We start from the raw sequence: 55,667 nt of genomic DNA, 5'->3' as shown, positions 1-55,667 counted from the left end.
ACGCGGTCTTCGTTCATGGCTGACATATTATAAGCTATGTGTCTGTCATGTATTTGCACTGAATTAATTTTCATAAAATACGGAAAAAACTGCGTTCCGTATCAGTTCAATACGGAACAAGAATTTTATGTGTCAAATACGGGACGATTCCGTATTATACGGAACGGTTGGCAACCCTACTTACCACTACAAGGCAATTTCTCTAATGAGCCAATGTACAAGCCTGTCATTTGCTATTTTATTGACAAAGCTGCTTCCATAGGGCTATATGTGGTTAAAATCACCACTGACATGGGCAGCTCTAATCGAGGATTGTGGTAGGCATTTGGAGTGAACTTTACATAAAATAAAATATAAAAACTTTTTGGTAACCTTTCTTAATCCAATGTGCCCATTAGACCAGAAAAAGCAACCAAAATTATTTTTCAACAACCAAACAAAGAGAAACATAAACTTGTATATAAATAATAATCCAAACAAATACAAAGCACATCAGAAACAGCTTATGACATAATCACTCATATCAAGCAAAACCAGATAGGAAGTTATATTTAATGCCAGATGTCCCACATCTAGTAAAGATATTGAAAAGTGACTTGCTTCATGGACATTTGTGACCCAAGACCACAAAACCAGTAAGTCGCATGGGTATATTTGTAGGAAAAGATAAAAATACATTGCATTGGTCAAAATGGTAGATTTTTCTTTTATGTATTCATTAGTATAAGTAATATACAAATCATTAGTATATTATATTAAGGTCATGTTTCATCAAGATATTTAGTACATTTCCTAACGTAAATATATCAAAACCTTATTTTTTTTGAGTGCAGCAGCAAAACCGCAATATAAATTGGCCAGAAACTCGCATAAATACTTTTCTACCCGTTCCTAGGGGAATTCCCATTTAAAGGCGGAGTCCATGATGTTTGAAAGCCAATGTTGATATTTAAAATCACCTAAACAAACACGCCCCTACCCCAATAGAATCTGGACCTTCTGTTGATAGACCCGTCCCACACATATGCAACCCGGCAAGGATGTCGGTTAGTAAACACGCTCATTACTGCTGATTGGCTATAAGTGTGTTTTGGTAGTCGGCCCGTCTCCTTTTCCAAAGCGTTTTTCAAACATCGTGGACTCCGCCTTTAAGTTTGGTTTATGTAAAAGCTTACTTCGCTCCCATTCAATCAACAAGGTCATTACAGCGGAAGCCAGTAGAGAGCACTAAAAAAAAAACTTTTTATTATTAATTTATATTTCATTTGGACTTCAAATGTGATTTTCTCTAAATTTTCCCAGATATTCAAATTGTTGTATCTCGGACATATATAGTCCAATCCTGACAAACCATACATCAATGGAAAGCTTATTTATTTAGCTTTGGATAATGTATAAATCTCAATTAAAAAAAGACCATTACTACTAGTTTTGTGGTCCAGGGTCACATTTAGGATTTCACCTGATATGGTACAAAATGAGAACCTCTCCTCTTGTGAAGCTTTAGTTGGTCCATTAAAAGAGAATTGCTCCAAATGTATCTTTAATTTATTTATTACGGCTACCTATATTTTGCCCATATTATGCCTATACACATTTGACTTTCACTATTAAATCGCCTAACAATCTTATTAAGCCTGATTATCATAATAAACTCTGTTATCTCTTACCTAAATCTCAGGCGAATTATTTACATGCGCAAATGAAAAACGGCACAGTGGAATTTAGCGACATAGGTGGTGTTTACTTGATGTTTCAGCCTGCAAGGTTATAAACAAAGACGACACGTATTGCTTCATGGAGCGATGACCACGGGTAAAAAATCCTTCTAGAACCAATTAGTCAGCTGCAAATATAGCTTGACCCCAAAACATTCTAACAAAAGGTTTCTTTACAGTAGTATCAGAAACCCGGGTGAAATTAAGCTGACCATCAATGACCAAACCCAGGTTTCTGGCTGTCCTGAAAGGCGTAATGGTCAAAGAACCAAGCTAAATGAAAAGATTGTGATGAATCTTAGGGACAGATAATATGACAAGCAGTTTTGTCTTTGCTAAGTTCAGATGGAGATGATAATACTTCATCCAGAGTGGTATAGCAGAGGTAAGAAAAAGCCATGGAACCCAGTAATGTCATGTAAATGTCATAGAAAAGAGCAGGGGTCCAAGCACTGAGCCTTGAGGTACCCCAGTATTGAGACGTTGGGGTTCAGAGTGGTATAGCAAAGGTAGGAAAAGCCAGGAATGTCATGTAAATGTCATAGAAAAGAGCAGTGGTCCAAGCACTGAGCTTGAGGTACCCCGGTAATGAGACGTTGGGGTTCAGAGACGTCACCTCTTCAGGATACTCTAAATGACCTCCCTGAGAGGTAAGACCTGAACCATAGTAGCGCTGTGCCAGAGACACCCATAGCCTTGAGTGTCAACAGTATCTACAATGGCAGATAGATCCAGTAGGATCAGTAAAGATTATTTGAAGGCTGCTTTTGCCTGCCTTAGAGCTTCAATGACTGAGAGCAGCACAGTTTCAGTGACAAGCACATCCCCTGCCAAACATACAGTAAACATACAGTTTAAAAAATCTGATAAGATTTAAAAAATATTTAAATGTGGCCCTAGCTTTAGAGGACAAGTACAAAAATTTGGCATGATGTTTAGCAGATTCTGCCAACAAAACAATGTGGCATTTAGCAAACTCTGCCAACAAAACAATGTGGCGTTTAGCCGATTCTGATAAAGCGGTATGTCTTAATGAAGCAAGTGTGGGTTAAGGAGGATTTAAAGCACATACTTGATAATAAAATACATGCAAATACTTGAACATAAAATACATGCAGATAATTCAATTATCTCATTTTTGATGGAGGTGGTGTTTACCAGATTTTGCAACTGAGCTCCTCATATAAATATATCAGTGGCCTGCTGTGACTTCTCTTCCCAGAAGGCAGGAATTCAAAACGGGTTTGCTGCCTTTTGTGAACCTATGTGCATCACGTGTCATGTCACAATACGTGCCTGCTGCAGAGGCATCAAAAGGGTTTATAAAGAGACGCTCACATTCATGCGATACTCACAAGACACTTAACAATCGAGTGTCTCATTTATCATAAAACCCTTTGATGCCTCTGCAGCAGACACCTATTTTGACACAACACATTATGCACATAGGTTCACATGATGCGGGAAACATATATTTTGACATGATGAGCCACACACATAAAGCCATATATACAGTATATAGAAACTATTACTCAATCAGAATTTCAGCAGCATTATTAAACCACCAATCAGATTTCGCCAAGCAGTAGCTAAAGGTAATCATTGGAGGTTTGTTGGCTGTAAAACATGGGGATTTTCTCTGACAAGAATAAACAGGGAAAACAGGTCAAACAGGTTACATTTAGACAAAGTGACATTCAGCAGCAAGAACATCTCTCACGGTACGTACACTTATATTGTGAAGCTAATTATAAAGTTTATTATAATAAAGTTATAATTTATATAACTATAAAACATGTCTGTTTAAAGTAATATGTATTTATTAAATTATTCTCTTAATTACGCTTTTGTAACGTCACTTAAGTTTGCACCTGAAACAATGTTTTCATATTATATTTGATTGACTCAGTATACAATTCAAAACAACTCTGGTGACATCATGAACAACATTTATGTACCGTATACAGTATATGGAGAAATATGAAATTGTTTACTGGACACAAAGGACACTATTTTGTGGAAATTCACCACTTTATTAATTACTCTGGGGGAAATACAATAGTATTGATACTGAATATCACATTCATCTGCTTTTCCACATCTTTGGGGTTTTCCACCTTAAAAATAACAAACTAACTCTTTAAAAAATGTATTAGATCAACTGTGTATGCTGAGATATTAGGTGTCTGATGACTAGTGTCTGTATTCAAGAAAAGGGTTAAATTCTTATTTTAAAATGTTTACATGACTATTGCTTTAATCTGAAGCAACTCACTCTGCAATTATGTGTACATATTTATCAGCCCTTATGCAGATTTAAACCCATGCCTTTGGTGTTGTTACCATTGTGCTGCAGGCTATCTGTTGAGTTATAGGAAGTATCTGTATAGCTACATATATGTATGTGGAGGTCTAATACTGCAGCTGCCTCTTTCTACAGATTGAAAGAAGAGCAAAACTGCCTTTAAAAACCTCATCACTATAAGGAGAAGGTGGACCAACACCTCAAAAATGAGTCTTAAAAGGAAAACCAACTCAGCTTTTTCAGAACCTAGCTGTGTGTCTATGAAGAGTGAAAACTCCCTTCATCAACCGCCTGGTTTCAGCGATGAAGCAGTGACCTCTGACCTCAGGCAGCTCTACACAGAACCAAACTTGCTGAATGAATCTGAAAACCTGCATCAGAATTCTCATAAACCAGTAGATGATGTCCTGAAGAGAGTCAAAGACAAACACAAAACCATCATGAAGAACAAATATGAGAGTTTATTTGAGGGAATCAAACAACAAGAGAATCAAACCCTCCTAAAGAGGATTTACACACAACTGTACATCATAGAGGGAGAAAGTGAAGGAGTGAATGAAGAACATGAGGTTTTACACATGGAGAAAAACACCAGAACACAACACTTACAAGACACAACAATCTACTGCAATGACATCTTTATACCCTTACCTGAACCAGAACATAAAACAGAGAAAAGAAAAGACAAAATCAAGAGCGTTCTTACTAAAGGCATCGCTGGAATTGGAAAAACCGTCTCTGTACAGAAGTTCATTCTGGATTGGGCCGAGGGAACAGCCAATCAGGATGTAGATTTTATGTTTGTGCTTCCTTTTCGAGAGCTGAACTTGATTCAAGATAATCAGTACAGTCTTCACAAACTTCTGCTTGACTTTCATCCTGAACTTCAAGATCTGGACTCAAAGATTTATGATGAGTGTAAAATTGTGTTCATCTTTGATGGTCTGGATGAAAACAGAATGACACTAATGTTTTCAGATGCTGAGAAAGTTTCTGATGGGACAGAGACTTCATCAGTGCCTGTGTTGATATCAAATCTCATGAAAGGAGATCTACTTCCCTCTGCTCTCATCTGGATCACCTCCAGACCAGCAGCAGCCAATCAGATCCCATCTAAATACATCCACCGTCTGACAGAAATCCAGGGATTCAATGACGCTCAGAAGGAGGAATATTTCAGGAAGAGCATCAGTGATGAACATCAAGCCAGCAGAATCATCTCACACATTAAAAGATCAAGAAGTCTCCACATCATGTGTCACATACCAGTCTTCTGTTGGATCTCATCCACTGTGCTTCAAGACATCCTGAAACAAGACAATGAGAGAGCAGAAATCCCAAAAACTCTGACTGAAATGTACATCCACTTCCTGCTGATCCAGATGAATATGAAGAATGAGAAGTATGATGAGAGAGATCCAAAGAAACTCTTGCAGTCTAACAGAGAAATGATTGTCAAACTGTCTAAACTGGCTTTCGAACAGCTGATGAAGGGTAATGTGATGTTTTATGAGGAGGAGGTGAGAGCGTCTGGCATAGACATCACTGACGCCTCAGTGTATTCTGGGATCTGTTCTGAGATCTTTAGGGAGGAATCTGGGATACATCAGAGGAAAATCTACTGCTTCATACATCTCAGCTTTCAGGAGTTTCTGGCTGCTCTTTATGTGTTTCACTATCACATGAGTACAACAATGGAGACTCTGAAACATTTTGCTTCAGTACAGGACTTGCTTAAAGGTGCCGTAGATAAAGCTCTTCAGAGTAAAACAGGACATCTGGATCTTTTCTTGCGATTCCTGCTGGGCATCTCACTGGAGTCCAATCAGAGACTCTTACAGGATCTACTGACACACACAAAGAACAGTTTAGAGACCATCGGGGAAGTCACACAGTATATTAAGGATAAAATTAAACATGATCATCTATCAACTGACAGGTCTATCAATCTGTTTCTGTGTCTTCTCGAAGTGAATGATCAGACTCTGTACAGAGAGATTGAGAAGTTTGTCAGATCAGGCAAACAATCAGAGCAGAAACTCTCTGCTGCTCACTGTTCAGCAATAGCCTACATGCTTCAGATGTCAGAGGAGGTGCTAGATGAGCTGAATCTGAAGAAATACAACACAACACAGGAGGGGAGAAGAAGACTCATACCAGCTGTCAGCAATTGCACAAGAGCTATGTCAGTACTCAGTTAATGCATTAGACTTTTAGATTAGATTATTATCTCTTTCTAAAATAATTATAATTTGTGATGGCATTTAAAGTGCCAGTCAGGTCAAATTTCTAAGCTTCCTAACATTGTTAAGGAGTCCCCAAAAACAAGTTTAAATGCATGCAAGGTCAAAAAACACTGTCATTTTCTCAAAATATCAATTGAATATTAGCCCCATTTCTCAGAGATCCCCAAACAATTTGTGTGAAGCCTTTTAAAGATTTTGTCTGCCTTAACCCCACGGTACCCTATTTTGCTCTGATTAGTCAGCTGACACAGTATCCGCACAGTCCAGCAAGTGCAACATGTATTGACCTAGTGCTAACATGACTTACTGAAAAGACATCAAGTGTTTGAAAACCTGCCTTAAAAATGTAGTGAAAACAACACAATCGTGCCTTACAGCTCAAAACACAGTGTCTTCTCGACATGATGTTAACATACTAACTAGCGAAAGTGTCTGTGGGCAGGTCAGGGTTTTTGTTACTTGTGGGCAAGACTGTAGGTGGAGATTATGCAAAGTATTGCCTTCATACGTAGACAGACAACAGGCGGGAGATACGCAAATAATACAGAGACTCGAAAATGCGGTTCAGAGTCGACTCCCTACTTTAGAAGCCAATAACTTTATTTCTCATGCACATTGTTTACATTGATTAACAGCTACATGACACACTGCAGTACATGTAATTTTCATGACCATTATAACTGATTTTGTTTTTCTTTCAGACTTGCTGACTGTAATCTGACTGCTGAGTGTTGTGAAAGTTTATCTTCATGTCTACAATCCTCATCTTGTCTTCTGAGAGATCTGGACCTGAGTAACAATGACCTGCAGGATTCAGGAGTGAAGCTCATCACTGATGCTCTTAAGAGTCCAGACTGTAAACTAGAGATACTGACGTATTTATTTCTAGATACTGATTTACTGATTTATAACTAAAGAGTATGAACTGACATGTTATTGTTTCTCTCTGTAGATTGTCAGGTTGTATGGTGACAGATAAAGGTTGTTGTTATTTGGCTTCAGCTCTGAGTTCAAACCCATCATCACACCTGAGAGAGCTGGATCTGAGCTACAATCACCCACAACACTCAGGACGTCAGATGCTCTCTCAGAGACTTAATGATCCCAAGTGTAGACTCGAGAAACTAAAGTAAGCTGAACACAATAAAAAAACTTAAATATTTGCCAGGAGACACTTTAAAAAACTATGTCAAGAACAAAAACTTTACTAAACTTTACTAAATACTAAACTTTACTAACTTTACTAAATAAAAGTATAAAATATGTGCAAGCATGTATGTTTAATAATTGCGTTATTGTTATAAAGCTAGACATTTGTATTTTTTCTTTGTATTTGTTGTTTACTTTTGAAGCACTCGGGCAACGTCACCGTAGTGACGCTTTGTGAATGCCTCTGCGTGACTGCGTCTGAATCACGTATGTGAAATCATAGTTGGGTTTATGTAGAACGTCTCGGTTACGGATGTAACCCTCGTTCCCTGAAGGAGGGAACGGAGACGTCACGTCGTGACCGACGAATTGGGAACTCGCTTAGAGAGACCAATCTGCTTCGAATACTACTAAAACGCCAATGAACTTGGCATTGAGATATTTGCATAATGCTGGCGCCGCCCCGCCAGGTGCGTATATAAGGAGCACGTGCAAATAGGGAAATCAGCTTCTGTTCGCTGAGAAAGCCGGAAGGTGACCGGCCTAAACAGCAGGTGGCAGCACCTGTGGCGACGGGACGTGACGTCTCCGTTCCCTCCTTCAGGGAACGAGGGTTACATCCGTAACCGAGACGTTCCCTTTCAGTCGGTCACTACGACGTCACGTCGTGACCGACGAATTGGGAATCCCTACCAAAACGCCACTAGGGGCTGACCTCTTCCAGTGTCTGCAAAAAACTCTCCAAATCCCCCCTTAAGGGAATGGAGAAATAAGGCAGAAGGCCGGGCACTAGATGTTCCTTTAACCCCACAGTAGTGCCAGCGACTGGGAAGCGCCCTACCAGAGCGGGATAGGAACGCTGCGGAAGCCACCGCCCCGTTAAGGGCTAATGGTGGGCGAAAGTCAACCGTAGTTGAGGAAAATGACAGCCGTGGCTGTGTAAGCAAAGCAGTGCTCTGCTAAGGGAAACGTGGGCTAGTAGGATTAACCCCACGGAATAATACTCACAAAGGAACCCGTTGGGACGCAATGTGGGGCCCAAGCCAAACACGTAGGTTCGTAAGAATACAGCTAGTGAAAGGCTGACAGCCAATGCTCCGCAACAAAGGCTGTCAAGGCAGTGGAGAGAGCAAATCAAACCATTACGCATTTTTGCTCTGTTAGCCTTCCATACTGAAAACTCAATTTGGAGCCTCAGTCGGAGGCTGCAAGCCGACTTGCGAGTCTGCTCTCCGTGCCCTCCCTGGTGAGGAAAGAACACGAGAGGATACAGGCTCAATACGAACATTGTAAAATCTAATGAACGTATTAGGTGTCGCCCAACCCGCAGCTCTACAAATGTCTGTCAGCGAGGAACCACGAGCTAATGCCCAAGATGAGGCAACACTCCTTGTGGAATGCGCTCTCAAATTAAAGGGGCAAGGAATGCCCTTCAAATTGTAAGCTAGGGCGATAGTATCAACTATCCAATGAGACATCCTCTGCTTAGTGACAGCTTTCCCTTTCTGCTGACCACCATAACAAACAAAGAGCTGGTCCGAGGTCCTGAAGCTTTGCGTGCGGTCCACGTAGAATCGCAGTGCGCGTACGGGGCACAACAAAGCCTCTGTTGGGTTTGCCTGCTCCAAAGGCAATGCTTGCAAGCTCACCACCTGATCTCTGAAGGGAGTGGTGGGAACTTTGGGCACGTAGCCTGGTCTGGGTCTCAATGTCACGCTCGAGACAGCAGGACCAAACTGAAGGCATGAATCGTCAACAGAGAATGCATGTAAATCTCCTATTCTTTTCACTGAGGCCAATGCTAGTAGGGTCAGAGCTTTCATAGATAAAAACTTCAGACTCACAGACTGCAAAGGCTCGAACGGAGGACTCTGAAGTGCTTTCAGCACCATGGACAAGTCCCAGGGAGGAATAGAAGGGGGGCGCGAGGGGTTTAGCCTGCGAGCGCCTCTTAGAAATCTGATAACCAAATCCTGCTGGCCCACTGATCTGCCATTAATAAGTGAGTGATGAGCAGATATCAACTTTAATAGTGGAGGGTGACAGCCTACCGTCTAACCTATGTTGAAGATATAAAAGCACGATGTTAATAGGGCATTCTCTGGGGTCCTCGCGTTGCGAAGAGCACCAAGTGACGAAAAGGTTCAATTTTAACGCGTAAGCCCGTCTCGTAGACGGAGCTCGTGCCGCGTCAATAGTGTTAGATACCGCCTGGGGTAAATCACTTAAACCTTGTGCGCGCTCAACGACCAAACGTGGAGATTCCACAGGTCGGGGCGCGGGTGCCATAATGTGCCCCCTCCTTGAGAAAGAAGGTCCTTCCTCAGGGGAATCCGCCAGGGAGGGGCTGTCGCGAGGAGCATTAGTTCCGGAAACCAATTCCTGGTCGTCCAATACGGGGCGATCATTAAAAGGCTCTCCTCGTCCTGCCTGACTTTGCACAGAGTTTGTGCTATTAGACTCACTGGGGGAACGCGTATTTGCGCATGCCCCGCGGCCAGCTGTGTGCCAACGCATCCACGCCGAGGCTGCCCTCGGTTAGTGAATAAAACAGGCGACAATGGGTATCGTCCGGTGACGCAAATAAATCTATCTGTGCACGACCGAACTTCCTCCAAATCAGCTGAACCGTCTGGGGGTGGAGTCGCCATTCGCCGGGGCGCGCCGCTCGGGAAAGCGCGTCTGCCGCTGTATTGAGCGATCCCGGGATGTAAATGGCACGAAGGGACCTCAGATGCTTCTGACTCCAAAGGAGGAGATGACGAGCGAGATGCGACAGGTGACGGGAGCGTAAACCGCCCTGACGGTTGATATATGCTACAGTCGCAGTGTTGTCTGAGCGCACTAGCACATCTTTCCCTCGCAGCTCCGTAGCGAAGCGTACGAGTCCCAGATATACTGCCCATAACTCGCGGCAATTGATATGCCAATGCAACTGGGGTGCTGTCCACACCCCCGAAGCCGTGAGCTCGTCGTACGTGGCTCCCCAGCCCGTGTCGGAGGCATCTGTGTGTACAACAGCATGCCGGGAGACCTGTCTCATGGAGACACCGGTTGAGAAACGCGGGGTCTGACCACGGGGGGAATGTTAGGCGACACGCAGGTGTAATGGTTACACGGTGGATGCCGGCACGCCACGCTCTCCTCGGGACTCGATCGTGAAGCCAACGCTGAAGCGGTCTCATATGGAGCAGTCAGAGCGGTGTCACGGCCGCTGCAGCTGCCATACGCCCCAGGAGTCTCTGAAATTGTTTCAGAGGGACCGCATTCTTCCCTCGGAATGACCCGAGGCAAGTCAGAATTGATTGAACGCGCTCTTCTGTCAAACGCGCCGATAAATCGATCGAGTCCAGTTTCATACCGAGAAAAGAGATCCTCTGCGTGGGGCAGAGTTTGCTCTTTTCCCAGTTGACCCGAAGACCCAGACGGGCGAGATGTTGAAGTGTTAGATCTCTGTGTTCGCACAGCGTCCGCCGAGAATGCGCTATTATAAGCCAATCGTCGAGGTAAGCCAAAATGCGAACACCGCTCTCTCTGAGGGGCTTTAACGCCGCCTCCACTACTTTCGTGAACACACGGGGAGAGAGAGACAGCCCGAACGGTAAAACTTTGTATTGATATGCCCGACCCTCGAACGCAAACCGGAGAAACGGTCTGTGACGAGGGAGAATGGACACATGAAAATACGCGTCTTTCAGGTCTATCGCTGTTAAACAATCGTGGGGGCGTATTGCACTGAAAATTTGCTTCGGTGTAATCATCCTGAAAGACCTCTTCTGAAGAGATTTGTTCAGGACACGCAAATCCAAAATCGGTCGTAACCCGCCGCCTTTCTTGGGAACTATGAAATACGGGCTGTAAAAACCCGATCTCATCTCGGTAAGAGGGATCGGCTGGATCGCGTCCTTCGCCAACAGGACTTTGACCTCTGCACGCAGTACATGTGCATCGGACGCTTTCACCGTGGTGAAACGTACGCCCGCAAATTTGGGAGTGTGCCGATTGAATTGAATTTCGTAACCGAGGCGGATCGTGCGTAAAACCCAACGAGACGGGCTGGGAAGCTGAAGCCAAGCCCCCAGGGACCGTACGAGAGGAATTAACGGCACAACCGGTGAACCCGCGGCGAGGCGGGACAGGCGGGACTGCCGGTGCGTCTGCCGTGACAGCATAAGCATCTACAGTATGTGTGTGTGTGTGACACTGACCTGAGCCCGCTGAGGGAGACGGTCGTCCGGCCTCCTCAGCGGAGGACGCAGACTCCGAAGGGTATGCTGGTGGTCCGGTCTCCGCAGTGGAGAACTCGAACTCCCCAGAACACCCGCTGGCGATAGAGGAGAGGGAGGAAGAGCATCTGACTGCCCGCTCACATCTCTCTCGATCCTCTGGAGACCTGGAGAAGGAAAAGGAATGCACTCTTTTTGTGGTTTTGTGGGTGCCGGCTGAGAAGCCTGCGGAACAGAAACAAAACGAAACCAAAGATTCTCCACCCGGCCCTCTACCGGTGGAAGGAGTAGTGCCATCACCATCTCCCGCTGAGTGATCCCATCCAAATCCAGGTCGCCCGTCTCAGGGCCGCTTCGATTTCCGTTTACCACGGGAAGCGGGTGGGGCGGGCGGGGTGGGCTGCCGACGGCTGTTCCCCCTCCGTGGCCTGGAAGATGTTCTAGCGGGGGGGGGCGGAGGCAGCCGCCGGAGGGCGCCCTCGGCGAGGAGCAGACGGGGCCGCCGGCGCAGGAGGGCGAGATGCAGGTCGCTTGCGCCGGGGCATGATCTGAGCGATCGCCTCCGTCTGCTTCTGGGCGGCGGAGAACTGCTGGGCAAAAGACTCCACCGACTCACCGAAAAGACCCGCCTGGGACACGGGGGCGTCCAAGAACTTATTCTTCTCCGCCTCCAACATGTCCGCCAGACAGAGCCATAGATGGCCTGCGCTGTGACCTTCGTAGCACGGAGGGCCAGATCCGTAGCGGCCCGGAGCTCCGAAAGCACAGGCGAGTCATGTCCTCCCTGGTGCAGATCTCTCAAGGCCTTAGCCTGATGGACCTGCAGCAACGCCATAGCGTGCAGGGCTGAAGCCGCCTCTCCGCATGCCTGGTGGGCAGCCCCCGTTAAACCGGAAGACTGTCTGCAAGCACGGGAGGGTAGGGTTGGGTGGTCCTTCCAGGAGGGAGCGGTGGCCGGACACAGCTGCATCGCGACCGCACGCTCCACGGGGGGATCCCCGTATAACCCTTAGCAGCTCCATCGGTGAGGGAGGTGAGGGGGGAGGGCTGAAACGACCGTAATCGAGTAGAAAACGGTGACTTCCAGGTCCTAGTCAGCTCCTCGTGCACCTTGGCGAAGAATGGTACCGGCGGAGAGGGTTGTGAAACCCGGGCAGCTCCAAAGATCCAATCATCCAGGCAGGACGGTTCGGGCTGAGGGGGGTGAACCCACTCTAACCCTACGGTCTCCGCCGCTCAAGCGAGCCCGGCCACCATCTCTGGATCGAACTCCGGCGTCACGACCCGTCCGGAGGGGGGAAGGACGTCAGGGTCCTCAGAGGGAGAGGGCCCACCCTCGGATGCTGCGGTCTCCATGGACCCGGAGGGAGGCACGACAGATCCTGCAGACATCGTAGAACACGACTCTGCAGTCTCCATCGGCACATCAACCGGCTGTGGATGAGGAGGCTGAGAGCCGGAGGACGAATCCCCCGACCGGCTCAACACAGTGATGCGGAGATCATCCTTTGAGAGCCTCACGGCCGCTCCGTGGCGGCGTTCGGAACTCGCTGGATGTGGGTTGCGTTTTTCCCGGAGGAAAGACAACCGTCTCCGCAAATCCACAAGGGACATGTTCTCGCAGTGAGAACACTTACCCCCAGCGAACGCTGCCTCAGCGTGCTCGATGCCCAAGCACGAAAGACAACGCTCGTGACCGTCCTTCGGACCCATATACTTCCCGCATCCAAGATCACACGGACGAAAAGCCATCCTGAAAAGGACGCTAATCTCCGGATATACGAGAGAGTGGCTGCCTTTAACAAGGCACAAAGCTCTCTCGTATCACTCTTTTAGGGAAATTCACTCAGATGCTCAGTTGATGATGCGCACAGGGAAAGGCAACGCACACACTAAACTCAAACAAAAAGATGCAGAGCCTGTGGAATACTGCGAAGCGTCCGCTGTGGTACTGCCAGTCCAACCAACTTCCGCAATCGATCCCAACAGAGTAAAGTAGCTTCTCAGTAGCAGATACTGCCGGCTTTCGAAGCGATAAAAAGCTGATTTCCCTATTTGCACGTGCGCCTTATATACGCACCTGGCGGGGCGGCGCCAGCATTATGCAAATATCTCAATGCCAAGTTCATTGGCGTTTTAGTAGTATTCGAAGCAGATTGGTCTCTCTAAGCGAGTTCCCAATTCGTCGGTCACGACGTGACGTCGTAGTGACCGACTGAAAGGGAACCCAGGAAGCTATAGCTATAAAAGAGCGTCTGTCAAAGCCGGCTTTAACTTTTGTGCCCTAAGCAAGCGCGTTATTTGTATGTTGGTACAGTGGTTTGAGAGAGGAGCTTGACGTGTTTGGTTGCTGGGCACGCAGATGTTAGTTGAGGCACTTGAGACGGCTTCAGCTTCTTCTCAACCCTCTGTCTCTGCTGCGTCCGAGAGAGATTTGAGAGTCTGCATGTTGACCCCTCCTGCACCGACCGGCTGCCATTGCATCATTGTTTGACAAGTCAGACAATATTCTCATGCCTCACGGTTCCAGACTCAAGTCTGCCGAGGCGATGTGGCATCTTCGATGGAAAAGGCAGAAAACATTCCTTTATGTCTGATATTTCTGGGTGAAATGGGTATTGCTTTTATCTTAAAAGGGTTACGTGTTAAAAACTTTGTACCCTTTCTATGTGGACAGACCCTGGTCCCCACCTTGGGTTACATGTGTAACCTGAGACATTTTTGTTTATGAGCTTTTTGCAAATTATACGTTTATTTTTCAATTTCTGTCAATTTCTAAAAGACCAAAGCAGCTCAGTTTGAACAGATATTTTATATTGCAACTGTCAATAACTTTCCTAATGTGTGATTTTGGTTTTTAGTTTGGAACATGGAGAACCTTTCAGGATTACACCGGGATTACGAAAATGTAGGCCCTTATTATCACATGTGTATATTTGGTCAGTTTAATGTTTTAATGTCTTATAGAGATTCTGATGTTCTAATATTGTTTTCAGATGCCTGTGATCTCACACTGGATCCAAACACAGCAAACAGTCGTCTCGTTCTGTCTGAGGATTATAAAAAGGTCACTTATGTGAAAGAGAAGCAGTTGAAACCTAAACATGAAGAGAGATTTGAAGGTGTTCCTCAGGTTCTGTGTCGAGAGAGTCTGACTGGACGCTGTTACTGGGAGGTTAAATGGGATGAGTGGACTCGTATAGCAGTGACATATAAAGACACCAGCAGAAAAGAAGGGAGTAACAGTTTGTTTGGGCTTGATGAAAAGTCCTGGAGTCTCTTCTGCAATGTCAATGGATTTGACATCTGGCACAATAATAAAATCCAGAGCATACCTCCACCTTCACCTCTGTCTAACAGAGTAGGAGTTTATCTGGACTGGTCAGCAGGAACTCTGTCCTTCTACAGCGTCTCTGATACACAAACACTCACACACATACACACAGTCAACACAAAATTCAACGAACCTCTGTATCCTGGATTTATGGTTCGTTATGAAGTCTCACTGTGTCAGATTAACAACTCACTTTGAGCAATCATTCAGTGCAGGCTGACATAAACAGCAACATAAACTAAACCATATTGCAGAAGATCATAGATAAGTGAGGATGAGTATTTTTTATTTGGTCTGGCAGTCAGTTTTAATCTAGCAACATACATTCCCTCCTTAGCAACCATGTAGAACAGTCTAGTTACTGTACAGCAACATGATCAAGCCATAACGCCGCATTAGAAGGTAGTAGAGACTTAAGGTTTGGGTCTTTAGACTTGGAACACTGAATTAAAACCATTGGAGGATCCCATGAGACCCTTTAGTTTTTCTGAGTTGTCTGTCTTTGTGTTTTACTGGCACCTGCCCATCCAACTGTAGCAACCATCCAGGCTACAGCCTAGCAACTTGATCCAGTCATATACCAGCACCAGAAAATCATTAAGAGATAGCATTGGCTTTGTTAAGGTGGCTTTAAAACTGACAGTTTAGTTTGAAATGGGGCACGGTTTGCATGACAAACTGGTAATGTTAACCCTAGACTACGTGTAAGTGGTTGTCAGAGTTTGGTAACTCTGGGATTGTGGTGCGATTTATTCGGGTGTGCAAATGTCCAGGAAGTAAAGTATCCTGCGCATGTAATTTAGGCGATGACAACATCATTAGTTTCCACATTTACCATGACAACTAATGAATTGCAATGCACCTTTGCGCAACTGTGGCTTGCTCTGCTGTGCTGAGTCACATTGTTTTGAATCCTTTTGTATGTGTGCACTGTTAATGATGTAAGGTAAACTCAAGTACATTGGTGTTCGATAAAATCAAGTGAGTCTAAAACTAGACCAAAACTATGGGGGACACCGGGAATGATCGTACATGGGTTTAGACTGAAGTAAACCCTTACGAAAGGAAAATATATTTACCAATATATTACTTGAAATATATTGTAATATATTGCAATTAGGGCTGTCAATAGATTAAAAAAATTAATCTAGATTAATCGCATGATTTCATGAGTTAACTGCGATTAATCGCAAATTAATCGCACATTTTTATCCATTCTAAATTTACCCTAATTTAACACTTTTCAGGTTTTTAATATTCTAATCATATATACATATATAGATGCTTTATGGAAATGGGTGTTAACAACAGCCTGTTTACATTTTAACAGAATCACCAGCCATTGTTTTGTATATGAATTTCCCTTTCAGAAGATTTTTCTTTCTCCATTTTTGTTTGCTGCTGCATCATTTGTGACCTGTGCTGGCAAGTTGAGTCGGAATTAGCAAATTTAAAAAAAAAAAAGTTGTTCGTTTCTCTATTAAAACATAGAACAATGCATGATTTGTTGAAATATAACAAAATATGACAGAACTACACGTGTTTGAAGTTGAAAGAGTCAAATTACCACAAAAAATTCCACATCCATCCATACATTATATTACCACATCAATACCTTAAAATCACTGGTAAAACTAATAGATTTAGCACACACAAAGCAAAAACATTATCAATGTATGTTCAACTTTTTTTTTTCCTTTTGTTTGATTGACATTGAGACAGACTGCTTAAAATCTAAGTGATCTAATATATTGTTATACATCAGATATTTTTACCCAACAGTTAACCAAACATTTACTAAAAACATAACAGATTATAGAGCCTACCTGCGTGAATTCTTATCAAAACAGATATTTGTAAAACTGTAATTTTGTGTAGATGTCTATATATCCGGGTCGCGCACTCGCGCGTCTGTGTGCACGCGCTTCAGATATCAGTCAGTCAGCGTGAGGGGATCGCTTTTGAGTCTTGTCGCTCTTAAAAACTCTTTAACATTAATCAGGTACCGAACTTTATCAAGCAAGTCCTGCAGTCTATTTTATAAGTCATGCATAAAAGCGAAACCAAAATGAATTGAGACGCATTTTTGTATTAGATTAAGCATTAGGAGGACGGTAACGTTACACCTCTCAGACGTATAAATAAAGATCATATCAGATGTCCAACGAGCATTTAGAGCATTGGATTTGGTAGACGATTTGCTTAATGTTCTTATTTCTATGAAAACCTTTTACTCATTTAGAGAGAGTCACATTTGTCTGCGTCTCTGTTCATTCAACTATGGGCTGGACCAAGGGTCAAAAATTGCGCGTTGCGTTAATCTCCGTTAATAAAATTAGTGGCGTTAAAATGAATTTGCGTTAACGCGTTATTAACGCGTTAATTTTGACAGCCCTAATTGCAATATATTATTTTACTTTCCATTTTCCAATATATTATACATTGGCAATACAAGGAATAATGTATTGATGGTACATATATTCTATATATGTGTAATATATTGCAGTATATTGCAAAATATACAAATTATTGCCACTTTCAATATATTGTACATGGATATAATATATGTGTTTATATATTAAAAAATATATGCAATATTTTATTTATAAATATCTGCAATATTGTATTTTGATTTATAAGCGAAAATGTATTAACAATATATGTAGAGATATAGTTTCACATATATGTTTACTATATGGTAGAATATATTTCAAATATATGTAAAATTATATGGAAATATACATGAAATATATGTAGATATGTGTTCGATATATTGTGGAATACATTTTAAATATATGTAAAATAATATGGGAAATATATGTGCATATATGGGAATATGTATTAAAAATATATGTACAGATATAGTGTCACATGTATGTTTACTATATGGTAGAATATATTTCAAATATATGTACAACTATATGGAAATATATATGTAGATATGTGTTCGATATCTTGTGGAATACATTTTACATATATGTAAAATTAGATGGAAAATATGTTAAATATATGTGCATATATGGGAACATGTATTAACAATATATGTACAGATATAGTGTCACATGTATGTTTACTATATGGTAGAATATATTTCAAATATATGTACAACTACAGTATATGAAAATATATATGTAGATATGTGTTTGATATATTGTGGAATACATTTTGCATATATTTAAAATTAGATGGAAATATATGTACATATTTATTGTAAATGTATGCACAATATGTGTACATATATGAGAACATGCACATACAATGTATGAATATATTTGGGATATATACAGTATATGTACATGAAACATCTAAAATATATAAATACTTAAATATGCAACCTGCAAATGCATTAAACAATTATAATTTTTGCCATAATCATGCAGCCCTACCATAAGACCATAATATTACTAAAGTAAACTTATTCAAAAACTAAAGGAAACAAATGTGTTTGTGTTTTCCTCTATATTTCTATGTCTAAAAAATGGTGAGTCTTAACTGTTGGGTTGATAACGTTTGGAAACCCCTGATATACAATACACAGGCAAGATTTATCAAGTATGCATTGGAAACAAATGGAAAAAAAGTCTTTTAGTACTTAGATCATGTCTATTGCTAAATAACGTAGGCTAAGGTAGGCCTACATTGTGTTAAAAAAAAGAAAACATCATGGATATACTTTTAAAACTACTTTTTTCAAATAAACTAATGAGTTTTGCATCAAATAGATGTTTGTTCCTCTTGCAATAAACAATGAATAATGACTATTCATAGAGAATTAATCTGACTTGGATAAAAAAATACGTTTTGTAAATTCTTTTCCTTTAAGAGGCCAGCCCGTTTGTATTAAGACCCGCTCAAGTTTATTTAAAATATAATAGACGCGCGGCCGGCAAGCGCACTCAAAAGACGCGCTCAAGTTATTTAAAATATAATAGACGCGCGTCCGGCAAGCGCACTCAAAAGACTCGCTCAAGTTTATTTAAAATATAATAGACGCGCGTCCGGCAAGCGCACTCAAAAGACGCGCTCAAGTTTATTTAAAATATAATAGACGCGCGGCCGGCAAGCGCACTCAAAAGACGCGCTCAAGTTTATTTAAGATATAGACGCGCGGCCGGCAAGCGCACTCAAAAGACGCGCTCAAGTTATTTAAAATATAATAGACGCGCGTCCGGCAAGCGCACTCAAAAGACTCGCTCAAGTTTATTTAAAATATAATAGACGCGCGTCCGGCAAGCGCACTCAAAAGACGCGCTCAAGTTTATTTAAAATATAATAGACGCGCGGCCGGCAAGCGCACTCAAAAGACGCGCACTCAAAAGACTCTCTCAAGTTTATTTAAAATATAATAGACGCGCGGCCGGCAAGCGCACTCAAAAGACGCGCTCAAGTTTTTTTAAGATATGGACGCGCGGCCGGCAAGCGCACTCAATATGTGTCTGAAACAAAACTCGTGTTCAAGTAAGCGCTTTGAAAACCAGAAGACAGCGGCACGTCCTGCGTTTCCCATGCGTTTTAGATGTCAATGAACCCTAATGCAAGAATTCTTCCAATAAGTGGTCGGGACACAATCAACTTGTGCATAAAGTGGCGGGGACATCTCTCACCCGCAAATACGCGTCATCCCGGTGGCATGACAACACCGGCCCTCGTGGCCAAAAATAACAGACCGGCCCACCGGGAATCCTCCCGGTTCTCCCTATGGCCAATCCGGGCCTGCATTGCATTTACATAAATTACATTTTAAAAGAGTGCCATTAAACAAAAAATATACAAAATATAAATTGAAGCAACTTAAATTATTTCAAAATTTCAGCAGTGCCATTATACAATATAAAGACAATATCAATAAAGACAATATCAAAAAACAAAATGCACAGACAATAATGAACAAATAAATAATAAACAAACTTTCAAGAAGTTTTGGGAACCGTGAAAAAGCAAAAAAAAAACACATTTGCCAAAAGAACAGTCCATTATCCTGGTTAGGAGTCCACCTTGGTTCTTCACTGATGTAAACCACTTACATACCCAGTGGCGGTTCTAGACAAATTTCACTAGGGGGGCCAAGGAGGGGCCAGTGTTTTACCAGAGGGGCACATTAAAAAATGGCAAGAAATGATATTTAAAGATTATAGGGGTGGTTAATTAGTTTAAGCCAGGACTATGCCTTAGTTTAATTAGGAAATATAACTAGTTAACAAACATGCCTTACTAAAAACATTACTTGTGTGCATTTTGAAGCAAAACAAAGGACACTGATGTATTTTAAGATATGGCATTGCTAGTTTTTTTTTAGGTTGGACAGCTCTTACATTTATTTTAGTCTAGGACTAGTCTAATCCCTGTACGGGAAACCACCCCTTTTACTTTATTTTACTTTACTTAATCATATACATATTTATTTAATACAAGAGTGAGTGCAGGTGCAAAAGAGGAGCTGGGGTCTCATGAGCTCTCTTGTTCAGTAGTCAGGGCACTGTGGTTAGGTAGTCTGCCATTATGCCAAACGTTAGTTACCTAAAAATTCCATGCAACGCAAAAACCAGTGAGCGTCGATGGTCCCTATGTTCCCTTACTGGAAATCACGTGACCTTTTCTAAAGCCCTCCAACCGAAAATCCTACTCAATAAACTTTATGAAATGCAAACTTTTATAAAGACAAACGTTTGTTTTAGTTTAAATATATATAAACACACATTGCAAGACAGTTAGGGACCACAATCTACTCAATATTTAAAATAATATTTATTTTAAAATGTAAAGATTTTTATATGTAACATTTAATAATATTCCTCCAATTTTGTGCACATATATATATATGAACATAATTACAGCGCTTTTTTCAATGTGTAAACTTTAAAAAGTTAGCGAGATGTTGGTTTTTCCGGTTGTTGATGAGTAACAGCTGTGAATGATCACAACGCGCAGCCACGTCACAGGAGAATAAGTAGTGTCCCAATGTCAAGTGAGCTAGAGTCCTTACCAGTGCCCGAACCTGCATACACATTCACAACATCGGGAGATTGGGAACAAATTGAGACACTCGCCGAGCAGCACCCGCAGCCGGCAGCAACAGTGCAGTGGTTGGGTGCGTCGCTCTAATTTCCCAGTGTAGAACGTTGCGTCGCATTAGTTCCGCTTTTGGCGCTCGCGTGTAAAATCAAAATAAATGTATACTTTTTTATTTGGTCAGCACGGGGTGGCCACAGGGGTGGCCAGTGACATGTCTACAGAGGCACGGGCCACCCTTGGCCTCCGTGTAGAACCGCCACTGTACATACCCATGCTTTTCTCTTCACCTGGTGTCTTAATGCCATTAGCTCGCAGATTCTACTGTTGATAGATTTTCTGACATCAGCTTCCTTGGCCTTATAGGAAACTGTTTTAAAACAGCATTTGTGGAGCAGAACAACAAGTTGTTCACAAAAATCTCTCAGAGATGCAATAAAAACTGAAAAGCACCAGCTCTGAAAACTTATTTACCTTTTAAAACTTAAAGGGGCGGTTTCCCGGACCAGGATTAGCTTAATCCAGGACTAGGCCTTAGTTTAATTAGGAAATATAACTAGTTTTAACAAACATGCCTTACTAAAAACATTACCTGTGTGCATTTTTAGGTAAAACAAATGGCACTGATGTATTTTAAGATATGTAAGTGCAAGTTGTTTTCAGTTTGGAGAGCTCTTAAAAGTGTTAAAGTCTAGAACTAGTCTAATCCCTGTCCGGGAAACCGCCCCAAAGTGTCCTTGGAGCCTGCTGACATCAGCCTTCTTCTTCTTCTTCTTCTTGAGTTTTACTGGCAGTTGGCAAACAACTTTTTGTGGCATTACCGCCACCTACTGATTAGGAGTGTGGTTCAGGATCATAGGTCAGGACCTATCTATCAGCCTCCTTGTTGCTGGTGTCTGTTACGCATCCTGTCCTCTCTTCGCGCCTGAATCTCAGCTTCCTACTCGAGCATTATATATATATATATATATATATATATATATATATATATATATATATATATATATATATATATATATATATATATATATATATATATATATAATATAGTGCCCTTTTTGTTCTTGATTGCAATATATTTTGTATCATATATAAATGTATGTTTCATGCATATATTGCAATATATCAAAGCATATAAAGACAAACTATTACATGTAAAAAATATAGTGCCCTTTTTGTTCTTGAATGCAATATATTTTGTCTCATATATACATGTATGGTTTATGCATATATTGCAAAATATCAAAGCATATAAAGACAAACTATAACATGTAAAAAATATAGTGCCCTTTTTGTTCTTGATTGCAATATATTTTGTCTCATATATACATGTATGGTCTATGCATATATAGCAATATATTAAAGCATATAAAGACAAACTATTACATGTAAAAAATATAGTGCCCTTTTTGTTCTTGAATGCAATATATTTTGTATCATATATACATGTATGTTTTATGCATATATTTCAATATATTGGAAAATATAAATATTAAATCCCAGATATGGGAATATGTTGCCTAACATGATATTTTCCAATATACTGCAATATATTTTTGTTTCGTAAGGGTGGGAATTATGCTGCTCTATGCTGGTTTAGCTGGTGGTCACCAACATACCCAGGGCTCTCAAGTTTTATCAAAAGTTTGGAGTGAGATTTCATCTGTTAGGGGAGGAGCCACTTAAATATTTGCAGCAGCGACCCCTCGGCCCCAACCAATTCTCTCAGGTTTTTGGTAGCAGTTAAATTTAATATATTGTTTATAATTGATTAGCACAAATAGAAATTATAACAGTTGGGAAATCTAATTAAAGACAAAGTCATAGAAATTAAATACATTGTTTTATTTCAAAAATACAAATATATAAAAAATTGCCCCAAATGAGCCAACTGAACAGCAACATTGCAGAACTTGCCCTGAGCATACTTACAATACAAGGTGTGTTTGTGTGAGCATGTGTGAGAGAGTACATTTGGTTTATGAATGTTTTATATTGTAAGTGTTTGTTGCATGTTTTGAGGCCTTGATTACAGAGGTAGGCGGCTCCCACTTAAAGCACTGTGGTTCAATGCTTGCCATTTTCACCATCATGATGGAAGAGAGTGTTCCATCCAGAGCCAAACTATTCCTAGTTTTGGTTTTGTTCAAACCAACCATGGAAAACACTCTCTCTGCATCTGCATTTGAGTGGGGAAGAACTAAAACCAGTTTGGCAATCTTGGACAGCCTTCCAAATCTGCTTAATCCAGTCACCTTTAAAAAAGTAATCAAAGAGGCCTAATTACTAATATGTTGATTAAGTAAATGTCAAAGGGTGTAGAATATCTCTTACCCTGTTCTTTACTGATGTCATATTTCCCCAAAAACCCTCAATGTCAAAAGTGGATGGGTCTTGGGGCATAGTGATGTCCATCAATTGATATTCGAGGAACTCCTCACTAAGTTGATCATGCTCTTGGGGTCCCTGGTATGGAAGCAATTCAGCAAACCTAAAACAACAATATGCACTGAACTGTTTAAGATATAGTGGGAGAAACAACAGGGTTTGTTTAGTGACCATCAAAACTTATCAATCCATTCAAAATGTTTAAAAAAGGAATACAGGAAATAAAAAAAGAAAAATAAATAAGGAAACCCTTACCTGTCAACAAAGTATAAGGCATCTTCAATGCCACACTCTGTCCTCTGCTGGACATCCACAAATCTGGCATGCTTGAGTAGTGCCTCTCTCAGGGGTAGTTTTTCTAGTGCATATTCCACCGCCCTCACTAGAAACGCCAGTGCTGCCTTTTGGAACCTCTGCACATGTTGAGGTGTTACATCTCCTGTATCAAGGAGCCGGTTGAGCGTAGCCCTAGTTGTAAATCCAACATTCAGCTTTTCTCCTACCCGTGATAAAGCAGTAGGAAGTATGAACAAGTAAATTATTAAGAATTAAGAAGAAAAACAATTGCTAACTTGAATAGCTCTCTTTAGGTATATCCCATCACAATGATAAAATAAACTCTCTCTTTGTGGTCAGTAAGTGGAAGGAGTGTATGTATCTGCTTGTGAAACTTGGGATCATTACCTGGCAGTTGGTTTGCTGGGTCCTTGTAGTGGATGTCATGCAAATCTCGACACTGTAGTGCTACTGGCTTTAGAAACCTTGAGCACAACTTGCGAACAAATTTTGTCATCTACAAAGTTGTATTTCAGAAAAGATTTTTTAAATACCATGCTGCTACTAAAAAAATGGCAGAAGCATATGCCAACCCTCCCATTTTACCTCTTCATGGAGAAGAAAGATGGATGACCTCTCTCTCTGGAGGAGGAGGTTCAAGGTGGAGAAGGCTGGCAATGTAGCCTGATAAAAGAGGAGGTACACTTCCGTTAGTGGGTTGGAAAATGCATCCATCAGCCTTCGGAACCTTGGTTGTTTCTCATCTGTGAATAACGAAGTACAGGTTATGCATACTACATATCTTTACATTTCATTCTATTGTTATAATCTTGTATTAGTGTCAGTGAAGTATGCAGCCTACTTAAAGACTTGAAGTAGCTGATGAGTGGCTCATACTGCCGCAGAATTCGAGTCACACAGCTCTCCAGGCTCAACCATCGAATGGAAACATGTTGTAACATTTCCATATATTCATTCCCATGGAAGTCACAAAATTCTGAGGTGAAAATATAGAATCCTAAATATGAATTCAATGAAAATATTATGCATTTCCTTTGTACTACACTTTTGCTGGTTAAAGGAGCATTTCACCCATGGACAAATTAATCTTTATTAAAAGTGGATCATATTTGTAGTTGAAATGTAACATAAATTTCGAATTTGGTGCCTATTTGACCAAGAAAAGGAGTGTTTGTAGTCTCGCCCCCTCTACAAAGATATAGGACTTCCTTCTTTCAATGATGCAAAATGACAATTTTTACATCATTGAAAGGAAGTGCAACACTGAAATCCATATTTCTCCTGTCTCAAGGGAAACAGAGGGAATGATGCATGACCATTCAAAAACATGACTGGGTTTCTAACTATACAAAGCTTAATGCAAATGGGTGAAGTGTCCCTTTAAATCACAAACCTGATAGGTATCCTTTACGGTTGGTACTTCCCCTAAACCAGTATCCAACATCCACACACAGATCCTCTGGATCAAATCCAGATACCTGCATGAAACATGATCATTTATTCACGTTCCATTTTGCTTACAGATACTTTCAATATAGCACATAAACTATTTTACATGGCATTAAAGGGATAGTTCACTTTAAAATGAAAATTCTGTCATCATTTACTCATCCTCATATTGTTCAAACCTGTATGAATTTATTATTTCTGATGAACACAAAAGAACATTTTTTTGAGAAATTATGGTAAACACACAGCAGATATTCCATATTCCATTGACTTCCATAGTAGGAATAAAAAAATATGATGGAATGTAATGGGTACCATCAACTTTGTGCTTACCATCATTTATCAAAAGATTTTCTTCATCATTTATCACAATACTTACCAAATACAAAAATATTTTTTCACTACTATGGAAGTCAATGGTCACTATCTGCTGTGTGTTTACCATCATTTCTCACAATATCTTCTTTTGTGTTCATCAGAAAAAAAGAAATTCATACACTTTTGAACAACATGAGGATGAGTGAATGATGACAGAATTTTAATTTTAAAGTGATCTATCTGTTTAAACGGATATGTCAGGAAAAGCATATATGATCACACTTACTTCCAAAAACCTCTGCCCAGCATGTTTGGCCGTGTTGTGAATTATGTGGCAGGGGCACCCATGGATGTAAATGTTTCCATTTTCATTCAAAATTCTTGATGCAATAGAATTTTTTGCTCCTGTATTCACTGGTGCATTATCAATAGACAGACTTACACAGTTTCCCCATGGTATGACATTTTTCTGCAAGGCCTCATTTATCTTTTGATAAATCACTTCAGCTGTGCCACAGTTACGGCCACTGGTGGTGCACATATCCAAAAACCTATGGACAACTTTGCTAGTGTCCCTATCATATATCCGCACAGTGAGTGGGTTCATCTTCTCTTGTCCTGCAATGATAATGTGCATGTTTTACATAATTAAAACTACACATCAGGCTGAAGTTGAGTGTGTATTCTGTAAAGAAATGGATGCCGGAAAATGCAGGAGGTGTACAAACATACTGTATCAAATGTCAAAGTAATACCTGTATCATTTGACCCATCTGTGATCAATGTAAAAGGATTTTCCCTCATCTTTGTCACCAACTCATTTCTAAAATGCGGTACCACTGCTTCATTGATAATGCATGTTGCTTTGGTGCTCGCACACTTGAAATTCTGTGCAGTGGTGGAATCTTTAAAGCACTCCTTCAACAGCGGGCTGAAATGATCTGCTACTGCAAATGGCACATTATGTTGGACCATTGCAACAGCCACCTTTACCTCAGCTCTCCTTGTCTGCAACAGAAAGGGTTAATTAATGCACTAAATCAAGCATTCTGTGCAACATTTGTTTTATATGTTTAAAATAACTTACAATGTTAACAAAAATCAGCTAACACCACCTGTTTTTTTTCATATGTACCTTGGCCTCTTGTGCTGTCATACCACCAACAGAAGCTGGAGCATAAAACTGTGCAATGCCACTTGTTGACTGAAGTGCCTGTTCTTTGGCCTTATGGCCTTTACTTTTAATGTGCCTGTTTACATCTGTCACACCTTGATGGGCACATGAGCTCTCCTGTCTGCAAACAGAGCACCAGTAGTAGGAGCTGGTGGTGCCTAGGGTAATGAATGGCCATTTGGCTGACCACTCACTTTTAAAAGTACACCTATAGGTGGCTGCTCCACTTAATGCTTTCTTCTTTCCTGTGTTGTCCACAGACTCATCCACTGTCTCATCTATGATATCTTCGATTGTGTTCTCTCTTGTCTCTTCTACATTCTTCCCTACTGTTTCCCTTGCAGTCTCTGCCACCACCTCTTCAGCTATATTCTCTCTGTTCTCTTCTGATTTCTTCCCTACTGTTTTTCTTGTAGTCTCTGCCACCACATCTTCCACTGTCTCCTCTGATCTGGCAACCTTTATAGGGGGCTGACCCTTTGGTGCCCAGAATGAAAAAATACTTCTTTGCTTTTTCCCTGACATCTTTTAAACAGATAAATGCAATGATTAATGTATACATTGGCAGGATATAAACATTACTAAAATAAAAGCCAGAGTATAGCTGAATAGCTAAAAAGAGTATGAATAAAGTATAATTTGAAAATAATGAAATAAATGAAAATGAAATATCTTAATATACTAGAATATACACTACAGATTACTGTAGTAAAAACTAAAGAATACTAACGTTAGATTATTTATTACAGTTTATCAGTTCACTACTATAGTTAATACAGAGTATGCTGTAGCAATCATTAACAAAGTGTTGTAAATACTATAATATACTAAAATTTACTATACTATTAGTATGGTTCAAAAACACTATAGTATTTCCTATACTATTTTTCACCTGGGATTGTTTCAGGTAGCCTCTAGTGTTTAGTACTTTCCTAAAGTTAAAGCTAATTCTGATTGCAAAGCAGTTCGATTTTTTTAATCAATAATAATTTACCTCGGCTATATTTCCCAACAACAGTTTTTATTATCTTTGATCACATTTTTGTGATGTCATCCAAGAATCGTAAAATCAAATTGCTATAAAAAAGAATGCGTTACCTACCGCTTTCATCGGATTCTTCTCTTCCAACTGCCACTTCGTCTGTGTGACGTGAGAATCTATGTTGCCTAGTAACGAATGTGCTTGCAGCAGGATCACGAAATTTACCCAGAAACAACAAATTCTGATTTCTGATTGGCTGGTAGGTGACAATTATATCAGGATGTCTAGTGTGACCGTGTCCGCGGCTCGACAGATATGAACTCGGCAGAGAACTTCTCTCCTGTGCCTCGTTCATTAATTGTATAGAGTGGGAAAAGTTTTCTTATTTTTTCAGCGTGAGAAATACAAGGTGTGGCGTGTGAGCGTGTGAACTGACTGAAATGCGTGAGTCTCACGGTGAATGCGTGAGACTTGAGAGCCCTGATACCAGCACCAAAACACAACATATGCTGGTATGACCAGCATGGGATGCTGGTGCTAATGCTGGTTTAGCTGGTGCTAATGCTGGTTTGGTGCTGGTTTAGCTGGTGCTAATGCTGGTGGTGATGCTGGTTTAGCTGGTGTTCACTAGCAAACCAGCACCAAAACACAACATATGCTGGTCTTGCTGGTATGCTGGTTTTTCAGCAGGGAACAACATATTGTGAACCTGAATCGTGTTCGTTTCCTCATTTTTATGTAAACCTTGTGCATGGAAAAGACTGCTGGAAAACAGACCAATCTCACCATAACACCGACTGTGATGTCACAGATGTAGGCTCCCAACATTAAATTACACATTAAATTAATTACAAAGTTGTTAAAAACAAAGTTCTGCCTGATGAGTTAGCGCTACATGCTAATTAATGCTATATGCTAGCATTTAGGCTGAAGTTCTACTATTGACTTTACAGTTACATTTTACAAGTCCATACTGAAAAACACACACAAATTTACCACTCAGAAACGTCCATTGACATTGTCCAATCAATTAGTTGTTCCCCCAAATCTGTATTTTCGTCTGATACAGGCTCAAACATTTATGGGTGGTTTCCCAGTCTTAAACCAGGACTAGGCCTTAGTATAATTAGGAAATATAGTTTTGACAAACTTGCCTTACTAAAAACATCTATTCTGTGCATTTTCAGGCAAAACAAAGGGCACGGATGTATTTTAAGATATGTCAGTGCAAGTTGTTTTGAGTTTGGACAGCTCTTACATTTATTTTAGTTTAGGGCTAGTTTAATCCCTGTCTCAGAACCCACCCCATAAGGTCTGTTTACTAATGTGAGCTATTGGCATGAGCCTCAGAGTAGAGCAATCAGAGCAGAGCTCAATATTATTCATGACCTTCCCAAATAGGGCAAAAATAGACAATTTCATTCAAATGACAAATCTTGTATATATATATGTAAAAACGTTTCTAGATAATTTTTGCACTTAATAACGTTACATACCTTCTATGTACATATCAAAGAACAATTTAACATATTATTTCAATGCATTCTTTGGCACCTTTAAGTAAATATAAAAAATAAGAAAATTTAAAAAACTTAGATTTTATTTTTAATACGTTTATTAAGAATGTGCTTTATGAGTTCTCAGATGTGACATGCACTAAATGCATCTATCACCCTTGTGATAGTATTTTTCATGAAAGGCTTGTGAAATAAAAAAAAACACAGAGATCCACCTTCTGTTCTCACATTATTGTGTGTGTGTGTGTGTGTGTGTGTGTGTGTGTGTGTGTGTGTGTGTGTGTGTACCTGGTAATTACGTTGTGGGGACCAAAGATAGGACTTTTTGATGTCCCCATGAGGAAACAAGCTTATAAATCAAACAAAATTATGTTTCTTGAAAATGTGAAGTAGTAGAAGGGTTTCTGTGACGGTTGGGGTTAGGGAATGGGGTAGGTTAGTGGAATAGAATATACAGTTTGTACAGTATAAAATGCATTACATCTATGGAATGTCCCCACAAAACATGGAAACCAGAATGTGTGTGTGGATAATACAGTAAGTAACTCAACAGGTTTATTCAGAGGTTCTGCCCCTGCAGTGTCTTTACTGTATGGCAGACAGTCATATAAAAATATATCTGTAACAATAACATGGTTAATTCAGTTTGCTCATCTTGTTTTTTATGTAAGTATAAGGAAGCAACACATTTTGTTAAGGGTAACGACTTCCAAACCCTACCCTCAGACCAAACAAGAATAACACCCAAAATATGTTAAGAATACATTTATTTGTTGTGATTTATTTGAATTAAGTTTATGGAGCAATGACTTCATGGTGGAGCAATGACTTTGGGGTGACCCCATGCCAACATAAACAAAATTGTCCAAATATAAAAGCCTTAACATAACTTACCTAAATCATACTTAATCATTGTCAACTGCTGCTCCCCTCATTATTTTGTCCCTATGTAAAGTCCTTCTGTTTGCTGTTCTGTTATATCGTGTTAATTTTCCTGGGGCCTGTTTCAATAAGGAGGTTCAACCAACTCTGAGGGTGTGTCTCAATCAGCTCCCTTGTTCTGTAGTCAGGGCACTGATCAGGGAGTCAGACATTTAAGGGCTGTCTCAATCGCAAAATCCTTCCAGTGCATTGGAACGTTAAAATTTCCCTAAAAATTCCCTTACCGGAAATCACGTGACCTTTTTGAAGCTCGCCAACCAAAAAATCATGTGATCCAACTCAATAAACTTTATAAAACGTGACAGAAGTTTTAAAAAGACAAACGTTTGTTTTAGTTTTAAATATAAACACACATCGCTACACAGCAAGGAACCACAATCTACTCAATATTTAAAAGAATAATATTTATTTAAAATTAAGTAATTATATTCCCCATTTTTTTGCACTGATATGTAAGAGAACAATGATCACGTTTTTCACAATGTACTGTTTAAAATTAAGTCAGAGAGATGTTGGTTTTGCCGGTTGTTGATGAGTAACAGCTATGAGTGATCACAACTGCACTTATACCCTTATACATTTCCATTTCCCAAAATATAATCAATATATTTAACCTCTTGAAAAGCACACCCACTCTGGCCCAAACCATGAAAAGACCTACTTTCACTAAAAGGGTTGTTTTTACTAAACCATTTAGAGCAGAGGCCTATACCATGAAGCCGGTTTAAGTGGATAGTCAGGTAAGTTTAAGATTAGTTTGGGCCAACCCTGGGTTTTAGGTTCCATGAAAGTAGCACGACTTTAATCTGTGTTCGTCGCCATGGTATCTTAAGGGCGATTTAGTCGTGCGTAGCTACGGCGTAGGCTATCCGTAACCTGTGCGTAGCCTGACACGCACCTCACAAAAAATTTAACAGCGTGTCAGATTTGGACAAAGCGCTGTGATTGGAACAAAGATGAGCCAAGTTGAGGAGTGTTTTAACTCAAACTGCATCAAAAGTCGCTGTTTATTTACTTCCATCATTGCTGGTCTTCTCAAATTATACACAAAAGCCGTTTCTCAATACCAAGTACGCCAAACTCAGACTTGTGTCCTTCGTAGTTCGAACTTGCAAGTTCAGACTCGGAAGAACGAACTCTTGACGCAAAATGCATTCTGGGAAACTTCGCTGTCACAAGTCCACACAAGTCTCCTCTGATGCATCCTCGATAAAATGGGCGGATCAAGAACACATCCGGGGATTTTATGTGAACTTGGGCTTGATGCGAACTTTGAATTGGAACAGTACTTGGGCCGCGACTGATGACGTTTCACAAGTCCACAAGAACGCAAGTACAGACAAGAACGCATATTGAGAAATGGCGAACAAGTTGCTGTTTCTTCTTCGTTTGTGGGTTAACTTGCTAAGCTTCTTCTTCTTTCATGTTTGTGCTGCTACTGTGGTTACACGCGTGGATACTGCCGACCAGCTGTCGCGCGTGTGTTTGCACGTCGACGCGGACGACGACGCAAAAGTATAAATGAAAACCGACGCGGAACCTACGCCGTCGCTGCTACGCCGTAGGACCTATGCACGACTATAACGAGCCTAAGGGAAATGCAATGATGCCAAAGCCACAAGTCTGAAGAAGTTATGTTTCACGTATGAGGTCAATAGGCCCAAAAATGAGGTACTTACAAGGGTTTTTGTAAGACTAGTGCCTTTTCTAAGTGCCAGTCAGCCCCAAAATAAAAGTCTTTTGTTTACATGCATACACGTTCATTCTTATTATTATTTATCCTTATGTTAGCATATAAAATGCAGTTTCCAGACCGGGAAATAAAACGTCACACAAAGATCGTTGGATTCGTTATCTAATTGGCTACACGTTCTGTCTATCAATATTTTCCATGAAGTCATTGGAGGAACAAGCGAGTCAGATGACGTCCTGATATTTGACAGCGCTGTTTGGATATTATGTATTATACTCCCGTCCGTGACGTCACCCATTGGTTTGTGAAGATCGCTTTTGAAGCTTAAAGTAGGCATTGCCTGCCGTCGCCATCTTGGCCGCGCGTCCCCGCGAATTACCCGCGGAAAACCGAAAATGGGTAAAGAGGCGGGACATGGGTGAAGCTGAGGTGAAACCACGCCCGCCTAGCGCGAGTCTAGTGACAGCAGTGGTTGTTCAACCGACACTCAAGCGGCCACGCCCTTAATTATGCTGAAGTTTAAGGCTTAATAAAATTGAAACGGATGAGTTACAAAAAAATTCACCCCCCTCACAGTTGTCATGAAGGGCAAAATTAGCTATATAGGCCAAAAACACTTTTTGTACCAGGCTGTAAACATATTATTTTCTACTGTAAAGTTGGCCACTTTTAACATTTTGGAGCCAGCATCAAGCGGCCAGTCGATGAATTGCAGTTTAAGTCACTTCCGTGTTGGCTTCATTAGAGAAATCAGAAGGTTGCCCCTCGGTTTGAACACAAGTGTAACCTCATATACACGACGTAACGTTACGACGTAAATAGTCCTCAGATTGTAGATTATATTCTATTACAAGACGTTCATGTGAAATCTGATGTAAACAATGGACAATATATCTATATTTCACGGATTATACGCATTTGTGGACAAAAATGGTCATTGGATGTATTCTATAAGATGATTTTTGTCACAGCTCTGGGCGGACCCCAGATAACTAAAGGGCCACGCCCCTCTCTACTTTCCACCTCGAGGAGGTTCCCAAGACCACCCCAATGACCAGACAGCAGGCCCGGTACTAGGCTTGCTGGACTTGGGGGGACAGTCAGGATTTTTGGGTGGGCAGCCATTTCTCGACTAATATGATTCATACACTAAATTGATGGATGTGTTAATCCAATATTATTTTGCATATGTCTTATAATAAAGGGCTATTATATGTCCTTTTCCACGTTTCAATTTTAAAAGTAGATGCAATTAGATTAATGATTTATAATGTTATAATGATTACACTTAATGTAGTTTTACACATTAAGTCACAGTTAATGAAATCAGGCAAGCAGGTGATATGAATGCAAAGCTGTACAGCTATATTTTATCAATGCGTACACTAATTTATCTATAAGTGAAATAATAGATTAAATGCAAAGCCATTCTTATACCTAACCTATCCAACATATGCCTTTATTCTAAATAAACACTTGTTAGGCACTTTATTTCCACTTCTCATTCTCAAAAATGTCTTCATTTAAAATAATGCATTTTCAATGTGATATGTGATAAGCTATATTTTCATTAATTCCTGACCCTATATCATGCTGCTGCAGCAACCTCAAATATCACAACAAACACAACGCTTTAAGTAATCTATTTTTAAACATCATGAAAGCAATTTGACATGCATGACAAATTCGTCAAAAGTTATCCTGTAACAGCACCAGTCAAAAGCACAAGCCTTAAAATACTGTAAGTGTGATTTGAGACGAGATCAAAGATAAATCACACTGCTTTGTTCATAACACAGCAAATTACATATTATAACACAACGCAAAATAATAAAATGCAACTTTTTACCTTATCGATGACCTTGTGGAGTTACAGCTACTCCTGAACTTAAAAGTCTGAAGATTTTTGAGTGTGAAGTTTTTCCTAAACCTCAAATGCGAGCTGACGAATGACGATGACAAAACCGCTAAAATTTGATTTTAAAACTGCACGCGATGCTCAGCTGTTACAATACTGTATATTTACTGCATAACCATCTTACATCATTTATATCTACTATATACTATGCCACAACCAAACTGCATATTCTAATTTTAATAAACAGAACTACGTCTAAAACAAACACACTAAATGCTGCTGGAGACTTGCCATTGGCTGTTGTATTTGAATGAATAAATAATGAGGTGAGTCTAAGAAAGGATAAAGGGCTGTTTTGGGCATGTTTTACTATTAAAAAAAGTTTCACTTTAATATGTGTTGTGTTATTACGTTTATGTAATACTAAATTGCATTGTTTCTGATATATATTTTAAAGATGCGGGGTGTTTTTTAGTTACCGTCATGGAGAACAGTAGTACGTTTTCTATGAGTTAAATACTGCTGAAAACACTCTCAAGGCTTGAATAAGCTAATAAGATAATAATGGGCGGAGCCGTATACAGTGGTTTTTGCCAACAGAACACGCTTTTGTTTAAAAAGACTCCGTTATTTTATAGTTGGCTGGACATTTTTGGGGGGGCAGAAGGAAAATCTGGGGGGCAATGCCCCCCCCCTGCCCCCCCGTAGACCCGGCCCTGCCAGACAGACGAGTATACTACAATTAAAATGTATCTTTATTTAAATATTTAAAAGAAAAGGGGAAAGGGCAGTTTAAAACAATCTTCTTCTCGCCTCCAGGACGAGTTGGACCATGAAGTGGGGCTGGGATCCCTTTTCGGGTTCGTCCTGCAATCCGTGGTGCCCTCCGCTTCTTCCTGGAGGCAGAACAGGGAAAATGCAATTAGTGACTTGTTTCCGTACTGGGTAGCTACTTGCCTAACTCCTTTTTATCTTCTTGTGCCCCCTAGGTTTTCGCGGCGAGGACTTCCTGGCTGCTCCGGGGCCTTTGCTGAAGCACCGGTAAGTGGTTGATGCTATTGACACTTTTCGTTCTTTCCTTCGACGTTGCTGGGGACAAAAGTAGGTTACACACCACACAGGTAAGTTACTCGCAAGGATTGGGTCTTTCGCTCACTTAGGGACGTTCGCTGGGGCACAGGTACGTGATCCACACTAGTGACACAATTCGTTCCTCCTTAACGCGTTGCTGTAAGCAAAGTTAGGTGACACGTCACAAAGGTAAGTTACTCACAACGCTTGGGCTCTTCCTTCACTTCGGACATTCACTGGGGCACAGGGAAGTGGTTTACACTAGGGATGCACCGATACCACTTTTTCCATCTCCGATCCGATTCCGATACCCGAATTCTGAGTATCGGCCGATTCCGATACCTGCCGATCCGATACTACTGTATTTTTCTTGAGCAATTTAAATTACACACAGACACACACAGACACACACAGACACACACACAGACACACACACACACACACACACACACACACACACACACACACACACACACACACACACACACACACACACACACACACACACACACTATATAAATGTGTATAGTGCTTTCTGCTAAATCTAGCATAATATAATTATATAATATATAATTATAATTTTAAAGTAAAAACCAATAATTTAAAATGATTTACAAGTTACAAGAACATTAGTAATTATATTAACCATGGCAGTGTTTAGGAGAAAATAAAATAGGCACGTTTGATCAAATAAGTATGCTAAATATATTTTCCTTAATTGCGCAAAAAGTCACAGTAAAAAAGCTTTAGTGTGCAGATGGTTATTTTGGGAATTATGCACTTAACTGGACCTTTTATGCACATTTCGGGTGCAGAATTGATGCGCCTAAATCATATTGAGTGCGCATTCTGCGCAATACTGTGCAGCATTGATGCTCTAGAAGCGTCCTCACACTCTCATGGGAATCCTCGCTCCGCAATGGAAAGCTAAGTTCATAACTATTAAAACACAAAGAGATTAGAGGCATCGTGTGCTCAGCACATACTGAATTGCATCCATCTAACAGCTTACTGAGACTTTATAAAATCAGATCTTTAAAACAGACTACAGTTATTGAGTGTTCGTGTATTGAATGACGCGTTTCATCCTTCCGCTTCACCTGTGCATTAACTCAGCACATAGTGAATTGCATCCATCCAACAGCTTACTGAGACTTTATAAAATCAGATCTTTAATAAAGCCTAACGTTACAGTTATCTTGTGTGTGTGCGTGTGTTGAATGACGCGTTTTCATCCATCCGCTTCTCATCAGTGGATTAACTCAGTTTGCATGTAAGTTACAGTGTTTCTGTGAACATTAATATCTTTAAATGTGCGTTTGTTCCTTCACATGAAGCTATTAAGTGTAAGATGACTTTGATTATAGTACATTAAACGTTTATGGTGCTTTTATAATACTTTGTCGTTTTAATCGCTTGTCAGTGACAACCATGCGTAACGCGCAGTATCGGAACTGGATCGGTCCTGTTAGTCCGATATCCGATCCAGCAAAAAAGGCCGGATCGGCCCCGATACCGATCCAGAATATCGGATCGGTGCATCCCTAGTTTACACCATTGACAGGGTTCGTCCTTCCTTAAAGCGTTGCTGTGAGCAAAACAGATGACACATCACAAAGGTAAGTTACTCACGAAGCTTGGGTTTTTCTCATTTACTTCAGGGCGTTCACTGGGGCACGGGTAAGTAGTTTACACCATTGACAGGGCTCGTTCTTCCTTAAGGCGTTGCTGTAAGCAAAAGCAGGTGACACATCACAAAGGTAAGTTACTCACAAAGCTTGGGCTTGTTCGTTCACTTCGCAGACAGTGGGCTTTCGCAGCAGCGTCCGTGCACAGTATACCTCCACCCGTCCACTTAAACTCCTTGGGTGTCGTGGGGACTGATGGGTCGGTCGACACGGAGCCGAACGCTTCCCTAGCCGAACTCTCGACGGGCTCCGCACACACCAAGATTTCGGTTAGGTCGATCTGGACACAACTAGGACCCTCAACCCGTACGGTGCACTTTGACTGCTACTCACTCTGATGGACCGCTGGGTTTCACCACTGCCTGCTTGCTATAGTGGTGCAGCTCTCACTAACACACAGGGGCAAAAAGTTTAATCTCCTCTCCTCATCGGGCTCAGGCCACAACGTGTTCTTGCCTTCTCACAAATCATCCGGGGCCAAGGCAGTTTTGGTCGCTACAAGCACAGCATACACAGCAAGCTTAGTGTAAACACCAATGATAAACAAACTCACCCACAGCACTTTGCACACACACTTCATGTGAATTTACGGACTTGACCGCCTGGCTTCGAACCCTTGTGAGGCTGGTTGGGTGTTGTTCTGGCCACTGAGAAGATGGGTTAGTACACAACTCTAATCCACACAGCCCCTGTATATATTTAATATACCTCTTCGGCTCACCCACGCTTCCTTTACAGTGGGGCCAAGGACCTTCAACACACTCAGAATTTACACCAAGCAACTCTTCTTTTAAATGCTTCATAAACACAAACAGCTGTTACTCACTCTTCGTTTGTCAACATGATCCTGCATCAATGCACTCGATGACTCTGTACTTGCCCACTCACAAGTGAAATCGCCCAAAAAACTCTCCGCCCGGTCACCTTCTATCTCTTACTTCCCCAAGGGATCGGTATAAGTCAGCACAATGACTCTGCACAGCAGCAACACAGCGCACACAAAGTACACCAAAAGCACCCCGTTCGACGTCTTCAAAGGTCTTTTTGTACTCTGCCTTTTCTTCTCGTCGACCTATCCGCAAACGCTGTGTTAATCGCCCTCACCTGTGCGTAATGGGGCTTGATTTAGTGTTCGGGGAAACCCCGGAAATTCCGGTGTTTGGAGTCAGTCATCCGGGCGGAACCATCGTCGGGCGGAACCCGTCTTCCACACTTTTGGTTCCGCCCTCACAGATCGTCACCTGGTGACATTTATGAGTTATTCACACATCTAAAACAGACTGGATTCGATTTGCAATCGTTATATCAACACAAAGGTAAGAAGTCCCGTTTATATTTTGCATGTTGTCATCTGGACTTCTGTCACAAAATACTACATTTATGATGCTAGAGCATCTGTATCTCAAAACAGAGACCTGCAGGATCACATTCTGTATGTAAAACATCTCCATTAAACCTATTCTTTAAAATAGTGTTATTCACTCCCAACCCTGGAGGGCCGGTGCCCTGCAGAGTTTAGCTCTAACACACCTGCAAGCTAATCAATGTCTTCATGATCACTAGAAAATCACAGGTAGGTGTGTTTGATTAAGGTTGGAGCTAAACTCTGCAGGGCACCAACTCTCCAGGGTTGGGAGTGAAGAACACTGCTTTAAAATAATAACTCCCGCTGAGTGTTCAGGCCTATGGGCAAACCATGAAGAATTACCCCATTGTGAAGTCCCTAAACCGTTTGGCATAAAGAAATCAATGTTATTTCTTAACCCCCAGCATTAAACAAAATAAATGATAACTGTATCAGATGAATGTCTGGTCAATCTGGTAAACGTTGAAATCAACATGTATTGAGATCGACACCTACTTTATAATTAAAGTAATTAGATGTTAGGAAAACAGCCTATTGTTTAATCCTTGGTGGTAGAGCGTTATATCACTTTTATGAATTATTTCCAAATTAACATGAAGATAAAGAAACAAAATAATTAAAATAGTCTAAATGTCAATTTTACAAACTGGCCATAGCTTTTTGAACACAAGTTGTGACCCAGACTTAAAACTACATATAACGTTAGTTCATATATTTGTAACTAAAGTTAACAGCAATAGATCAACATAATGGTTGGATTAGGGCCGGGACTTTAACGCTTTAATTAAGATTAATTAATTACACAAAAATAACGTGTTAAACATTTTTAACGCATTTTAATTGCACTTATTTTTGCACCGCGGAACATTTCTCATGAGTTTCGGTGGACCGATTATACTGGAGCACCAACTAGCGTTCATGACTTCAGACCACAACAAACCACAGTGAACATGAACGAAGAGGCTGATGAGATCGCTTTGGTTGGCCCCGCGGATGGGAATTTTTTTTTTTATAAAAACGAACGGATGTAAGCGTTGATAAGAGCATGGTTGTGTGTAAGCTATGCAACAAGGAATTCACATATCACTGCAGCACATCGAGCCTAAAGTATCATCTCAATGCAAAACATGCAGCAGCTAGCGTGGACATTAGCCCGACTCCAGGTACAACGACTTGGTTGAACAAAAATAAACAATATTTTGTTGCTTAAGCTTATGTATTCAGTCATTATTCAAATCCATGTAAAAAAATTACTTCTTAATGTTCTCAGGTCAAATATTTATATGCGATTAAAATGCGATTAATTTAGATTAATTAATTACAAAGCCTCTAATTAATTAGATTAATTTTTTTAATGGAGTCCCGGCCCTAGGTTGGATGTAAACCATACTGTAAAACCCTACTGTAAAACATTTTTTATGAACTGGTCATAGCTTTTTGAACACAAGTTGTGACCCGGATTTGGAACTACACATAGTAGCTACTAAAGTGCAAAGCAGCAGAATTGAGGGCAGCATACAAACTCTGAGTTTTGAGAAACTTTGAGTAGCCATAGGTAGCTCCTCTCATCCCGTAACTTCAGTTCCTTCAATAAATCCTCTGCCTCCGACAAAGTAAGCAGACAGAGACTGTAGGCCACAGTTTCTGTCTACAATCTCTGTGCTCCTTCGTCAGGTCCTCCTTAAATTGCATGCGATGATTCAGAAGAAACTCGCTGCCTTTAGCCCCTTTCCATACTGCATCTCTAATTCTTCTAGCAGTGAACCGAATGATTGTTGTGCGGGGCCTCATCTCATTAGCACGCTTGGTTCCCAGTCGATGAGCGACATCTATGGCATCGGGTATTTCGTTGCTTCGTGTGGTATCCTTTCCTGACATACGCGGATTAACTCCTCTCGAACATTCTGCTCGGTTGTTTCTGGTAGTCCATGAAGCTGCAGATTCCAGCACCTACCATACCATTTCAAATCCATTCCCTGGTTCATACATATCTTGGTTGTTTGTTCGCCCCTGTCCAGTCGCTTCTCCATTGAGAGAATTTTGCTTTTATCTCTTTTATCTCTTTTGGTGTGCACCATCGTTTCCAAGGCATCACTTCTTGTATTGATAAGATTAGCGAGCTTTGTCATTATCTCATCAGAGTTGGATATATTTCCAGCATAAACTCTGATGATTGTGTTTTTTTTTGCAAGTGGAGGTGTGCTTGGAGTTATAGGGCATGGTGGAAATTCATTTTCATCCAGATACTTGTCCTGAGTCATCCCGCTTTCATATGATCGTCATAATTGTCTGCAGCAAGTACACATGAATCAAGTTTCCCAGAGTCAGTGTTGTGTCTGAACGAGTTCATTGAACGAAAGTTCATGAACTCGTTCATATTTTGGGCATATGTGAACTGAATGTACTGTATTACTGCCTGATGAACGTTTCTGTGAACTCGTTCATTCTGGTGTTTGTGAACGGCATGCTCTCTCAGTTTCACGTTGTTCATAGGTTGCCAAATTTCTATAGAGTCTTCCAGGCAAAAAACAGACTAAAACACACCGTAAACAGGCCTTAATGTGTAGCAGGAAAAACACCCAATTTGGCAACACCAGCCACCAGTGTTTCATGGCTGCATGCGTCATCAAAACAAAAAGCAGCATGGAAGTGACGCACTGACTCTGGACGCTGCTGAAATCCCTGCCATGCTACATCGCGCCACTCATTAACATTAAATAACATCATATTTGTCCCAAATCGTAAGCGATTAACATAGGCTGTTAACGCATATTCTTGATCTTTGAATAGACTCTGACTACCCAGCGGGCATATGACCGACCTTCAACGTTGAAATTTGGTTGAAATTAGTATAGTTGTTTGTTTAACGTTGAAACAACGTTGAAACAACGGTGAATGGTATACGGTTGCAAAAGGTTAATAAAATGCTTAAAAATCAACGTTGAAATTTGGTTAAAATAATGTCAGTTCTTTGTTCAACCTTGATACAACGTTGAAACAACGTTGAAACAACAGTGAAGTAAACGGTTGCAAAGAGACAATAAAATAATGTTTTATTATTTGTGAATCATTTAGAAAAAAATGTAAAAACTCATTTTATGAAATTGATGAAAATATTTAAAGATGTAACAAATAATTGAATATACAGGTAGCGATGTAATCTCGCGAGATTACACGAGACTGGACTGTTTTAACGGCTGTCTGCGAGATCTTGCGTATCACACGAGAAAATGCTTCGGAGAAAGAAGAGGTAAGGAAATATAAAGTCAATGTTTAAAACGCATGACTTTATTTTATTCATATATTCAAAGTGGTATGACAAAAAAGCACGATGCCAATTCGTTTTTTTTTCTGTATCCGTCATAGTAGTTAATTTGCTAGTTCACGGGATCTTCCCGCCGAAATTGGAGTTCGTTATTATGAATATTAATAAATTAATATGATATGTGTTGTTATCAACTTAACCACTTGGTTGTTTTTGCTTCAGAAAAGCAACTAGTTATAAATGTAAATGGACAAATTTGGTGAAAAAGTGTTGATATCGTAGTTCAGTCAGTCAGTGTATATATCCGAGAGGTCTTACAGGCGCCACAGACACCTATCATCCTTTGGTAAGGAGCAGCAGCAGCTCGCCTCGAGTGCGGTGCGGTCAGTTAAGCTGCTCTATTTCTCAAATTCATATTACTGATTAAGTCTTAAAACTTAGATGAGATGTTGGTGTTTTATGGCTCACGAATTCGCAATAACGGATACGTTTAGCAGTTCGTGTAATTGACATTAATCTAAACTTATTGATGACGTTATAACATGTGCGTCGATTCCAATATTAATCATGCTGAGGTTTTCACGACGGGGTAATGTGTATAAATGCAGTTATAAAATTAAAAGGGACAAGATAGTTGACGTGACCTTCATGTTTTCATGGCAATCAGTCAATCACATGTTACGTTGATGCTGCGGTCATTCGCGCAGTATCCATGATTTTAAGCGGCATAAAACACTTAAGTTAACTCCTTTGTACGAAAATGTCATGTCGTGCAAGTTGGCATGTTCTATTCGAATTGAAATAAATTGTAATGGTGTCATTTTCCTTACTTCTCTTGTTGAAGTTTTAATGGAAATAGAAAATATTGGTTATCTAGACAAATGTGCTCTTATTTTCAGTATATTTTTATAACTCTTTTGTAATGTCTTCGTTATCAGAGACCTTCAAATTAGAATTGTGATGGTGATCTTGTCAATGCTGAGATTTTCATGCATCAACAGCCACTACATCTGGATCAGGTAATGTTGTGTTAACCCTGCTATTCTACAATATTTACTTAAATACAGTATGCAAATGAATGCATTACATTCTGATAAAGGTCATTATAGAACTCTCTTTCAATATTGCACTAATTTTACTTTTTTATATTTTGTCAGGATTGAACAAGAAACAGACAGCAAGGGTTGTCAGGTCAGAAACAGAATGACACACAAACATAAGAAACTTCACAGGTGAGAAGTGAGAGTGGCTTTTTAAAAAGACCTGCTACTTGTTTCTCAAGACTGGTTTATCATTGTCATTAGGAAAATATAAGAAGCTAATTTAGGACGCTTTTTTGTGAAGCGTCTCCCGTAAAACCTAACAATGCATTTAATATTTGTTTTGTAATCAAATCAAATTCTAATAGTCCTAATAATTAAGATGCAGGGTTTTGTATTTCACAATTTATGTTTTCTTTTTAAAAGGGGCTATGACTTGTTTTTTATTTTTTTATGTGTTTTAAATTGTAGGCCGATCAACATGCAATTTGAAGACGTGTGATAAAATACAGAGAGGTGAAGTTGTGTGTCTTTCCAGATGCCCAAATCATTCCCCCTTAAAAGGTAATGAATAGTGTTATGAAAAAAATGTATTTCTAACTAAAACATTACATTTATGTTTCTATACTAATGAAATATGTTTTTCTTTTTCCAAACTTTATCAAATGCAATGATCGCTAAGATGAGCCTGAAGAGGAGATTTGGGAAGATGCTTTTTCATAAGTCGCTTTGCCAGATCACCTGTGATATTTTGTAAAACGTATATTAAAAATAGGATTAGAACACCTCCTAATCAAAAGTTTTTGATCAGGTCGGGGTGTCTGCTAACAAGATGCCTTGCTGGTCTGGGCGAGTTTAAAGTCTTACACAGACAGTCCAGAGGTTCTAAAGTTCATCTTCGATTTCATTGGTAAGGGACTACACAAAAGGCTGTTTAACCCACACGTGAAGCAACCTGTCAGTGTTTGCTTTGTTAAAGGAACACGCCCAGATTTGGGGGATTTAGCTTATTCACTGTATCCCCCAGAGCCAGACAAGTGCATACATACCTTTCTCATCTCCATGCGTGCTGCAACTCCGTCCGACGCAGTCCCCGCTAGCTTATTAGCACAAAGACTGGAAGTAAATAGCTTCAGCTAGCATACTGCTCCCAATAAGTGATAAAATAACGCAAACATTTTCCTATTTATGTGTTGTGGTTTGTGTAGTCACACCATGTACAAATAACAAGGTCATATGTGACACAGCCACCTTTTAACAGTATACATACTGGGAACTATATTCTCAGAAGGCGAAGCACTGCTACTTGGGCGGAGTGATTTGCTCACAGCACCCGAGAAGTCCCCTGGTGAGGAGCAGAGAGTTCGGTCAGAGTTGTGCAAATCGGTCCACCCAAGTAGCAGTGCTTCGTCTTCAGAGAATATAGTTCCCAGTATGTATACTGTTAAAAGATGGCTGTGTCTCATATGACCTTGTTATTTGTGCACGGTGTGACTATACAAATCACAACACACACATAGGAAAATGTTTGCGTTGCGTTGAGTTATTTTGTCACTTATTTGGAGCAGTATGCTAGCTGAAGCTATTTACTTCCAGTCTTTGTGCTAAGCTAAGCTAGCGGGGGCTGCGTCAGACAGAGTTACAGCACGCACGGAGATGAGAAAGGTATGTATGGACTTATCTAACTCTGGGGGATACGGTAAATAAGTTAAATCCCAAAATCTCGGCGTGTCCCTTTAAGCATCTCATTTGGGGGTGTTGAAAATATAAAGTTGATATAACTTGAGCATTCAGTATTGGATTCATTTGTAACCAAATCGATCAGAAACACCATTCACTTTCATAGTATTCTTTTATCCTACTATGTAAGTCAATGGTGCTTCTGGTCAGTTTGGTTGCAGACATTCCTTAAAAAATCTTCAGGTTCATCAGGATGCTTTAAGGTGTAGAAACATCTCAGCAACCTCAAGAGATATTGGAGGCAACTGAGCTAAATTGCAGATGTTGTTGCAAAGGGTCTGAATATGTATAATGAATATATATTGTTTTCTTTTTTCATACATTTGCAAAAGTTCTAAAATTCTGTTTTTACTTTGAAGAGAAAATATCTAAACAATTACAGTATCATGCAACAACATAACATTTGAAAGTGAAAGGTGTATGATCATTTCTGAATGCACTGTAGATGATCTTAATTTAACCTCATTGTTATCTTCGTAAACACAACAGCTTTCTTCCTTCATCAGATGGCTATGCAATGTTTCAAGTCAGACTATCAAAGAAAACGCATCTTGTCCTGATGTGCAATAACAAGATTTTTTTGTACATGGGCTAAAATGCAGCATTTTTGAAAATTAAATATATTGTGTTTTTTCCTCTCTTTAGATGCTGTCATCGTATTAAGTACAGCATGAGCCAGAATGGGTGGGTGGTGGTGGCCATAAGAAGACTGTCAACTAAAATCAACAACAAAATTCATATTTGCAGTTTTTCTTGAATAAAGTTTTTCTATTCAGATGAATAAAATGACTTTTAAACATGATTTTGTTTTCATATTTTATGATTTTATTCTATATTTAGAATATTACACTTCTGCACTACTAACTGGAAACCTAACTGTTTGAAAGAATGTGTTTTTATCCTTAAAAAATATTTTTAACAGCTGCTTTCATGTTTATTTGGAAAGGGTAGGCACCTGCCATCTTATTTGTCCACATTTAAACTTTACCTTCTTTAGGTGTTTAGTTTTATGAATGGGGGTGTACTGTAAGTTATGCGCAGCAAGTTGTATTCATATGATAATTGCTTTAAAAATAACATGTTTACAGTAAATAATTTAGTGAGTATTGCAGTGTCAAGTAAAAATCTAGATTTAGTGTTAAAAGCAACAAGGAAATAGAAGGTTGAAATTGCGTCATGATATCAACCTTAATTCACCTATGTTGAAAGTGTGACGTTGAAACAACGTCGTGAAATCAACATTGAAATTTTTTGCAAAACCAAAAGGTAATCCAACGTTGATTCAACGTTGGTACCTGACGTTGATTCAACGTTGAATCAACGTTGAAATGCTGACTGGGTAAGCACACGCTATTAAACGTGCACGTTGTCCTACACGCAATGCCGCACAGCGCTTCTTGCCCGCTGTTCAACCCCTTGAAGCACCCGGCTAGGCTTTCAAGCTATGTGCAAGCAAATACAAAAATTAAAGGAATAGTCTACTCATTTTCAAAATTAAAATATGTTATTACCTTAACTAAGAATTGTTGATACATCCCTCTATCATCTGTGTGTGTGCACGTAAGCCCTGGAGCGCGCTGCTACACTTCGATAGCATTTACTGTAGCTTAGCCCCATTCATTCAATGGTACCACTCAGAGATAAAGTTAGAAGTGATCAAACACATCAACGTTCTTCCTATTTAAGACGAGTAGTTATACAAAATAGTTTGGTGGTACAAAATAAAACGTAGCGCTTTTCTAAGCGGATTTAAAAGAGGAACTATATTGTATGGCGTAACAGCACTTTTGGGAGTACTTCGACTCGCCTGAAAAGTCCGCTCCCCTTCTCACTCTCATAATGGGAGAGGGAGAGTGTTACTGCGCCAAGTCGAAGTACTCCCAAAAGTGCTATTACGCCATACAATATAGTTCCTCTTTTAAATCTGCTTAGAAAAGTGCTACGTTTTATTTTGTACCACCAAACTTTTTCGTATAACTACTCATCTTAAATAGGAAAAACGTTGATGTGTTTGGTCACTTCTAACTTTATCTCTAAATGGTAGCATTGAATTAATGGGCTAAGCTAAATGCTATCGAAGTGTAGCAGCGCGCTCCAGCGCTTACGTGCAAGCACACAGATGATAGAGGGATGTATCAACAATTCTTAGTTAAGGTAATAACATATTTTAATATTCAAAATGAGTAGACTATTCCTTTAAAAGACAGTCAATACCACTATTCGGACGGGGTTAGTTTTCCAAACAACGTTTGAGTTTCAACGTGTCCCCCAGGACGTCTGTGATTTAATGTATCGATTTGGACGGGATTAAAATAATGTAGGCTATTCCAGAGATGGGAGTGTCTGTTTCATGCATTTGGGCGTTGCAGAAGAACACGTGCTCTGGATACGCGTGTTTGTAATGTTTAATATTTTGCTTTAAATGTAAAATTATGACAGAACATGTAATTTATTAATTTAATTTTAACAAATCAAAATAAAATATACAAATCCTACTAAAGAAACGTTAGTTTACGTATTTTATATAACTGTCTGCTTATAAACCCAAAGAAATGAAGAAATAATGATTAATAACAATTTATTATCTTTATTAATTAACATTACCATTCCGGAGTTGAACAACTTTGAACGGAGTTCTTATATATTACAGTGGCCAGTCTTAACAGTGTATGATATTCAGTTCGTCTTGATTTAATTATTTTATTTTGCCGAATGCGAAAAAACATCCATAGCTGAATGAATGAGACTCAGGAAATACAATATACGTGCATTAGTAAGACCTTACGGCAGATCACGTTGGCCAAAACACGAAATGAACCGCGTTTTCAAAAGATATTGCGGGCAAACACAGACATTTGCATCTGGACGGGATTACATTTCTCAGAGGACCTCTGAGTTCGGCAAAAACAGTAGGTAAATTGCTCTGGAATTCTTACAAAAGGAATATATAGATGTTTGTTTGTGGTTTATTAAGAAGTTAACAATATAATCAAAATAGAAATGAAGGTCAGTGGGACATTTTCAGTTTATTTGGAAACAAACCCTATTCAAAAACTTGTATAAACCAAGAAACTGATACACAACATATCTGTAAACATGTGGCTCAGGTTACCATATAACTTTATGTCCAAAAAGTGTTTTTCCACTTCATAGTTTTGTACTGATGAGAGGGATGCAGACCTGTAAGAGAGTTAAAAACAGCTGTTAGCATAAATTGTCCACAGAAATACCACATAAGCATAAACATTACATACATAACTGATGGGTAAATATCACTGATAGCACTACATTCAGATAAACTATCATGTACATAAACTAAATTCAGAACATCTCAGATAAACATCTGCAGTGATTAGTTTTATAAAAAGCTGTTTCCAGATGACTGTTTTTTCAGAAGCCCATCGATAGTCTAGCTTCTGTTTATAACGTGTTTCTGTAAGCGCATATGAACTTTAAAAACACATTGCATATGGCGAACATGTGCGCGAGTACTCACGTCTCCGCGTAAACAACGCAGCGCTCATAAAACAGCGGTGTTGTGTGTAAAGTGCAATGTATGGAATTGCGTTGCATGTAAACAATATGTGACCTGATCCAGCAAAATGAGTCACAGTGACCCAAATTTCAAAATTGAGATTTTGGTATCAATTGAAAGAGGAGATCATAAGCTTTCAAATGATATCCTAGTCAAAGTCATACCTTGAATGGTTTTAAAGATATAGACATTTGAATTAAGGTTGTCTGTCCTCTTTTTCCAACTGAAAACCTGAGAAAAACACCTTTAAAGTTTTTTGCCCGTTTTTTGTAGATATCTTTCAAAATCCATTGCATTTTAAAGGGATAAACGATTTATTTTACAGCTTAGTTTGACCAAAGACATAAGTATGGAAGCCCGTTTCCGCCATGTTGTAAAAAAAATAAAAATAAAATTCTGACTTTGTATCTCAGAATTCTGAGATACAAAGTCAGAATTCTGAGATACAAAGTCAGAATTCTGAGATACAAAGTCAGAATTCTGAGATACAAAGTCAGAATTCTGAGATACAAAGTCAGAATTCTGAGATACAAAGTCAGAATTCTGAGATACAAAGTCAGAATTCTGAGATATAAAGTCAGAATTCTGAGATATAAAGTCAGAATTCTGAGATATAAAGTCAGAATTCTGAGATACAAAGTCAGAATTCTGAGATATAAAGTCAGAATTCTGAGATACAAAGTCAGAATTCTGAGATACAAAGTCAGAATTCTGAGATATAAAGTCAGAATTCTGAGATACAAAGTCAGAATTCTGAGATACAAAGTCAGAATTCTGAGATATAAAGTCAGAATTCTGAGATACAAAGTCAGAATTCTGAGATACAAAGTCAGAATTCTGAGATATAAAGTCAGAATTCTGAGATACAAAGTCAGAATTCTGAGATATAAAGTCAGAATTCTGAGATATAAAGTCAGAATTCTGAGATACAAAGTCAGAATTCTGAGATACAAAGTCAGAATTCTGAGATACAAAGTAAGAATTCTGAGATACAAAGTCAGAATTCTGACTTTATATCTCAGAATTCTGACTTTATATCTCAGAATTCTGACTTTGCGTCTCAGAGTTCTGACTTTGTATCTCATCTGTATCTGTGTGTTTTGGGTCGTTGCTGGGGTGTTATGGGTGGTTGCTGGGCTGTTTCTGTTGCATTCTGTGTTTGTTTTGAGTTGTTGCTAGGGTGTTATGGGTGGTTGCTGGGCTGTTTCTGTTGCATTCTGTGTTTGTTTTGAGTCGTTGCTAGGGTATTATGGGTGGTTGTGCAAAAAATCACCTGCGATTCTCATACGTGTTTCATCAGTAAAGCCGGTTCCTTGATTAGTATTAAATCGCCATCACCTGCTTTCAGATGGAGCGGCATTTGCTGCACAGAGCCGTGTTTCTCTGAGAAGCTAGGCAGAATCGCGTTCATAATTGAGGAAAATCGGCTCCGATAATCTATGCGATTTTGCCTGGCTTCTTGGTGAATTGCGGCTCTGTGTGGTGGGTGCTTCTCCATCTGAAATCTATGTAATTACTAGACTGTTGCTAGGGTATTGTGGGTGGTTGCTATGCTATTGCTCTGGTTTTCTGGGTGACTGCTAGACTGTTGCTAAGGTATAATGGGTGGTTGCTATGCTGTTGCTCTGGCATTCTGTGAGGTTGCAATTGCTAGGGTATTACGGGTGGTTGCTAGGCTGTTGTTATGGCATTCTGGTTGGTTGCTATGCTATTGTTCTTGTTTTCTGGATGATTGCTAGACTGTTGCTATGGTATTATGGGTGGTTGCTATACTGTTGCTAGGGTGTTTTGAGTGAATGCTACAGTTGCTAGGGTTATAGCGGTTGTTGCTAGGCTGTTGTTAAGATATTATGGTGGATTGCTATGAAGTCAATGGGACACCAAGGGTGGTTGCCAGGCTGTTGCTGTGGCACTCCACGTCACCGCTAGGCTGTTGCTGGGCTAGGGTATTTTAATTGGTTGCTAGGGTATTGTTATGGTTTTCTTGGTGATTGCGATGGTGTTGCTGTGGCATAATAGTAAATGATAGGTAGTTGCTACAGTATTATGGATGGCTGTTAGTGTTACGAGTTGCCTATGTCTTCTTCCTGTTTGTTCTAAAATTATTATGTTTACATACTTAATAAATATTTAAATATAGCACGCACACACACACACACACACACACACACACACACACACACACACACACACACACACACACACACAAAGCGTCATCAACACACAAACAGGCCTATGCCTATTAATTTGTATGTAAACATAATGTTTTATAATAGTTTTAGAATAAACACGTATAAATATAAGGAAGAAAAAATAGAAAACCGGAAAATGATGAAATATTTAATAAATGGTATTATATAGAATACATTATAGTATTGCTTTTTATATGTACTTTAGCAATTCATACTGTAAAAAATAATTGATTTACCAATAAAGAACAATACATATAAATTACATAGCCTACATGCACATATATCAGTAGCCAAGCCATTTAAACTTTTAAATCATCTAAAAGTAAACGTAACGAAGACGCTATAAGAAACATTACACTAAAGGGAAACAGACTTTGATAGAACACCGGATCCATAAAAATCACAGTTTAACGCTAAAACACTTCACACTTCACTTTCTGCCACCAGTTGGGCTCCACTCACAAAAAACGTCGTCTCTGTTTGCAAACACGCAAAATGTCTATATATTCACCTAGATGTTAAAGGGAAAGAACCTGTTTCCACAAAATCATTCCAATGATAGGAGGACACCATCTCAGGTTGTCACTCCTGCAGTATCATCACAGCCTGATATGCTGTTTTTAAATTAGGGGTCTCTAAAAGTCACACATATGCTGTCTTTTCTATACCTTCAGTTAGATGTTAAAAGAAAACAACCTGAATCTACAGAATCATTCCACTTCAGAATGATATTACCCCATCTCGGGTTGTCACTCCTGCAGTATCATCACAGCATGATATGCTGTTTTTAAATTAGGGGTCCACCCATAACACTGTAGTAACTGCCTATCATTCACTCAAAGACACCCTGAACAGCCTAGCAATTTTATAAACCACCTAAAATACCCTAGTAAAGGACTACCAATCACCCAGAATGCTATAGCAACACCATCACAATCACCAAAAAAAACCATAATATTCTTGCAACCAATTAAAATACCCTAGCCTAGCAACAACCTAACAACCACATAGAATGCAACAGCCTAGCAACCACCCACAATATCCTAGCAACTTCATAGCAATCCACCATAATATTTTAGCAATAGCCTAGCAACCACACCAAATGCCACAGCAACAGCCTAGCAACAACCAATAAAACCCTAGCAACTGCCTAGCAATCACTCAGAACAACATAGCAATAGTCTAGCAATCACCAAGAAAGCCAGAGCAATAGCATATCAACCAACTAAAATGTCACAACAGCCGAGCAACCACCCATAATATCACAGCAATTGCCAGTGTAGCAATTAGCCAGGAAATCAGAGAAATAGCATAGCAATCACACAGAATGCCACAACAACAGCCTAGCAACCACCCATAATACCCTAGCAACTGCCTAGCAACCCCAAAGAACACTAGAGCAACAGCCTAGCAACCACATAAAACGCCAGAGCAACAGCCTCGCAATCACCCATAATATCCTAGCAATTGTCTAGCAATCACATAGAAAACCATAGCTAAACCCTAGCAACCACTTAAAAACCTTAGCAAAAGCCTAGCAACCACCCATAATACCCTAGCAACGACTTAAAACACACACAGAATGCAACTGAAACAGCCTAGCAACCACCCATAATATCCTAGCAACTTCATAGCAATCCACTATAATATTTTAGCAATAGCCTAGCAACCACACCAAGTGCCACAGCAACAGCCTAGTAACAACCAATAAAACCCCAGCAACTGCCTAGCAATCACTCAGAACAACATAGCAATAGTCTAGCAATCACCAAGAAAGCCAGAGCAATAGCATATCAACCAACCAAAATGCCACAACAACAGCCAAGCAACCACCCCATGGGGTTGCCTTTGCAACCCCATGGAACACCAGAGCAACAGCCTAGCAACCACCCATAATACCCTAGCAACTTCCTAGCAACCTCACAGAACGCCAGAGCAACAGCCTAGCAACCACCCATAATACCCTAGCAACAGTGTAGCAATTAGCCAGGAAATCAGATAAATAGCATAGCAATCACACAGAATGCCACAACAACAGCCTAGCAACCACCCATAATACCATAGCAACTGCCTAACAACCCCAAAGAACACTAGAGCAACAGCCTAGCAACCACATTGAATGCCAGAGCAACAGCCTAGCAACCACCCATAATACCCTAGCAACAGTATAGCAATTAGCCAGGAAATCAGAGAAATAGCATAGCAATCACACAGAATGCCACAACAACAGCCTAGCAACCACCCATAATACCATAGCAACTGCCTAACAACCCCAAAGAACACTAGAGCAACAGCCTCGCAATCACCCATAATATCCTATCAATTGTCTAGCAATCACATAGAAAACCATATCTAAACCCTAGCAACCATTTAAAAACCTTAGCAAAAGCCTAGCAACCACCCATAATTTCCCAGCAACGACCCAAAACACACACAGAATGAAACCGAAACAGCCCAGCAACCACCCACAACATCCCAGCAACGACCCAAAACAAACACAGAATGCAACAGAAACAGCCCAGCAACCACCCACAACACCCCAGCAACGACCCAAAACACACAGATATAGATGCGATACAAAGTCAGAACTCTGAGACGCAAAGTCAGAATTCTGAGATGCAAAGTCAGAATTCTGACTTTGTATCTCAGAATTCTGACTTTGTATCTCAGAATTCTGACTTTATATCTCAGAATTCTGACTTTATATCTCAGAATTCTGACTTTATATCTCAGAATTCTGACTTTATATCTCAGAATTCTGACTTTATATCTCAGAATTCTGACTTTGTATCTCAGAATTCTGACTTTGTATCTCAGAATTCTGACTTTATATCTCAGAATTCTGACTTTATATCTCAGAATTCTGACTTTATATCTCAGAATTCTGACTTTATATCTCAGAATTCTGACTTTATATCTCAGAATTCTGACTTTATATCTCAGAATTCTGACTTTATATCTCAGAATTCTGACTTTATATCTCAGAATTCTGACTTTATATCTCAGAATTCTGACTTTATATCTCAGAATTCTGACTTTATATCTCAGAATTCTGACTTTGTATCTCAGAATTCTGACTTTGTATCTCAGAATTCTGACTTTGTATCTCAGAATTCTGACTTTGTATCTCAGAATTTTGAGATACAAAGTCAGAATTTTATTTTATTATTTTTTTACAACATGGCGGAAACGGGCTTCCATACATAAATACTATTACAATAAACCAAGAAACAAGCTTATAAATCAAACAGAATGATGTTTATTGAAAATGTGAAGTAACAGAAAGGTTTCTGTGATGGCTGGGGTTTGAGTTAGGGGGAGGGAATAGAACATTACGTCTATGGAATGTCCCCACAAAACATGGAAACCAGAATGTTTGTTTGTGTGTGTGTGTGTGTGTGTGTGTGTGTGTTTGTGCGTGCGCGCGCGCGTGTTCGCGTGTACGTTTTCGCGTGTGTGCGCGCGCGCGTGCGCGAGAAATTGAGAGAGGCAGAGAGACAAGCAAAAAGAAAACAAATAATGCTTGCCTATGCAATCATATCTTTGTGTAGGTTAGTTGACAATACCAGTGTAAACAATTCAAAAATTAGTTAAATAGGAGAGGAGAGTGCTGCGAGACTTACAGGAGGATGGCTGGACCAATCGCGTGCCCCGGGGTTTCCCATTGACAAATGATCAGCGTTTATGAAGATTTCTGATTGGCTCTAAAACAACGTGTAACACCATATTTGGAGAGATACGTTTCAGGGGATCCCCGGGAGATGCTCGGAGGTGACGAGAGGATTTGAGAGAAGCAATTTCCAGCGAATTTAGTAAAACTGTTTCAACTTTAATAGTCATTTAAACACCTTTACTCAATTATTTGGACCACGAAACTTTGGGAGATTATTTTTTAATGTCTGTTCTTTGAAATTAGCTAAAAATATATTTTTTGATAATTTCATTGTTTTTCCACATTATCGGCTCATATCTTAAAATAGAACGTTGCGACTTCCGACTCATTTCGCCAGAGCGGGTCACATATATGGAATCATATTACAGCACATACTTAAAAGATCCTGCAGTGCAGCCTTACTGAAATAAGGATACGAAAGTGAATAACTGTGTCTAACACTGTACGGCATGTAACAGTCATCCGCCATTACGTGAGCTCACGCGTCCTTGTTTGTAAACAATGAGAAAGTTTTTCAATCCAAAGCGTGCAGTCTGCTGAGGTCACTTATGTAGGTTGAACTGCACAAGCCATAAGCATATTACATGATATCAAATTTTATTTTTATATTTTTTCATATTACATGATAGCATTTTATATGGTACAAACTTTATTTTCCCCTTCCACTAACCCAAACCCCAACCATCACAGAAAACTTTCTGCTACCTTAGATTTTCAAGAAACATCATTCTGTTTGAAACTCTCAGACCGTAAAAAACATGCATAGACAAATCCAAATTAAACCCTGCTGCTCGTGACGACACACTGATGTCCTCCAAAATGAAATGAACGCCTTCTTCTTTTGAGTTTTAATGGCGTGTTGCGAAGCAACTTCAAGGGGCATACCACCACCTAATGTTTCGGTGGCCCTGTATAGCCCTCAAGCCGTGCACCCATTACAGTAGGTGGCAGTATGCAACTATGAAGTTGCTTTGCAACCCGCCATTAAAACTCAAAAGAAGAAGGCGTTGTATTCGGGGTAAAAAATTATATAAATACAGTTTGGTTTGGACTAAAATGGTTGGAGTTACAAATCCACATTTGTGTTGAAGAAAAAAGTCACCTACATCTTTGGCCTCCATTAAAACCATCCTTAATTTAACATAAGCCGAGTCAGTTCCCGAAGTGGTCCAGATCATACAGCCAGAGCTGGGTTACATACAGTGAACATGAATTGACCCAGAGCTTAAAGCCGTAATAAAAATGCATGTGCCAGATCGAGCTGCGAGCCACAATGGGCCCGGTTAACACACGCCGATGCCGAGTCTTGTTTTCGATTATAATTAGCTTGTTTAAAAGTAGACATTTCAGGCTTTCTTTGGATATGTGTATCATGTATCAGATTTTTGTAACATGTTTTAAGAGACAGCTGGCGGAGACAGAAATGTCTGAATGGGCACCCTGTTTATTTTATTTATTTGACAAAAACACAAAGATCTCTTGTTATTGTGAATGTACACAAATTAAAGAGGACCCTTTACAGTTTCAAATGATGTCAAACACGTAAGTGTATGATTATTAATGATGGAGTATTTTTTGTTGATTCTGCTATGATAAGGAGAAAACACGTCAAAACGTGGTGCCGCGTTTTTGGACCCCTGGGGGTTAAGTAGCCACGCTGTTCCCTTGGGGGGCGTGCGCAAAAACAAAACAACACGATTTATGGACGGTATACCGGTGCATCCCTATTTAAAAGCGTACATTTTGCAGTAGAAATCGGCTCGTTTTTTAAATTTTTTCGGCCGATTTTTCCGGAAGTGCACCGCGAGCACAGACTACATTTTTATAATTCGCGGCAATGTCTGCAAAGGAGAAGTTAACCCTCTGGGGTCTAAGGGGTTTTTAGGGCCCGGGGGAAGTTTTGACATGCATTGACATTTGTGCTTTTTTCAGTTGCTTAAAAACATATAAATGGCAAAATTCTCCTAACACTGCGTTCAGTACAAACTGGGCTACAATATTATATTATCAACATGTATGTACATGTGTGTATTTTTGAGACAAAAATGTTTATGCGTGGTTTTTGAAAAAGCTAAATTTTTAAGTCACTGATACAAGTCCACAAAACTCATTCTAAACATGTTTTCCCAAGACTTTTCAAAACAGGATCTAGTAGTCTAGAGTTTTTTCTTCAAAATGATGTGAAAATCATTCGGCCCAATCATTCACAAAAAGCAATGTATTGATTTACAATTTCTAAGACATTTTTTCCTGGGAAAGGCTGTATGCGTGGAGGTGGGATAGCTCCTGAATAATGAGTGATTGACAGCTGAGGAACAAAAGAGTTGCATAATGAGCCACATAATGAGCCTTGTGGGGATGTTCAACAGGAATGTAACTTTCTCTGTAGTAAAACCATGATAAGGTTTAGGCTACTTGGGAATTTATAACAAAACATTTTATATATATATATATATATATATATATATATATAATGTGTATATATATATATA

General features: G+C 39.9%; 2 protein-coding genes and 1 long non-coding RNA gene across 5 annotated transcripts; 2 read left to right on the top strand and 1 right to left on the bottom strand.

Annotated features, from left to right (window-relative positions):
* The first annotated feature begins 3,298 nt into the window (after positions 1-3,298).
* LOC129441503 (NLR family CARD domain-containing protein 3-like) lies at positions 3,299-15,819 on the top strand. Its single transcript, XM_073871757.1, has 6 exons — positions 3,299-3,439; positions 4,159-6,208; positions 6,971-7,144; positions 7,222-7,398; positions 14,506-14,552; positions 14,641-15,819. The coding sequence occupies exons 2-6, from the start codon at positions 4,230-4,232 to the stop codon at positions 15,174-15,176; spliced, it is 2,913 nt and encodes a 970-aa protein (XP_073727858.1). The 5' UTR covers positions 3,299-3,439; positions 4,159-4,229; the 3' UTR covers positions 15,177-15,819.
* A 6,996-nt stretch (positions 15,820-22,815) lies between these two features.
* Positions 22,816-27,282, bottom strand: LOC129436508 (uncharacterized). 2 transcript variants are annotated; one of them, XM_055194687.2, is made up of 10 exons: positions 26,575-27,282; positions 26,195-26,447; positions 25,726-26,057; positions 25,066-25,150; positions 24,514-24,648; positions 24,258-24,415; positions 24,060-24,168; positions 23,631-23,874; positions 23,322-23,478; positions 22,816-23,242 (listed from the first exon to the last, which is right to left on the bottom strand). In XM_055194687.2, exons 1-10 carry the CDS (start codon positions 27,136-27,138, stop codon positions 22,967-22,969), a joined length of 2,313 nt encoding a protein of 770 aa, XP_055050662.2. In that variant the 5' UTR covers positions 27,139-27,282; the 3' UTR covers positions 22,816-22,966. The 2 variants fall into 2 exon arrangements, with proteins under 2 accessions (XP_055050662.2, XP_073727861.1); XM_073871760.1 differs by lacking the exon at positions 24,514-24,648.
* A 14,064-nt stretch (positions 27,283-41,346) lies between these two features.
* LOC141367123 (uncharacterized) lies at positions 41,347-44,577 on the top strand. Of its 2 annotated transcripts, none has more exons than XR_012371380.1 (6): positions 41,347-41,378; positions 41,934-42,014; positions 42,153-42,227; positions 42,507-42,599; positions 42,718-42,945; positions 44,421-44,577. It is a non-coding gene; the product is annotated as an uncharacterized lncRNA (long non-coding RNA). The 2 variants fall into 2 exon arrangements; XR_012371381.1 differs by lacking the exon at positions 44,421-44,577 and adding an exon at positions 43,968-44,068.
* Positions 44,578-55,667: the final 11,090 nt, after the last annotated feature.

The sequence above is a fragment of the Misgurnus anguillicaudatus genome, chromosome 2, assembly GCF_027580225.2.
Source record: "Misgurnus anguillicaudatus chromosome 2, ASM2758022v2, whole genome shotgun sequence".
In the NCBI taxonomy this organism is placed as follows: Eukaryota; Metazoa; Chordata; class Actinopteri; order Cypriniformes; family Cobitidae; genus Misgurnus; species Misgurnus anguillicaudatus.
Note: the sequence above shows the minus strand (reverse complement) of the source record. Positions and strands in the feature narration are given on the sequence as shown.

Coding starts and splice junctions, on each gene's coding strand:
- LOC129436508 (XM_055194687.2), bottom strand. CDS start 27,138: ATGTCAGGGAAAAAGCAAAGAAGTATTTTTTCATTCTGGGCACCAAAG. Junction 26,058..26,194: donor AGATGGGTCAAATGATACAG/GTATTACTTTGA, acceptor TTATCATTGCAG/GACAAGAGAAGATGAACCCA. Junction 24,169..24,257: donor TCTTTCTTCTCCATGAAGAG/GTAAAATGGGAG, acceptor ACAACTTTGTAG/ATGACAAAATTTGTTCGCAA.
- LOC129441503 (XM_073871757.1), top strand. CDS start 4,230: ATGAGTCTTAAAAGGAAAACCAACTCAGCTTTTTCAGAACCTAGCTGT. Junction 7,145..7,221: donor TGTAAACTAGAGATACTGAC/GTATTTATTTCT, acceptor TTCTCTCTGTAG/ATTGTCAGGTTGTATGGTGA. Junction 7,399..14,505: donor TGTAGACTCGAGAAACTAAA/GTAAGCTGAACA, acceptor TTTGGTTTTTAG/TTTGGAACATGGAGAACCTT.